General features: G+C 53.1%; 4 protein-coding genes and 1 pseudogene across 9 annotated transcripts in view; 1 reads left to right on the top strand and 4 right to left on the bottom strand.

Moving 5' to 3' along the window:
• The first annotated feature begins 7,217 nt into the window (after positions 1 to 7,217).
• Positions 7,218 to 39,799, top strand: LOC128583279 (leucine-zipper-like transcriptional regulator 1). Of its 6 annotated transcripts, XM_053587418.1 has the most exons (39): positions 8,702 to 8,810; positions 9,303 to 9,467; positions 14,940 to 15,153; positions 15,372 to 15,481; positions 15,660 to 15,769; positions 15,848 to 15,892; positions 16,133 to 16,229; positions 16,311 to 16,423; positions 16,643 to 16,729; positions 17,521 to 17,612; positions 17,725 to 17,855; positions 17,951 to 18,066; positions 18,158 to 18,229; positions 18,321 to 18,384; positions 18,962 to 19,038; positions 19,141 to 19,258; positions 20,567 to 20,665; positions 20,913 to 20,988; positions 21,300 to 21,404; positions 24,290 to 24,352; positions 26,894 to 26,950; positions 28,029 to 28,108; positions 28,483 to 28,591; positions 29,006 to 29,089; positions 29,881 to 29,938; positions 31,097 to 31,236; positions 32,252 to 32,453; positions 32,921 to 33,076; positions 33,431 to 33,541; positions 34,110 to 34,202; positions 34,350 to 34,445; positions 34,529 to 34,694; positions 34,980 to 35,149; positions 35,286 to 35,442; positions 36,080 to 36,206; positions 36,291 to 36,440; positions 36,939 to 37,044; positions 37,122 to 37,202; positions 37,412 to 39,799. In XM_053587418.1, the coding sequence occupies exons 1-39, from the start codon at positions 8,795 to 8,797 to the stop codon at positions 37,526 to 37,528; spliced, it is 4,230 nt and encodes a 1,409-aa protein (XP_053443393.1). In that variant the 5' UTR covers positions 8,702 to 8,794; the 3' UTR covers positions 37,529 to 39,799. The 6 variants fall into 6 exon arrangements, with proteins under 6 accessions (XP_053443392.1, XP_053443391.1, XP_053443389.1 ...); XM_053587411.1 differs by lacking the exons at positions 8,702 to 8,810; positions 9,303 to 9,467; positions 14,940 to 15,153; ... (14 more) ...; positions 20,913 to 20,988; positions 21,300 to 21,404 and adding an exon at positions 23,593 to 23,882; XM_053587417.1 differs by lacking the exons at positions 8,702 to 8,810; positions 24,290 to 24,352; positions 26,894 to 26,950; ... (16 more) ...; positions 37,122 to 37,202; positions 37,412 to 39,799 and adding exons at positions 7,218 to 7,351; positions 22,284 to 22,631 and having other exon boundaries at positions 9,287 to 9,467.
• On the bottom strand, positions 29,734 to 29,862 carry LOC128585021 (uncharacterized; annotated as a pseudogene).
• Positions 39,800 to 40,454: 655 nt separating the features above from the next.
• THAP7 (THAP domain containing 7) lies at positions 40,455 to 43,180 on the bottom strand. Its single transcript, XM_053587425.1, has 5 exons — positions 42,739 to 43,180; positions 42,487 to 42,566; positions 41,907 to 42,062; positions 41,270 to 41,410; positions 40,455 to 41,100 (listed from the first exon to the last, which is right to left on the bottom strand). Exons 2-5 carry the CDS (start codon positions 42,564 to 42,566, stop codon positions 40,563 to 40,565), a joined length of 915 nt encoding a protein of 304 aa, XP_053443400.1. The 5' UTR covers positions 42,739 to 43,180; the 3' UTR covers positions 40,455 to 40,562.
• A 137-nt stretch (positions 43,181 to 43,317) lies between these two features.
• Positions 43,318 to 52,417, bottom strand: LOC128583292 (tubulin alpha-3 chain). Its single transcript, XM_053587433.1, has 4 exons — positions 52,161 to 52,417; positions 50,959 to 51,107; positions 49,946 to 50,626; positions 43,318 to 43,914 (listed from the first exon to the last, which is right to left on the bottom strand). Exons 1-4 carry the CDS (start codon positions 52,411 to 52,413, stop codon positions 43,618 to 43,620), a joined length of 1,380 nt encoding a protein of 459 aa, XP_053443408.1. The 5' UTR covers positions 52,414 to 52,417; the 3' UTR covers positions 43,318 to 43,617.
• Positions 52,418 to 61,576: 9,159 nt separating this feature from the next.
• The window catches only part of LOC128583283 (leucine-rich repeat-containing protein 74B-like), a 12,427-nt gene continuing 8,364 nt past the window's right edge, over positions 61,577 to 65,639 (bottom strand). Inside the window, 3 exon segments of the mRNA XM_053587424.1 lie at positions 61,577 to 62,267; positions 62,269 to 62,349; positions 63,682 to 63,777. Coding sequence (XP_053443399.1) covers positions 62,193 to 62,267; positions 62,269 to 62,349; positions 63,682 to 63,777 — 252 coding nt within the window. The 3' untranslated portion in view covers positions 61,577 to 62,192.

The following is a 65,639-nucleotide window of genomic DNA, read 5'->3' as shown; positions in this document are numbered from 1 at the left end:
TCAGCTATTTTTAGAGACAGGGTCTAGCTCTGGCTCAAGCTGGTCTCAAACTCATGAGCTCAGGCAATCCACCCGCCTCAGCCTCCCAGAGTGCTGGGATTACCAGTGTGAGCCACCACACCTGGCCAAGGCTGCTGCTGCTGCTTTTTTTCTTTTTTTTTTGTAGAGGCAGAGTCTCACTTTACGGCCCTCCATAGAGTGCCGTGGCCTCACAGCTCACAGCAACCTCCAACTCCTGGGCTTAAGCGATTCTCTTGCCTCAGCCTCCCGAGTAGCTGGGACTACAGGCGCCCGCCACAACTCCTGGCTATTTTTTGGTTGCAGTTTGGCCGGGGCTGGGTTTGAACCCGCCACCCTCCGTATATGGGGCCCGCGCCGCCCCAAGGCTTCTATTAAATATCTGTTCAGTGTGAGCTAACCAGAATTGAATAGTTTCAAACAGAAGTCATGGGAAAGGGACATGAGCAGCCTCTTCTGTCCCAGGTTAGGGCTTTCTGGTTGCAGCCGTCATTGTTGTTTGGCAGGCCCAGGCTGGATTCGAACCCGCCAGCTCAGTATATGGGGCTGGGGCCCCTACTCCGTTGAGCCACAAGCACCACCGGAGGGCTTTCTTAAATCCTTTTCTGTTCCTGCCTGCATGTGGCTCTCCTAGCAAACCCTTAGATCTTTAAAGTGACCAGCGTGGCACATTTTATCTTTGACTTCACCTGTACTCTATTCCCATGTCTTCGTGTATTGAGAGGTCTAAATGTTCTTGTGGTAAAACCCCAGGAAATACCAACCCATATTTATACAGAACTATGCTGTTAGTGTAGTCCCTCACTCCTACTTTCAGGACTGCTGAATTTGAGAGAAAAGTCTGTCTTGAATGGAAATACCAAAACCTGCAGGCCATTCTGGAAAAGACACTACTCCAGAAACACCTTTAAAAAATACCTTCAGTTTGAAAAGGTGCATCTTGGTCAGCAATGCTCTTACAAGGATACTCCTCTGCCTGCCTCTCTCCTAGGTTAGCGGTTGAGCTCGCCCAGCGCCCAGGTCTGGAAAGCTTTTCTCTGGTCAAGTCGGTATCCCCCCTCCTCCCCCCCATCCCACTGTTTTCACCTGACCCTGTCCTTGCAGTCCTCCGTGTCCCTGGCTCGGCTGCAACCATAGCCGGCCTGCAGGAAACCCGGCCAGCTCTCGCCAGCTAGGGCTGCAGACTTGGTGACGAGCGCCCTGACCAGGAGGGGCGCTGTGGAGCCAGGCGGGCTCGGGGTGGCTTCCTGTCTGCGCCAGGAGAGAAGTGTGGGCAGAGGAGCAGCCCCGCCAGTCCCGCGCTAAGATCTGATTTCGTGGGTCTGGGAGCTGGAGTTCTCCAGGGAGCTTTAATGAGCAGCGAAGTTTGAGAACCTCTGGGCCAGTGACCCCTTCACTGTGGTTCCAGCTCTGCGAGAGCGAGGCTGGGGTCTGCCAGGCGGTGGCCCGCGCAGGATCGAGCTTCCTTCCCGGGCGCCCTCCCTGTCCCCGACGTTCCCAGGCGCGGTCAGCGGGGCGGGCTGGGGGCCCTACTGCGCGGAGGGCGCGGGGTCGCCACGCTCACGGTCCCCGAAGGCGTTCTCAGAAACGGGGCGCGGCGGCCCGGACGGCCCTGGACGGTCACCCGCCAGCTTTCCGGACGACCACGGTGGCGCCCTCCTGGCTGGGCCGCGCCTGGCCCCGGGTGCCCCAGACGTCTTAACTCCGGTTTCCCATCCCCAGACTGAGCTACGGCAGTCAGTCCCCGTCCCTCTGCAACCGAGGTGGCCTCTGGCGCCGGGTCCAGGAAGGGTGGACATCGCACCAGAAGGTGTGAAGGGCAGGGGTTTATTTAGAAGGTGGTCAACCCCGCGCGGGATGGGTGTGGAGGCAGATGGAGCTCTAGGGTCGCAGGTGCTTCCGGGGACTCGGGCCCCAGAAAGGGCTTGACCCCCTTCCTGGACGTTCTGCAGCGCCCGTGGCTTTCAGCATCCTCAGAAATGAGGGTATCCAGGGACTGCGGAGGTTGGGGGCGGCGGGGTCTGAAGCTGCCGGCTGGTAGCGAAGCGCGAGGAGTGCCGTGGGGTTGCAGGAGGCTGGGACACAAGAGTGAGGCCCAGCAGCCACCAGCGCTTCCGTCTCCGGAGGGCTCCCCAGAACCATCGCATTTGCCTGTTTCCAATTTATTGTACTTAAAGTCTTCCCAGAATCATTGTTATAGGAGCAGATACATCTGCATCTGTAAATACTCTTTTATCTATTTTTTTCTCTATACAAAAGATCTCATAGATTATTTGCTGTTCTTCACTTTGCCTTATTCCCTCAATGTGTGTTAGAAATTGTTATGAATTGGGCGGCGCCTGTGGCTCAGTCGGTAAGGCGCCGGCCCCATATACCGAGGGTGGAGGGTTCAAACCCCGCCCCGGCCAAACTGCAACCAAAAAATAGCTGGGCGTTGTGGCGGGCGCCTGTAGTCCCACCTACTCGGGAGGCTGAGGCAAGAGAATCGCTTAAGCCCAGGAGTTGGAGGTTGCTGTGAGCTGTGTGTGGCCACGGCACTCTACTGAGGGCCATAAAGTGAGACTCTGTCTCTACAGAAAAAAAGAAAAAGAAATTGTTATGAATCACCATACTGTTTTGTTCCTTTTCATGTCTGTATAGTATCCCACAAGATGGATGTACTGTCACTCATTTAATGGTTCCCTGTTAATGGACATTTAAGTCTTCTCCAATCTCAGCTAGTCAGATGCATTAAAACAAATTTGCCTGAGTGGGATTCTTTTTTTTTTTTTTTTAAACTTTTTTTTTTTTTTATTGTTGGGGATTCATTGAGGGTACAATAAGCCACGTCTGAGTGGGATTCTTGAGTCAAAAGTTCTGGACATCTGCAAATTTGAGACCTGTTTTCACATTGCCCTCTGTAGGAGTTATCTCAATTTATACTTTAACCAGCAATGTAAAGAAAATATTTGTAGGTCAGCCATGCTATCTCATAACTGTAATCCCAACCCTTTGGGAGGCCAAGGCAAGAGGATCTGGAGTTTGGCGGGGAGTTTGAGACCAACTTGGACAACACTGTGGGATACTATCTCCAAAAATTTTTTTTTAAAATTTAGCTGGGCATGGGCAGTACCTGTGGCTCAGAAGAGTAGGGCGCCAGCCCCATATGCCAGAGGTGGCAGATTCAAACCCAGCCCCGGCCAAAAACTGCAAAAAAAAAAAAAAAGAAAATTTAACTGGGCATTATAGCACACACCTGTAGTCCCAGCTAATCAGGAGTCTGAGGCAGGAAAATCAGTTGAGCCCAGGAGTTCAAGATTACATACAGTGAACTATGATCATACCATTGCACTCCAGCCTGGGTGATTGTGTGGAACCCTGTCTCTAGAAAAAGAAAAAAAGAATATTTATAACACTATTATGAACACTCTGTAGATAAATTTGTATGTCTAAGAAATATTCCACCACTTGGCTAGGGCATTTCATACTAGCTTAACTGTCACTAGGGGTGTGGTAGTTGTTGCCAATCTTTTAATGACAGAAAATCCTCAGGGCTGGGCAAGGTGGCTTGCGCCTGTAATTCTACCACTCTGGGAGGCCAGGGCGGGTGGATTACTTGAGCTCATGAGTTCAAGACCAGCCTGAGCTAGAGCCGGACCCTATCTCTAAAATGGTGGGGTGGCCGTGCCTATGGCTAAAGGGGTAGGGCGCTGGCCCCATATGCCAGAGGTGATGAGTTCAAACCCAGCCCTGGCCAAAAACTGCAAAATAAATAAATAAATAATAAAAATGGTGGGGTGTTGTGGTGAGCACCTTGGGAGGCTGAGGCAAGAGAATCAATGCCTTGATTCTCAGGCTGAGCCCTAGTTTGAGGTTGCTGTGAGTTAAGACACCACAGCACTCTACCAAAGGTGACAAAGTGAGACTCCATCTCAAAAAAAAAAAAGAGAAGGAAAATCGTCAGAAGGCCAGCACTCTGGGAGGCCAAGGCGAGTGGATAGCCTGCACAAGAGTGAGACCCGTCTCCCAAAAAACAAAGTAGCCAGGTGAAGTGGTGGGTGCCTATGCTCCCAGCTACTCAGGAGGCTGCAGCAAAAGAATCACTTGTGCCTAGGACTTTGAAGTTGCTGTGAGCTATGGCACTCAACCCCAGGGCTCGCAGCAACCTCAAACTTCGGGACTCAAGGAATCTTCTTGCTTTAGCCTCCCAAGTAGCTAGGACTACAGGTGCCCACCACAACACTTGGCTAGTTTTCTATTTTTAGTAGAGACAGGGTCTCGGTCTGGCTCAGGTTGGTCTCAAACTCCTGAGCTCAAGTGATCCACCTGCCTCGGCCTCCCAGAGTGCTGAGATTATAGCCATGAGCCACTGGACCCTCCGGTGAACTCCTTTCGGACCCTCCGGTGAACTCCTTTCTTTTTTGTGAACTCCATTTTTTTTGGCTGGGGCCGGGTTTGAACCCACCACCTCCAGTATATGGGGCCAGCGCCCTACTCCTTGAGCCACAGGCACCACCCCTTCTGGTGAACTCTTTTTTTTTTTTTTTTTTTCCTTCTGGTGAACTCTTACCAGTGGCTGTCCTAACTTCCTGCTTCCTCTCTCCATGAGGACTGAGATTAGGACTGGTTACCCCACAGCCTGGGAATAGGACAGTGCAGGCAGTAAAACCAGCCACTTGATGAGCACTGAAGAGGTCACTGGGGCTAGCCTTGAAAGTAGAGTTACAGAGCCCCTGGGAACATGGTGGTCAGGGGACCTGACACTTGGGCTGGGGACAGGCTGGAATGCAGTAGCTTGGGGAGGCGAGGCAGGGAGTCAAGGACTGTGCAGGGGATGGCTCCCCAACCTCTGCTTTCACGTGAATAAATCACCATAGCGCCAGCTGTGTGCACTCTGGTATCCAGCTTCCCCTCTACACACACACACACACACACACACACACAGAGCTGCCCTCAGCTCAGGTGTTAGCTGTTGTGTGTCAGTCCCTCAACAATACCCGAGGATCCGTTAGTTAAACGGAGGTCTCCCCATCTGGAAATCCACATCAGGCTTCAGGGAAGGGACCCCCGGTCTTGCTCCTGCCCCAGAACTCCAAGGCTCAGAGAGGGCCCTGTTGACCCTCAGACTGGCCTCCAGGGGGCGCCAGTAGCAACCCCAATGTTAGACATATAAGCTGTAATCACTCTTTTTTTTTTTTTTTTCCCAGTTTCTGGCCAGGGCTGGGTTTGAACCCGCAACCTCCGACATATGGGGCCGGCACCCTACTCCTTTGAGCTACAGGCGCCGCCCTAATCGCTCACTTTCTCACCTAAACAAGGACCATCCTACACACCCCTGCTTGGAGACCCTAGGGTGAGGGGTGTGGGGCACTGGGGAAACTGGGAGAGAGTAAAGTGAGGAGGGCAGGGACAAGCTTGCTGAATGGTGGAGATGCCTAGGGATCAGCCCCTCACAGGCAGTGGGCTGACCTTCCCCATACTCACTGTTTCTCCAAACTCAGCAATTCCCTCCCTGCCTTTGGAGTATCTGCAGGGCCAGGGGTGGGGTGGAGAGTGGGTGCTCCCAGCCATCCCAGGTTGCCTCACCACAACCCAGCCATTTGCACCATTTGGTATAGTCAAGGCTGCTAGAATGCTATTGCCTTCCCAGCCTTCCATAAAGATCTTGCAATTTCTGCCCCACCATAGGGAAGAAGGAACCTCGAGTGAGCTGGGTCCCCAGAGCCAAGGGTGCCACAGTGAACTTGCCCTGTATCAGGGCTGCCCTTGCCCTGTGTTGGGGTGTTTCCCCAGGTTGTTGGCCTCCTCACAACCCCCGCACTGACCTGTCTCCCCATTTCATCTCTGGTTCTCCAAACTTAGCAGCCCCCATCCCACTTCCCACTGACTGCCCCTTATGTCCCATGCCTGGCTCTGCACCTGTCATAGAGTCCTAGCAGCAGTCTAGGGGGAGGGCACTGCAGTCACTTGCTGTGTCCTGGGGAAGCTGGGGCAGAGGGGTTCATTGACTGCCATGGTCACAGAACAGGACTTGAACTCCACTGGAGACCCTGTGGCTTTGGCTGAGCCTGGCAGGCCTGAACCCTCCCACTCCCACACCTCTCTGCCTCAGCCCAGCCCAGTGGAGCCAGTCTGCCAGGATTCAAGTCCCTGCTCTGCCACTTACCAATTTGTTCCTAACCTCTCTGAACCTCAGTTTCCCTATTTATAAATTTGAGATAGAGAAAATCTTCCTCCTTGAGGTGTTGCAATGGTTAAAGAAAGAAATGAAATGAAATGCATGTAAGAGCTTGGCAGCTGTGGCTCAAGCTGCTAAGGCACCAGCCACATACACCTGAGCTGGCAGGTTCGAATCCAGCCAGGACTCACCAAACAACAATGATGGCTGCAACCAAAAGATAGCCTGGCATCGTGGTGGGGACCTGTAGTCCCAGCTACTTGAGAGGCAGAGGAATCGTTTGAGCCCAGGATTTGGAGGTTGCTGTGAGCTGTGACGCCACGCACTCTATAGTGAGATTCTGTCTCAAAAAATTAAAAAAAAACAAACAAACTCTATTATTATGCCTGTGAGCAGAGTGTCTGGTGAGAGCTAGGAGGCCTGAGAAACTGAATTCCCCAAAGGGGTGATGGCATCTGTGGGGCACCTGCGTGTGATTCGGGTTTTCTTTCTTGGAGAGATTTCTTCCGAGTAGCTCACCTTCCCCCAGAAGCTGCCCACATATGGTTGGGAGACTTAGGAAAGAGAAAAATGGAAAAAGAACCCCAACTGGACTTGGGGCAACTCGGCATCCCTGGACACCCAGACGTAGCTGGAGGCGTCCGTGTCCGGAGGGACCCCCGCTGCCCCACACCCCACACACATCCAGCGACTAGGAGCGGACAGCCAAGGCCCGGCCTGACCTCTGACCGCCCCCCACCCTCGGAGCCCGGCGGGGCGGTACTGGACGCCGCGGGCTCCCGGCCGCAGTGTCTCCGCAGCGCCGGCCCCGCCCCCGCCCGCTCCTCCCCGTCCCCCCCCCGCCCCGCGGCCGCGGCCCCGAGCGCCTTCCCAGCCCAGGCCTGCGCCGAGCCAGGTGAGAGACCGCCCGGGGACCCTGGCCCTCGGGACCTCGGTCCCCACCCAGCCTCCCGGGGGGTCTCGGACCCGGGGTCGGCGCGTTGGGGGCTGGGGCTGGGCAGTCGGACCAGAGAGACAGGCCAGGGGCTGCAGCGAACTCGTCCTTCTCCCCTGGCCGCAGGGACCCCACTGTGTGACAGTCCCCTTCCTGGGCTGCAGAGTCTGGCAGGGGACCGGGACGGAGCCGGCAAGGCTGATGGCAACTGCACGTGCAAAGGCAGTGAGAGTGGACCAGAGGTTTGCGTCTGAGCCCTGAGGGGATGGGAGGGAGCCAAGCCCCCAAACCTAGATGCAGGCTGAGGAGCGGACACTGAGGCCAAGCTGGGCAGGACCCCTCTATGGGGCGAAGAGGGGAGGTAGAGGACACGTTAGCGGGGACTCTGGTGCCCTGGGGGAGAGGGCAGGGGCTCCTGTGTGAGGTGCAGGGAATTTATTACCTGCTTCACAGGTTGCTGGGGTACCTGGGAAGGGACACAGGCTCTTGGTGAGCAGTTAGCACTGCTCACTGCTAGAACTTTTCAGCAGAGGGCAGCTTGCAGAAAGCAGACTACGCTCTGCACAAACTTGGGGGCCCCTCACCCACTGCCTGAGCAGGGTGACCTAGCCTGCAGTGGGGGGAGGCAATAAAGCCCAACCCAGTCTCCTTCTACACCTGAGGCCCTGGAGGGTTGAGACACCCTTGTGAACCAGGGAAGGAAGGGAACAGCTGGGACAGGCCTCTAGTGGAAAGACCAGGTCTTACCTCTTCTTCAGTCTGTGGCCCAGCAGGTGAGGCCTTGAGGCCATGCAGGAAGGAAAGGACAGGGCTGAGACAGAGGTGAAGCTGGACCCATGGAGGGGCCCCAAGGAAGGGGCAGGTGGGGTAGCCCAGGTGGCTTTGGGAGCCACCCTCTCCTGGCCTGTACTGGGTGACTCTAGGGCCATAAGGTCTGTAAGGTTGGAGCCAGGCAGAAAAAGGTCTTCCCCAGCCTGTCTTCCTCCCTTTCCCATCTCCTTACCCTCAGGCACCCGCCCACAAGCTGGCCAGGAATCTGAGCCAGACCCAGTGGGTTAGCCCCACCTCTAGTTAGACTTGAGGAAAGAACAGTGTAGAGGTCAGTTGACAATAGGGTGGTCACGCCTTTGTCCTGGCCCTTCCAAAGTCCACCTATCAGCTGCATCTTCCAGAAGGCCCATGCTGTGGCCTTGAGGGCACCTTGGCATGGCAGCACGGATTTCTCTTAGAATTAACTAAAGCGGGGAGGGGGGAGGCCATACACATACCCCCACCTGCTGCCTGACCTTGACAAGACCTACCCTTTTCCTCCCCACCCCATCCTCTTTCTCCATCTGCTGCTGGGTGTGAACTCAGTACCACAGGCCTGGTGGGCATTAGTGATGGACCTCAGTGAGGGTGGAGGAGCTTATGGCTTCTGGGCATGGGTGGTGGCAGGACTATGTGCCTGGCTTCCCCTCTCCCCTAACCCTGTCAGGCCTGGGCTGGCAGCCCATTTTTGTTCACCAGAGAGCTGGGTTTCCCTGGGGACCAGAGACTTGCCCCGCCCCATACCCACCCCCAATGCTCCTGACCATAGCTCCTGCTGGGAGGAGGGGTGGAGTCTGGGCCGCCTCCTGGACCCCTGCCCTCTTTGCCTGGCCTTCCAAGGCCAGGCAGTCTCAGGCTGGAAACAAGGAGAAGCGATGGCCCTTAGAGGAGGTGGGTATTAGAGGGCTAACCATGGCGGGGCTGGGGCTAGGAGGAAGCCAGTATCACTGCCCCCCCATTGTAGAAAGGAGAAACCCAAGGTCCAGGAGGTCCTTGGCTTGCCCCAGATGACTCAAGTTTTGACCCCAGGCATTGTGGCCTCCCAGGAAAACCTACCAGGCTGTGGGATTTCTAGAGGGGAAGTCAGGGGTGGAGAGCCTGCTGGGAAAGCAGAAATCTGGGAGGACTTCTTGGACAAAGCAGTTGTGGGACTGGACTATGGGTGGCTGAGGTTGGGGCTCCCCTGGTGTGCAGGGACAGCCCAGGCAAATGCAAGAGGGGGGACTAAGGGTGCTGGGTTGGACAGCCCTAAAGGGGAGGTGCATTCCGGGGTCCCATGCCAGTTTCCCTACATTCATGGGCTCCCAGTTCAAATGCAAGACTTTCAGAAGCTTATCTCCGTGTCTCTCCCCATACCCCCATCAAAGCCCTTTCCTGATGCAGGTCCTGGAGGCAGCTCCAGCTGGGATGGCATCTCTAAGGGCCACCTGGGGGTCCAGCCCCATGGGGGGCGCCCTAGGTCTTTGACAGCCCACCATCGGTGCTCCTCTGGCCCATCCAGCCTCAGGCCACTCGCCATGGGTGGCTGCTTCTCCAAGCCCAAGCCAGGTACATCTTCTCTCTTGCCTTCATCCTTCCTTCTCCCTCCTCTCTCTTCTCCTGCTCCTCCTCCCCCTCTGCACTTGCCACCGAAGTAGGTCAGGCTAGGCAGGAGCCGCTCAGAATGTTAATACGCTGCAGGCAGCAGGGAGTGGGGGCCTGCAGCAGCTCTCCCGGCCCCCCTCCACTGGATGCCCATCTTTATCTGGGGCTTTGGGTGCTAATGGTGGGAATAGCAGCTGCACCCTTCTTGGAAAGGGCAGAAGAGGGTTCCTCCTGTTGTGGGGGAGGGGAGGGAACTGTGTCCCTCAAGGCTTGGGAAGTGGGCTTCTGGGGACACTCTCAGTCACTGTGTGACCTAGTACATGCAAATTACTTCACTGACCCTCATGTTGCCTCTCTACAAAATGGGCCTGAGCACTCTGACCTCTGTACTTGCTGTGAGGAGACAGCAGGCAGGTCCCTGGTGGCTTTACCTCTCCCACCCCAGCCCCGTGCCCCATGTGCTCTCAGGCAGCTTCCTGGGCCGTTCTGGGCACACCCCTCCATTTGTACAGGAAATATCCACCCTGCCCAGCCTGAGCAGTTACAGCCAGAAGTGGGGCATCTCGGATGCTGGGGGAGGCCAGGGACTGCTCTCCACTGGAGACTCATGTTTGTGGGGCTCTCCCTCCAGGCCCCACTGTCCCTTTTCCACCTCACAACACCTAGGGAGGGAGTGGCATGCAGCCATGTCACAGATGGAGAAACTGAGGCCCAGAGAGGTGTCTAAAGCCCAGCCAGTGCTGCACCTGCCCCCACCAGCCACCCTTCCCTGGCCAGCTTGCCCCAGCTCCCCTTACCTGATACTGGTCGGCTCCATTACCTTGGAGCTCATGAGCTTTTTCTCCTTTTCCTGGGTCTGACGGAGAACTTAGGGGAGGGAGGAGAGCTGTGCTGCCCCACCAGGCAGAGGGACATGCCTGCCAGTCTCCCTTCCCCAAATCCTGTGCTATGGATACCCAGGCCTGGCTAGATCCCACCATCTTCCTTGCCCCAAAGCATGCCTTAGGCAAATGAGATCCATTGCTCTCCACTTTTAGAGGTGGGCAGAAGGATGCCAGCGGTCCCATACTGGTTGCCTGTGGGACTACTGGGCTAGCAGGAGACCCTGAGAGAAGATGTCACCTGCAGGTTCTTTTAAAGGCCCCCAAAGGGCTAGTCTGCCTGGGACATGCAGTCCCAGGACTTCCAGTGTGGGGGGCTGGCCACTGTCACCACCCCATAGGCAATGCTAAAAGCATGGACTTTTGAGACCAAATCCAGTCTTGTGGCTGTGTGGTGTTGGGCAGGTGATTTCACCTCTCTGAGCTTAGTGTCCGCATGGGGCCTGGCACACAGGAAGCACTTGTGGAACATTATTATCCCTTCTTCTCTGAGCTGGACTCTCTGTGGGTATAGGGTTCCCCTGTGGGCTATAGCCAGAGGCTCAGGTCCAGATACCCACACTAGGCAGGTCAGGGACGAGGCTCAGAGAACTTCAGGGAGTGAGAACATTTGGGCCATGAGTGTTCAGCTGGGGAGACCAGAGCAAGCAGTAGATCTTTGTACAAATTCTTCACTTTCTTGGACTCCTGAGTTCAGGAGATCCTCCTGCATTGGCCACGCAGATTGCTAGGATTACAGGTGTGAGCCATTGTGCTTGGTGTATATTTTTTTTTAGACAGAGTCTTCAAATGTTTCACTTTCTATCCTGTCCACTTGATTCTGTGTCTCAGTGTACATCAGCGTACAGCATATGCTGCCTGAGCTGTCCTCTTGGTTCCATGTTCTTGATGAGAAGATGCCAGGCCAGTCTCTGACTGGCGCAGAATTAGGGAGAAGTGCAGTTCTGTTGACATCTGGTCACCTACCCTGTTTCCCTGAACATAAGACATCCTCCGAAAATAAGACCTACTTACAGGAACAATAAGACGTCCCCTGAAAATAAGACCTAGCATATCTTTGGGAGCACACCTTAAAATAAGACACTGTCTTATTTTCGGGGAAACAGGGTACTTTTTAGTAGGCCAATGTACTACCTGAAGGCTTTCCCTTCTTACCATGGCTGCTAGGAGGCTCAAAGCTAACTGATAAAACACTACTACCAATTCCATTTGCTGAGCTTCTACTCTGGATTACACATACTATCTCCTTCAACATTCACTATCACCAAAGAGGTAGGCACTGTGTTTTGTTTTGTAAGGAAGGCAGCATCTTTTTTTTTTTTTTTTTTTTTTGTAGAGACAGAGTTTCACTTTAGGCCCTCAGTAGAGTGCCATGGCATCACACAGCTCACAGCAACCTCCAACTCCTGGGCTTAAGTGATTCTCTTGCTTCAGCCTCCCAAGTAGCTGGGACTACAGGCGCCGCCACAACACCTGGCTATTTTTTTGTTGCAGTTCAGCCGGGGCCGGGTTTGAACCTGCCACCCTCGGTATATGGGGCCGGCGCTGGATGGGCCAAACTGTAACAAAAATAGCCGGGCGTTGTGGCGGCTGCCTGTGGTCCCAACTACTGGGGAAGCTGAGGCAAGAGAATCACCTAAGCCCAGGAGCTGGAGGTTGCTGTAAGCTGTGATGCCACAGCAGTCTACCAAGGGCGATAAAGCGAGACTCTGTCTCTACAAGAAAAAAAAAAAGGACCAAAGGGTCTTATGGGCAGCTGGGAGTCATATAACTGGGGTTGATTCTATGGGTGAGCAGAGATTACCCCCTCCAACATCCACCTTTCCACTGCTGCTCCTGACTTAGTGCTTCCATTAGACTACATGGGCAAGCATACCTTTGAGCCTTCTGGAAGGAGGCAGAGAATGAAAATAGCCTGGCTTGGCCATAATCTGCACCCCTGCCCCCCACCGGCCTGTTCCTGTGAGCTCCACAGCTCATTGTGGTGTCAGCTGAATCCAAAGTATTTTTCTTTTTAATTCTTCTGAAAACATTCTAACACCATTACATAAAATGTAGAAAATGGAGGGGAAACACCCCACCCATGACCCCCCACCTGACTTGACAGCCTCCACAGCTCTGCACCCCCTCCTGCCAGGCTGAAGTCAAGGAACTGACCTTCTGGCCTTCTTCCCTGCTGAGTCTGGGCTTGAGCTGGGGGCTGGGACATAAGGATGGGGAGGAGAACTGCCCTCTAAGGCTCCAGGGCCTGGCCAGGGTGGGGGATTAGCGCAGCATGAGATGAGGGCATGCTGGACTGGGGCAGCCAGGAGAGGCAGCTCCTGATCTGTGTCTGGGTGGATGAGCAGGGATAGCAGTCCCGTCGAGGGGACTACACAGGCAAAGGCCAAGAGTGTGTGTCATCAAAGCAGCTAGGATGGGGTCTTTGTTTCTGGGCTGTCAGGTCTGAGGCGGAGGGGATGAGAGATGAATCCAGGAGGAAACTGCAGGCTGGTACCCTGGAGATGGAGAGAGGCACCCCTGCTCTGGCATCCGGCTCACTCCGTGCCAGGGGCTTAGCATCCATCACACACGTCCTCCCTGTAGCAGCCGTGCGGGAGGCTGGATTATCGCTGCTAAAAATTCTGTTTATTGTTCCCTTCTAATTAGAAAAATAACCCAGGCACGTCGTAGGGAATTTGGAAAATGTGGAAAAGTATAAAGAAGAAAATGACAATCTCCAGCTACCTCTCCTCTAGACTAGGCCTCCAGTCACACAGAGAAAGTATCTTCTGTGTGGACATCACTGGGGGCATGCACCCCCTCTGTGCTGTGCACGTGTACCCCAGCCCTGTGAGGGTCACTCCCCAGAGCCCCAGAGCCCTGTACTGAAAACCCAGCACTTGGTTAATGATGAACGATTCTCAAACTGGTGAGAATAGCTACTTTAGAAGTTAAAGTTGTGGGCAGCACCTGTGGCTCAGTGGGTAGGACGCTGGCCCTGTATACCGAGGCTGGAACTTGGCCCCAGCTAAACTGCAACAAAAAATAGCCGGGTGTTGTGGTGGGTGCCTATAGTCCCAGCTACTCGGGAGGCTGAGGCAAGAGAATCACCTAAGCCCAGGAGTTTGGAGGTTGCTTTGAGCTGTGATGCCACAGAACTCTACCCAGGGCAACATAGTGGGACTCTGTCTCAAAAAGAAGTTAAACTGGCGGCGCCTGTGGCTCAGTGAGTAGGGCGCCGGCCCCATATGCTGAGGGTGGCGGGTTCGGACCCAGCCCCGGCCAAACTGCAACAGAAAAATAGCCGGGCGTTGTGGTGCATGCCTGCAGTCCCAGCTGCTCAGGAGGCTGAGGCAAGAGAATCACGTAAGCCCAAGAGTTAGAGGAATCACGTAAGCCCAAGAGTTAGAGGTTGCTGTGAGCTGTGTGAGGCCACGGCACTCTGCCGAGGGCCATAAAGTGAGACTCTGTCTCTACAAAAAAAAAAAAAAAAGAAGTTAAACTTGTGCTATGTACTTTTTTTTATTTTGAAAAAAAAAAATAGTTAAAACCTATGGGAAAGTTGTAAGAACAGAACAATGAACTCTCAATTTCCTGTCACCCAGATTCACCAGCCAGGAACTGAGCTGTGGCCAGTTTTGGACCTGGGTCTGCACATGAGTCATACAGTATTGTCCATCAGAAGATGTGAGACTTAGGGCCTCAGGATTTTTTCCTCCACATAGATTCCAGGAGAAGGGAGAGTTTCAGAGTCAAAAGAACTCTGACCTGTGCCTCCCTCATTAACTTTTTTTTTTTTTTTTTGAGAAAGAGTCACACTTTGTCATTCTTGGTAGAGTGCTGTGGCGTCACAGCTCACAGCAACCTCAAACCGTTGGGTTCAAGTGATTCTCTTGCCTCAGCCTCTCTAGTAGCTGAGACTACAGGTGCCCACCACAACGCTGGGCTATTTTTGGAAATGGGGCCTTGCTCTGGCTTAGGCAATCCACCCATCTTAGCCTCCCAAGTGCTAGGATTACAGGCGGGAGCCACCGTACCCAGCCCTCATTAACTTTGCAATTGAAAAAAGAACCATACAGGGCTGCACCCGTGGCTCAGTGGGTAGGGCATCAGCCCCATATACCAAGGGTGGCAGGTTCAAACCCAGCCCCGGCCAAACTGCAACAACAACAACAAAAATACCCAGGTGTTGTGGTGGGCGCCTGTAGTCCCAGCTACTCGGGAGGCTGAGGCAAGAGAATTGCTTAAGCCCAGGAGTTGGAGGTTGCTGTGAGCAGTGTGATGCCATGGTACACTACCGAGGGTGATAAAGTGAGACTCTGACTCTACAAAAAAAAAAAAGAAAGAAAGAAAGAAAAAAGAACCAAACAGAATAATTCAAGCAGACCCAGAGCCACTTTTCCTCTGCTTCTTGCTCTCTTTATGGCTCTTTGTTGGTGAGGCAGAGGGAGTTCTGGAGAGGTCACAGGGCAGGTCTGAACCTCCTGGCACCCAGAAGAGCTGGTCTTTGCACCCAGCTTGATGTGGGAGAGGACAGGGCCAAGTTGGGGGCTCACGGTGCTGTCCCCCACAGTGGAGCTCAAGATTGAGGTGGTGTTGCCCGAGAAGGAGCGGGGCAAGGAGGAGCTGTCAGCCAGTGGGAAGGGCAGCCCTCGTGCCTACCAGGGCAATGGCACCGCCCGCCACTTCCACACAGAGGAGCGCCTGCCCACCCCTCACTCCTACCCTGGCCCCCAGGACTGCGTGGAGGCTGCCGTCTGCCATGTCAAGGACCTTGAGAATGGCCAGTGTGTGCTGGGCGTGGGAGGGGGATCAGAGGGCCAAGGTGGGAGGGGAAGGTACAAGCCATGGATGGGGGATCCCGGAAGGGGCCACGACCAGCTCCTCCCTGGTCACACCGTCTTTGCGGCTTCTGCTGGTCTGAGCCTGCTCCCCAGAAGGCTGGACTCTGGGAGGAGGTGCCCGCAGGAGTGTGGCCTGATCTCTGAGTGCAGCTGCTCCCCAGGATGCGGGAAGTGGAGCTGGGCTGGGGGAAGGTGTTGCTGGTGAAGGACAATGGGGAGTTCCATGCCCTGGGCCACAAGTGCCCCCATTATGGAGCACCCCTGGTGAAAGGTGAGATGACCAGGGTTCCCATGGAGGGCGGGGGTGTGGCTCCTCTCTGGGCTTCAGGGTCCTCATCTATTAATGGGGTCTCCTGGGCTGTGGGGGAAGCGCTAGCAGTTGCTGGGACACAGGGATCCTTGGAGAGGAACCCCTGCTGGTGGCCCCAGCCTAGCACCCCCGCCCCCAGGCGTGCTGTCACGTGGTCGGGTACGCTGCCCCTGGCATGGAGCCTGCTTCAACATCAGCACTGGGGACCTGGAGGACTTCCCCGGCCTGGACAGTCTGCCCAAGTTCCAGGTGGGGCCAGGGTGTGGTGGGTGGGAGCCTGGAGATACAGGGTTGGGGGGCTGGTCCTGGGCAATGCAACCCTTGCAGGTGAAGATTGAAAAGGAGAAGGTGTATGTCCGGGCCAGCAAGCAGGTGAGTAGATACCTCTGGGCTCAGGCAGAAAGGATGGATGTGGAGGGCGGCTTGGCCCAGAGAACTTAATGTGTAAAGGCCCTGTGGCGGGAGGGAGCCTGGCACATGTGTCTGGGGAGCAAGTGAGGAGCCATGTGGTGGGGATGAGGTTGGGTTGGACTTGCCCAGTGGAGTGATGGCTCACAGAGGATGGCCATGATCCCAGCTCTCAGCTAGCCTCCACCCTCCTACTATCCCCAGGCCCTGCAGCTACAGCGAAGGACCAAGGTGATGGCCAAGTGTATCTCTCCGAGTGCTGGACACAGCGGCAGCACCAATGTGCTCATTGTGGGTGCAGGTTGGTGGTGGGGTGTGAGGGACAGGGAGGGAAATGGGAGTGGAGGGGAGTGGGCTCTGGCCTATGGCACCCCCACTTCAGGTGCAGCTGGGCTGGTGTGTGCGGAGACACTGCGGCAGGAGGGCTTCTCCGACCGGATCGTCCTGTGCACGCTGGACCGACACCTCCCCTATGACCGGCCCAAGCTTAGCAAGGTGGAATGGGGACCCTTCCCTCTGGGTACCATTTAGGCCTGTGTCCTTCTCCACTTGGGGGAGGCCTGTCCTTGGTGCCCCCAAAAGATCTGGGTTTGTTGAGTTCTGTCCTACAGCCCCTGTGTAACCTGGGGCTCACCCTCCTTGGACCCTGCGTGCTTTACCGTAACATGGAACAGTGGCCACCTGGCCCCGTCTCAAGCTGGCTGTCTCCTGCAGTCACTGGACACACAGCCAGAGCAGCTGGCCCTGAGGCCTAAGGAGTTCTTCCGCACCTATGGCATCGAGGTGCTCACTGAGGCCCAGGTACATGCTCAAGGGTGGGAAACAAGCTCAGGAAAGGGTTAGTGGGAACATGAAGGTCATAAGGCCGTGTAGAGGTGCTCAGAGCCCCAGGGCTGGGATGGGAGAACCTGGTGGGTAAGGAGGGCTTTGAGGGGAAAGTGATGTCCAAAGCTTAAAGAATGAAGCCCAGGCCATGTGCAGTGTGGCTCATTCCTATAATCATAGCACTGTGGGAGGCTGAGGCAGGAGGATCACATGAGGCCAGGAATTTGAGACCAACTTGAGCAAGGAGCAAGATCCTGTCTCTACTAAAAACAGAAAAACTAGCTAGGTGTTGTGGCAGGTGCCTGTAGTTCCAGTTACTGGAGACAGTGAGGCAGGAGGATTGCTTGAGCCCAAGAGTTTGAGGTTGCTGTAAGCTATGATGATGCCACCACTATACTCTAGTTGGGGCGACAGATGGAGACTCTGTCTAAAAAAAACAAAAAAGAGAGATAGCCGGGTGTTGTGGTGGGCGTCTATAGTCCTAGCTACTCAGGAGGCTGAGGCAAGAGAATCGCCTAAGCCCAAGAGCTGGAGGTTGTTGTGAGCTGTGTCAAAGTGACGGCGACAAAGTGAGACTCTGTCCGTTAAAAATAAATAAATAAATAAATAAAAAGAGAGAGAGAGAAGCCCAGGTGGCAGGAACAGCACCTGTGGGACCAGCTCCAAGGGTCTGGCTGGGGTCTCGGAGAACTGCAGACTCCAGGAGTGGGTGGCGAGGCCCAGGTCCACGCCCAAGCCCGCAGTATACCCGGTGGGGAACCCTGCAGGTGGTCACAGTGGACGTGAGAAACAAGAAGGTCGTGTTCAAGGATGGCTTCAAGCTGGAATACAGCAAGCTGCTGCTGGCACCAGGGAGCAGGTGGGAGGGTGTCCCCTCCTGTCCTCTGTTGGACACTGGGCAAGGCAGGGCATGGGCCAGGACTGGAGGGCTGGGACTGCCAGAGGCCTTCACTGACACTGCCGTGTCTCAGCCCTAAAACCCTTAGCTGCAAAGGGAAAGAGGTGGAGAACGTGTTCACCATCCGGACGCCAGAGGATGCCAATCGCGTGGTGAGGCTGGCCCGAGGCCGCAATGTGGTTGTCGTGGGAGCTGGCTTCCTGGGTGAGTGGTAGAGGCCATTGGGGATGGTTAGATCATCATGGCCAGTCCCAGGGCAGTGCTGACCCCAGCCCACCACTCCCTGCCTACCACCCCAGGGATGGAGGTGGCCGCCTATCTGACTGAGAAGGCCCACTCGGTGTCCGTGGTGGAGCTGGAGGAGACGCCCTTCCGGAGGTTCCTGGGGGAGCGTGTGGGTCGCGCCCTGATGAAGGTGAGCTCAGCCCAGCACCCTGCCCCTTGGAGCTCTGGGATGCCCCCTGGCTGGGCTCTCATGACACCCACCGGCCCACCTGCCCTGACAGATATTTGAGAACAACTGGGTAAAGTTCTATATGCAGACAGAGGTGTCGGAGCTGCGGGCCCAGGAGGGAAAGGTGGGCCTTCTCCCCACTCCCTGCCGCTTGCTGTCCCTCTCGCCTGAGCCCGGCAGCTGGCCTCACCTGCATATCCACCTGCTCCCCACAGCTGAAGGAGGTTGTGTTGAAGAGCAGCAAGGTTGTGCGAGCTGACGTCTGTGTGGTGGGCATTGGTGAGTGGGTGGGCAGGGTGGCCTTGAGCTAGTTCACATAAGTGACCTTGAGCTTTTCCCTTCTCCTTCCCAAGTCTTGGTTTCCGCATCTGTAAAATGGGGACCGCAACTGAACCTACTTCACAGGGCTGCTGGGGAAGGTGTGTGCCAGTCTTAGCCCAGGCATGGCATGGAAGATGTGCCCAATGGCTGCTGCCCACTAGGGCTCAACCGCATGCCCTGTCCTGTGCCAGCTTCAGGGCACAGAAGGGCCTCTAGCTGGTTCCTGCTTCAGTTGAGGTGCTAGTTTGAGGGGCACAAAGCTGGCAGGTGGCAACACCGGGTTGAGGAGGCCCCTAGCTGGGGACTTCATGGAGGCCTTCCTGGAGGAGGCAGTTGATACCTCAGGCCTGATGGGAGGCCCAAGTGTCTGTGGGAGTCCAGGCAGATGGGACTGGATGCAGGAAGGCCCCAGGATGGGCAGCCTGTGGCCATCAGTCTGGGCCTGGTACAGCGAGTGAAGGGTGTGGGGCATGGAGAACACCAAGGAGGGAGAAAGGTGAGATCAGGGAGTGGACACAGCGGCCTTTCCTGTCAGGTGCAGTGCCCGCCACAGGCTTCCTGAGGCAGAGTGGCATCGGTCTGGATTCCCGCGGCTTCATCCCTGTCAACAAGGTGTGGCTGGGGAGAGAGGGCAGGGTGCTGGGCTGGGGGTGGTGGGAGGTCCAGGTCAGGGCCCCTGTCCCATCCGCAGAGTCCTGGGTTTTCCCTCTACAGATGATGCAGACCAATGTCCCAGGTGTGTTTGCAGCAGGGGATGCTGTCACCTTCCCCCTTGCCTGGAGGAACAATCGGAAAGTGAACATCCCCCACTGGCAGATGGCTCATGCCCAGGGTAAGGGCAAACCCAAGGCAAGCTGGAGGTGGGCAGGATGCTAATCCAGGGTCTCAGCCTGTCCCAGGCCCAAGCCTCACTTGCTGGCCTTGGTCTTGGATGCTGTGTTAGGCATTTTAGGACCTGTGGTGGCCTATGTGGCCAGCCTCATCCAGGTGACCAAGCCATGCATAGTCAGCTCTGTGGCCCATCTACAGAGACCGTCCTTCAGTGCTCTCTGGACACTGCTTTTGGCCAGCCAGAGACTCCCAAACCCAGTTGTCCTTCCTCTAATCTCTCCTTTGCTTTCATCCTTGAGGACCCGTGCTCGGTGAATTTCTGACCAAACTGTGCAGTCACCCTGGGGAGGGAGAAGGATTTAGTAGGTCAACTTCCCACCCAGTGCTGTCTCCCTTGGGCTACTTGACTATTTCTGTGCACTCAGTGTCTCATGCAGATCCCTGGAGGCAGGAAACTAGGCCTAGAGACCTGGGCTCAGCATAGACATTGTGCTGTCTGATGAATAGTTTTCTCCCTCCTCACAATTTGGTGGCCACCAAGTCCCCCAAGCCTCACCCACTTTGCACACCTGGTCTGCCAGCAAGTTAGCTACCTCACTGCCTTATAGAGAGCGGATCACCAGACTTCCAGCCTGGGACAAGGGACTTCTCCTCTGCACCCACCTCCCCTTCCCTCTGTCTTCATATTATCTGAGGGTCTGCTGCTTGCAACCCCACTCCTGGTACCAATTTCTGTTCAAGTTCAAGGACTAAAGTACTAGGTTGTAAGGAAACAAAGGCTCATTAGCAAAGTTTAATTAGGATTTAATGGAAAGAGTTTAGGGGACTCTGATGTACATACCTGTACAAATAGTGTGGTCTAGTGGCGGCTCATAGGAACTGACAAGTCACCTTCACTATTTTCTGTGGGGCCCTGCGTGTGGCTGCCATCTGTGCTTCCCTGGGCTTTTATGCCCCATTCTCCACTCTCTTCAAACGTGATGTGTCTGGTTAGCTGTGTGTGTGCATGACTGAATTCACCAGTTAGCGTCCCAGCTCTAAGAAGCAGACCTTCCAAAACAGGACACTTCATTCAAATTCTCCAGAGAAACAATATAAGTGGCTGGCTTGGAGCCAGGTCTTCCCCTCTGCACCAATCAGCTGCACCCGCAGGCAGGCTGGGCTGAGGTCTGAGCAATGATGCCTTTTGACCTCTGGGCAGGCTAGAAGTAGCCACTTTTGTCAGGGATCCCCAGAGCGCCAGGAGCAGGCAGTGTTGGGTGGGTGGTAAGGGCGAGAGTCAGGGCTGTTACTACCCTGGGTCCTGTAGGGCGTGTGGCGGCCCAGAACATGCTGGCACAGGAGGCAGAGATCAGCACCGTGCCCTATCTTTGGACAGCCATGTTCGGCAAGAGCCTGCGCTATGCAGGTAACACCAGGAGCCCTGGGAAGGGGGGAGGTCAAGAGCTTGGGGGCCCGGGCTATGAAGATCCTGGGGTGGGACGACAACCTCACCCTAAGAACTCCCTGGGTGAGGCTAGGAAACTACCCGAAGGCACTTAAACAGTTGAGGGTGGGGATGTCTAGGGTGGGGGTGTCCAGGGCAGAGTTGGGAGGACACAGGGCGCAGACCTACCCCAGCTCATGTGGGTGCCACTGGCCTGCCCGGCTCACAGGCTACGGAGAAGGCTTCGATGATGTCATCATCCAGGGGGATCTGGAGGAGCTGAAGTTTGTGGCTTTTTACACCAAGTGAGAGCAGCAGGGTAACAGCGGGGGTGCGAAGCAGCGGGAGTTCGGTGGGGAAGGAGGACTCTTTCCAACTGGAGCCCAGCCCTGAGCCCTGCAGAGGAGGAAGCCTGGAGTTTCCCTAGGCAGGCCTGAAGCTTGTGTTGGTGTTTCAACAGTAAACTGTGAATTGGGGAGGACCTGGGCTCTGGGACATTCCTGTTGCTGTGGGCAGGATCCCTCCCTGCACCCCAGGTGGACAGGAGTGTGTCAGGGTCTTCAAGAAGGGGGCTGCTGACAAGCAGTCCTCAAGTTCCACCACACTCTCCCTGCAGAGGTGATGAGGTGATCGCAGTGGCCAGTATGAATTATGATCCAATCGTTTCCAAGGTGGCTGAGGTGCTGGCCTCAGGCCGTGCCATCCGGAAGCGGGAGGTGGAGTGAGTGTGGGCATGGGAGGGAAGGCGGGGGGTGGGAGGCGGGTTGCTCCTTGGAGTACTGGCTCAAGCTGTCTATGGCAGACAGCTGCCCCCACAGTCCTCCAGAACCCTTCCCTTACTCTTTGTATCCATCAGTCTAGAGTTCCCAAGGCTATAGGGAAGTTTGGGGCAAGGACTGCAGTTTGGGAGCAGGTTGGTTATATGTGCTCAGATTAGACAGAAGGGAAAGGGGTGTGTGTGCCAGAGCAGGGCCAGTGTTGGGGGGAGGGATCAAGGCCTACTTCTTGAGCAATTACCAGGTCTGGGACACTGAACTGGATGTGGTTGAGCTAAGCCTGGCACAATCTAGGTGAGGAAGCTTAGCTAGTGATGTCCCTGGAAATGCTCTGCACAGAGATGTGGGATGGTTATGGGGGCACTGGACATCACCTGTCACACTCATCCTGATATGGTCTCAGTGAGAGTCACCCTGTGGGAGAGAATCTTCAGGGACTGGGAGGCCACTGGGGGACTGGAGGTCATGAGATGGGGTAGGCCTCAGGCTGGAAACAATGGAGGACGAAGAGGGGACACGATAAATGACATACTCTTTTCCTGGCCTTCTGTTTCTTTCTCTTGCCTTCGCAAAGGCTGTTTGTGCTGCACAGCAAGTACGTGTAACCTCTGTCCTTCCTGTTGACTGTTCTGAGCCTTTCCCACCTCAGCCCAGAACCTCCACCCAATAGTCTACTTCCATCTGCCTAAGTACAAATCCCTGCTGGGCACCACAGCCTGGCATAGAGCAGGCCACTGCTGTTCTCAAGAGCCAGCTGCTCATGGTGCCCACAGTGGGGAACCTGCTGTCTTCTGCCCTGACCCTTCCTCCCCTTATTTCCACAGGACTGGAGACATATCTTGGCTCACAGGGAAAGGATCCTAAGCTTGAATGCAGTGGACTTGGGCAGGCATCGTAGGGTCCCAGGTACAGAGGCCAAGCCCTGGGGGCAGATGCCAATCTCCAATTTTCCAGGATTCCCCAGGGCAGAACCTGAACCTTCCCAGTGCTTGCCTTTTGTGGCCTGGCTCCCCTTTATGGAGGCCTTTGCTGCCTCTAGAAGATGCTCACCCCCCAAAGCCACTGCTGTCACTGATAGCTGGTACTGGAGGCAGGACAGACCCTGCCTTACTATTCCCTTGCAGGACCTTGCAAAAGACCTTATCTTAAAATTAAAATGCACACCATTTGCAGATCTGTTAATGACTCTCAGTGTAATTGGGCCGAGGTTTGTGAAGCAGAGAGCAGACCACTGGGGGAAACAGGCACAGTCGCAGAGCGCTAAGCACCACACCAAGGAAATCTGGCCCACTAGGGTCCAATTCCAGCAGATGCCTTTGGATCTGAATTTTCTTTTTAGTTGTTATATTTTATTAAATCATAACTTTGTACATTGATGCATTTATGGGGGTTCACGGATCTGAGTTTTTAAGGAAAGGCATTCCAGGTAGAAGGGCCAGCACATGCTAAAGGAAGTGCGTCTTCGAGGACGGAGGCAGCTCATCCCTGACACTTTGGGGGTTATTTGCCCACTGGGGCTGTACGAGCTGGGTCCTGGGACAGACCTCATGCTTCTCACGGCAGCCCGGAGCTTTCTGAATCTCCATTTTGCATGTGAAGCACCTGAGGCTCTGCTATTATTAACCAGGAGCGAGAACTCAAGAGGCTGTGCGCTAGGCTGCCTCCCAGCCAATTAAGAAGGCCGAGAGGCGAGGGGAGACGCTGGGGGGCCAGGCCTCGGGTTGTAAACAGAAAAGGGATAGTTGAGCGGCCTGTTGAGACCGCTGCAAGCCCGGAACCCTCCACCTGGAGTCCCGGGAGCCGCGGACAATGCAAGACGGAGCCACGCACAGACACAGGGCATGCCGGGAACACACACAGCCCAGCGCGGGGGGTGGGGTGGGGTCTCCGGGTGGCCTGGGCAGGGCAGGCGCCAAGGAAGAGGAGTGCTGACGGTGTTGGGAACGGGTCGGGGAAACCAGGCTCCGGTACGTCGCCCAAAATGCCTCCCAGAAAGCTACACGCTCGCCGCAAGGTCGGAAGCGGGGGCCCGTGCTCCGCCGCAGCGTCATGACGTCAGAACGTCAGGTTCACCCGGAAGTGCGGGCGGGCAGGAGCGCGGCGCCGGCCGGAAGTGCCGAGCTCCTGGCGCGGGGCTCGCCGGGAAATGTGGTTCCTCCGGGCGGCCCGGGGCGGTGCCCGCAAGTTCTGCGGCTCTGGCGGACCGTCCGGCGTGGACCCGGGATGGCTGGACCCAGCGGCTCTGGGGGCCCGATCGGGGCGGGAACCCTGGCAGGTGGCGCGCGGTCCAAGGTAGCCCCCAGCGTGGACTTTGACCACAGCTGCTCGGACAGCGTCGAGTACCTGACGCTCAACTTCGGGCCCTTCGAAACAGTGCATCGGTGGCGGCGCCTGCCGCCCTGCGACGAATTCGTGGGTGCCCGGTACGGTGGGGCTTCCAGGCGACCTGAGTGGGGGGGCAGGGGCAAGGCCGGGGTATGGTGTCCTGGAGAGGGACCTGGTCATGGAGGGCGACGATTGGTGTCGGGATGGTGTCCCTCTCGGAACTCCTTCAGCCGCACGACCTGGGCTAGTGGACCAGAGCTAAGATGTGCATGTGGGTATTGGGCTAGGGTCCCGAGTGTTCTGTGGTTGGGTGAGGGAGTCCAGAGTAGGAGGAGGCGTGCTTGGATGGTCCTTTGGGATGCTGGTGAAATTTAGGGGTTTCCATACGTCTTAGCAGTTGAGAGGTGTCTAAATCCTGCAGCGGCTCTCCTGATGAGTCCTGTGCGTTAGGCGCTCCCCAGGAAAGTCCTGTCCTCACAGCCCCCCACCCCTTCTTTTTTTCCAGGCGCAGCAAGCACACAGTGGTGGCCTATAAAGATGCCATCTATGTATTTGGTGGAGACAATGGGTGAGTGAGCGTCAGGGAGTTCGGACCAGGTAGGGTGAAGCATTGTGGTCAAGGACCCGTTAGCTAATGCCTCTAAGCCTCAGTTTCCCTGCAATGAGATCCTGCATAAAAGGTCTCACTCAGCACAGCGTCCAGTGGGTAGCGCGTGCTCTGTATGTGGAAGTGTCCCTCTTGATCTGAGTGAGTAGACGCAGCCTTGAAAGAAACACATCCACTCTTGCTGCCAGCACTACCAGGCACTTTTCTGTCCCTGCACTTCTCCCTGGGCCTCATCCACATGCTCACTTTGCAGCTGAAAGGTATGGAGGACACAGTTTTATTTATTTCATTTTTTTTTTTAAACCTGTGAGGGTTTGCTCCTGTTTGTATAACCTCCTGGCAAACAGCTTCCTAACAATTAACCGATGTTCTGTTGGTGGGCATGCCTCCATTCACGTGAACTCTCCTCGTTTAAGTTGTGGCTGGTTTTCCTGTGTTGCAAGTGGGTTGTCTGCACATGACCAACTGTGTCCAACAGTCTCTTTCCTTAAGAGCAGCCAGAGGGATTCATGTTCAAGTGCAAGACACAGATCCCAGGCTTATCTCCCTGTGCCATCTCCCCACCTCTGTGGGGAAAAGCCCAAGTCCTCATGACACTCCATGAGGTACTGCTTCTCTGCTCCACGCCCCTCGCTGCACTCGGGCCACACTGGCTGCCTGTTACCTTGGATTGTACCAAGTGTCCTCTTGCTCAGGCCCTTGTATCAGTTGTTCCTTCCTCCCCTACTTCCTACTCTTCCTCTGATGCTTCTTATGAGTCAGGCCTTCCCTGACTACCTGGACAGTCTGGAGACTGACCCCCCTCCCCCACTTGTTCCATCTGCATTTGCCCTGAAGCACACTTATGTTGGCTGTGATCCATCTCCTCCCCAAAGGCAAGGCCTGTGCTCCTTTCACCACTGTATCTTAGCACCAAGACAGCTCAATATATGCTTGTTGAATGAAGGGATGAAATAAGGAAGCAGCATCTATCAGAAATGTTTACTGGAACCATAATGAGAATCCCCCAAACCAAAAAATGCCTTGGTGTCTGGTACTGGGCTGTGGGTGGGAAATGGGGGACCTCTGTCCTCAGGTGTGTCCTGTAGCAGGTGAAGTTTGTGTGACAACTCTATGGCAATAAGCAGAAACATTTTTGCTACATTGTGACACTAAGAAACAGGATACAAATTTGTTTCACTCTAGTTAACAACTTCCTAAAGGCTGAGTACAAAGAAAGATGGCCTTCTCTGGCATGTGGGTGTGGTGAGGGAGGAACTACATCACACAATCAGCTTCCTGAGCTCCTAGCTTCAGCCTTTGGTCTTCCAGGATCCTCTCTGATTGCCCTGCTTTGCTCACAGGAACAAGGACATTCTTGTGAGGTGGTACAATGGCCAGTGGATTTGTTTTCCATTTTATTGTATCTTTAACACAGTTGTTACATTGTTTTGTTTTATTTTATTTTGTTTTTTTGAGACAGAGCCTCAAGCTGTCGCCCTGGGTAGGGTGCTGTCGCATCACAGCTCACGGCAACCTCAAACTCCTGGGCTCAAGCGATTCTCTTGCCTCACCCTCCCAAGTAGCTGGGACTACAGGAACCCACCGCAATGCTGGGCCATGTTTTGGTTGTAGCTGTCGTTGTTTGGCAGGCCTGGGCTGGATTCAAACCTACCAGCTCTGGTGTATGTGACTGGTGCCTTAACCACTTGAGCTACAGGCGCCGAGCCATATTGTTTTATTTTTGTTGTTTGCTTTGTTGAGATAGAGTCTTACTCTGTCACCCAGGCTCGTGTACCATGGCATTAGCCTAGCTCACAGCAGCATCACACTATTGGGCTCAAGTGATTCCTGCCTGCTTCAGCCTCTGAAGTAGCTGGGACTATAGGTTTCCACTAGGATGCCCAATTAATTTTCTGTTTTCAGTACAGGTGGGTCTTGCTCTTGCTCAGGATGGTCTCAAACTCCTGGCTTCAAGTGATCCTCCTTCCCAGCTGCCCAGAGTGCTAGGATTATAGGCCTGAGCCACCGATTAGTTTTATAATAAAGAAGTGACAGGAAGGTCAGAGATAAGCAAAGGGCCTCCCCTGAGGCATGGGCAAGTGTCTGCATTGGGGGTGGGGTGCAACCTTGAAGAGCGGCCCTGAGATGTACAAATAGGAGTTTTGGAGGCTGGGGTGAAGTGTGAGCAGCGACGCTGGCCTTCGGGCCATTTTATGCCCTCAGTCAGCTGCTGGGTGAGCTGCTGGTAGCTGGGATCACTCTTTGGTCCTGACTCCAAGCAGGGTGGTGGCTGCCTATATGGCAGTGCTGGTGGCTGCAGTAGCTGTGGAGCCTCTTTTGTTGTCACCACTCTGGTCCCTTAGGCATCAGCTGGTTGCCGAACTGATTGATGGTTGTCAGTGACTCAGCCAAACAGCCCCCACCCACCAGCTGCATGCAGTGCCCCTCTTCAGGGCCCTGGTGGGGCATTGTCCTACATGGCAGACCTGACTGACATCTCCTCTTCCCGCTACCTTTCAGGAAGACGATGCTTAATGACCTCCTGCGGTTTGACGTGAAGGACTGCTCCTGGTGCAGGTGGGTGGCCTCCATGTTCCAGGGCCCTGTTCTTCCTCCTACAACACAGCAGAGTCACCATCAGGCAAAGCTAGAGAAGCTTCCAGGAGGAGATAACATTGAGCACCTGTGGCTCAGTGGGTAGGGTGCTGGCCCCATGTACCGAGGGTAGTGGGTTCGAACTTGGCCCCTGGCAAACTGCAACAAAAAATAGCCAGGCATTGTGGTGGGCACCTGTAGTCCCAGCTACTTGAGAGGCTGAGGCGAGAGAATTGTCTAAGCCCCAGAGTTGGAGGTTGGTGGAAGCTGTGATGCCACAGCACTCTACCCAGGGTGACAGCTTGAGACTCTGTCTCAAAAATTAAAAAAAAAAAGGGCAGTGTCTGTGGTTCAAAGGGGTAGGGCGCTGGTCCCATATGCCAGAGGTGATGGGTTCAAACCCAGCCCCGGCCAAAAAAAACAAAACAAAACTCAGAAAAGGAGCAGCCCTGGGTAAGCAGTGTGAATGGGTTTGTACTTCAGTGAGTAAGGGTCATGGCTCCTGTGCTGCAGGGCGCTGTGTAGCTGCTGGGAGTGTGTGTGTCAGCAGGCCCAGAGCAGCACACGTGCCCCGCATGGCTGACTGACCCCCACAGCCGGGTCTGTGGCTTGTTAGGAACCCGGCTGCACAGCCGGAGGTGAGCGAGGCTTCATCTGTGTTTGCAGCTGCTCCCCGTGGCTTACATCGCTGCCTGGGCTCCATCTCTTGTTAGATCCGTGCACCCCACCCCCACCCTGTCATGGAAAATGGTTTAGTTGAAATCAAATGACATAATATATACCACTGATTTCCATGTTAAGAAATTATACGGAGGCATAAATACGTGTAGGGAAGGTGTGGAGGGAAGACCTCAAGGTGTTGGTGGTGGTTTTCTGGCAATGGGATTGTGTGTGATTTTTAGTGCCTCTTTTGTCTTTTCCTCATTGGTTTTTTTTTTTTTTTTTAAGTTTCTATAATGAGACAGATATCACCTTTGAAATACGATAATAAAAGGAAGCCTGGGCTTGGCAGAGCTGCCATAACCCTGGTAGTCCCTCATTACCCCTGTCCCTGCTCTAGGGCCTTCACCACTGGGACTCCACCAGCTCCCCGCTACCACCACTCGGCTGTTGTCTATGGGAGCAGCATGTTTGTCTTTGGTAAGTGGCCTCTCACCCCAAAGGGATGTGGATGTCCTGCCCTCCCACCAAGCTTGGGGGTCGTGGACACCTGCCATGCTTGGCAGGGGCTCTCTGCCACCCCTCAGCTTTGTCTGTGCTGGGTGGGGGGCCTTTTTCCCTAACTGTTGTGAGCTCATGGGGTTGGGTTTCTGCCAGTGTGACTGGGCCAGAGCAGGAGACAGGGTCCCCAGATATTGGCGTGGAGGCCGGCAGGCAGTCAGGGTTCTGAGGGTCTGTGTGAAGGAATCCTAGTTTATGCATTTTGGGTGGGGCCAGATTCCATCCCACCTCCTGGGATTCGAAGACCTAAATGCTGCCTTCCAGTGTAATACTTTCTTGCTCTCTTTACCTAGGGGGCTATACTGGAGACATTTATTCCAATTCTAATTTGAAGAATAAAAATGATCTTTTTGAATACAAGTTTGCAACTGGCCAATGGACGGAATGGAAAATTGAAGGACGGTGAGAGACTCTGCTGAAACCTGTGGGACCAGGGTCCCTGGGAGTGGCACACCTGGATTTGGCATCCCCCGCCCCTTGCCTTACAGATGAGGATCCTGAGGGTACACAATTGAGGGAGAGAAATGGGAGCTGGAAGCTGCTGCTGTCCATGGCCGGCTCCCACTCTGAGGTCCCCTCCCTGTAGGAGAGGCCTGAACGCGAAGTGCCGTGTACTTTGCTCTGTTTCTGGCTGGTTCCTCTTCCAGTGGCTGCTGGTTCCTTATGCCTGTGGTGCTGTTGCTTTTCCCCGGGACCCCAGTGTCAGGTGGATGGAGCCATGTGGTCCGGCTGTGGTCTCAGTAATGGCTTTGTGGGCCTGGGAGGCTCAGGTCCGCACCAGCCCCCTCACTCCTTGCTTTCCTCTTCATGTCCCAGATTGCCAGTTGCTAGATCAGCCCATGGTGCCACTGTGTACAGTGATAAGCTGTGGATCTTTGCTGGCTATGATGGCAATGCCAGGTAGGTGGGGGCTGGCTCTCTTCTCTCTAGGAAGAGAGCAGGCCTTCTTGGCATTGAGGGCTCTAGCTGGCCAAGGTCAGCCTGGTGGGTTCTGAGGGCTACTCTGTCTGGGGGGTTCTCAGGAGGGGAATGGGGAGAATAGAGGAAGGGTCAGAGGGAGGCAAGGGCCTGGACCCATGGCCCCTTGAATGGCTGAGATGCAGAGCCTCAGGGCCATAGGTTGGAGTCACCCTGAGGGCTGGGTGAGAGACAGGTGAGCAGCCTCAGGGCCCAGACCGGCTCATTTCTTCTCTAGGCCACAGGCATATTTTCCTCCTTAATCCAGAAAATTGGCTTTGCTATACTTTTGTGACTACAGAAGTAGCATGTGCTGGTTCCCTTGAACTTTAGCATCACAGAAACTCCTGACAGGACAGTGGTGTGTGTGCTATCTGAGGTCCCCCTAACCAGCTCTGGCCCTGCCACACTGCCCAAATATCGTACCTGAGGCTACTCATTCCTGTGCTGGCTGGGCTGGGGGCCTGGCATGGCAGGGATGTGGTGCTGTGCCCTCCTCTCCCCCCACCCTCAGCCCTGAAGCACCCACCCCGGGACTGTACAATAGTCCCCGAATCCACATGGCAGGTGCCTTTTCTTGGGAGCCATCCCTTCCGGCCAGGATCAGGCCCACCCTGACAGCCAGACCCAGGGATTCCTGACGCCTTTTTTTTTTAATGTTTAGAGAAACTTTTCTAGTAACAGACCATAGAAATGATCCCTAAAAGTACAGTCTTCCTTTTATCCTAATGCAGGCTGAATGACATGTGGACGATTGGCCTCCAGGACCGGGAGCTCACCTGCTGGGAGGAGGTGAGGGCCGGGGTGGGGGCAGACCCAAGCCTCACTGTCTTCCCTGATCTCCTGCCCTTATGGCTGGTTCCAATAGTAGCTGCACAGTGACAAGTCTCCCTACCTTAGGGAGAGCACCACAGGTGTGAGGCATGTGGTTTTTGTCTAATCCAGCCTCATTTTAACGTAGTGAGGCCAATATGCTGTCCAGTGCCCGGTTCACTGGAGTCCCTCTAGGCATTCTTCCCCTGGAGAAACAGCTAGTTTTAGCCCCTGATGATTCAGCCCCAGCTGTTCAAAATTGGGCCTCTTTAGATGGGAGAAATAGGGTTATAAACTCTTCTGTAAGAAAAAGAATCCCGAACCTTCATTCACGGAAGTTTCAAGAATAAAAGTGAGGCTGGGCACGGTGGCTCGCACCTGTAATCCTAGCACTCTGGGAGGCCAAGGTGGAAGGATTACTTGTGACCAGGTTGAGACCAGCCTGAGCAAGAGGCCCCATCTCTTTGGGCAGCACCTGTGGCTCAAGGAGTGGGGCTCTGGCCCCATGTGCCAGAGGTGGTGGGTTCAAACCCAGCCCTGGCCAAAAAGAAAAAAAAAAAAAACTGCAAAAAAAAAAGAGGCCCCATCTCTACTAAAAATAGGAACAATTAGCCAGATATGGTGATGCATACCTGTAGTCCAAGCTACTTGGGAGGCTGAGGCAGGAGGATCATGTGAGCCCTGGAGTTCGAGGCTGCAGTGAGCTATAATTAGGCCACTGTACTCCAGCCTGGGGGACAGAGTGAGACCCTGTCTTAAAAAAAGTGACTCAGGCTTGGTGCCTGTGGCTCAAGCGGCTAAGGCGCCAGCCACATACACTTGAGCTGGTGGGTTCGAATCCAGCCTGGGCCCACCAAACAGCAATGATGGCTGCAACCAAAAAATAGCCAGGCATTGTGGTGGGCACCTGTAGTTCCAGCTACTTGGGAGGTGGAGACAGGAGACTCGAACCCAGGAGATGGAGGTTGCTGTGAGCTGTGATGCCACGGCTGTCTACCCAGGGTAACAGCTTGAGGCTCTGTCTCAAAAAAAAAAAAAAGAAAAAGAAAAAAAAAGTAGTCCCAGCTCCATGGTCTGAGTAAGCTAACGTGTGAGCCAGTCCTGTGAGGCTGCTGCTGAACTGCCCTCCCACCCCAGGTGGCTCAGAGTGGCGAAATCCCACCATCTTGCTGCAACTTCCCGGTGGCTGTGTGTCGGGACAAGATGTTTGTGTTCTCGGGGCAGAGTGGAGCCAAGATAACCAACAACCTCTTCCAGTTTGAATTCAAGGATAAGACGTAAGTACCTTGGTGTGGGGGCAGTTAGTGCCCCTGCCCGTAGCTGGGAGCTATGGTTGCTGGCCTTCTGGGCTCTGTCCTGCAGCGGGAGCACATAGCTGTGGTGCTCTGCAGACCCCTGGGGTATGGCTGCAGCTAGCAAGATAGGACCCAGGCAGGCAGGCCCCTCAGGCTCTTTTTGAGTGTGAGAGACACCCCTTGCACTGAATGGCTTGGTCAGTGCCACCAGTGACACATGTGGCCGGCACTGATCTCATATGATGGCAGAAGAGCCCATGGGTGTGCAGGCCTGAGAGCTCCAGCTGATGCTGCCCTTGGCTGCTGCTGGCCTTCGGCCCTGTGACGGGGTTGGCCCCTGGCTCTGGGAGCGAATGGACTACAGTGAACAGGGAGTGTCGACTGGGACGGGAGGAAGGGTAAGGCACTTTGCACAGAGGTGCCCTGTAAGTTCCACATAGTCAGATGGAATCACTGCTGGGTCAGGATCTGTCCTAAATCTCAGCTAACTTAGCAAAAGAGAGGACTTGCTGGAAGGTGCTAGGAAAGTCCTTGCAGATCGGGGTTGCTGAGGGAGCAGCGTCAGGATGTGGGTCCAGGCAGCTCCCGGGGTGGGAACTTGCTGCGGCATCCTCGGGCTGGATGGTGAGTGCAGGGACTTGTGGCTGCACTTGTCTGTACACAACCCCACGCCCCAGAGAGTGGGACTCCATGGCAGGACAGATGCCACCCCTTCCAGAAAAGTTACTGTCACTGCTGGCTGCTCCATGGAGGGTGGTGGGGAGTTGAGGGGACTCTGGCAGGACCCCATAGTGGGCCATGTGGAGCCAGGCAGGGTGATGCTGGAGCTGAACAGGGCAAGGGATTCTGGACACACATGTCCAGGTCCTCTCTCTGGTCTCTGGGCTGATCCCCACAGGGGCTTCAGGGGGACTTCCCAGTGGTAGTCTGATGTGGTGGGCCCTTGGGGAGAGCAGAGGCCCATGCTCAGCAGTTGTTGACCGTCTTGCACTCCTAGGTGGACACGCATCCCCACTGAGCACCTGCTCCGGGGCTCTCCACCACCCCCACAGCGGCGCTACGGGCATACCATGGTGGCCTTTGACCGCCACCTCTATGTGTTTGGGGGTGCAGCTGACAACACACTGCCCAATGAGCTGCACTGCTATGATGTGGACTTCCAGACCTGGGAGGTTGTCCAGCCCAGCTCTGACAGTGAGGTGAGTGCTGTCAGGTCTCGTGTACAGTGAGGGGGGCAGTCCTGCACTGCTGCCTGAACGCCAGTGGCTCCCACCTTGTTTTCACCTTCTTCCCAGCTGCTCATGGGTGTGGGGCCTCCCAGGGGTACAGATAGCTTGTAGGAGCACAGCTGCCATACCCAATGCGGTCAGCCCTGGGTACCTGCCCCTCAGGCCCTTGAGCCCCGTCTCTACCCTGCAGCTGGCAGCTTTCAACACCCCACATTCTGTCATGTCTGCACTGTACTGCTGAGCTGCAGGCCTTTCCTGGGAAGCCTGTCTTGGTTTCTGACTGGGCTCCCCCTCAGGCAGCAGTGAGTGCCCTGGACATGTGGCCCTTCTCTCCCTCATGCCCATAATGCTTTTGGGTGGGGATGGTGGGCTGGTCTCAGGGTGCCTGCCTCGCCCTTACTGACTGGTCTCAACACTCACACGTTTCTTCTCTCCAGGTCAGTGGGGCTGAGGTGCCTGAGCGAGTATCTGCTTCTGAGGAGGTGCCCAACCTGACCTCTGAGGAGCGAGGCAGCTTTAAGAAGTCCCGAGATGTGTTCGGCCTGGACTTTGGCACTACCTCAGCCAAGCAGCCCAGCCAGCCAGCCTCAGAGGTACGGAGCAGTGACTCTCATAAGGTTCCCTGCAGTGGGTCCTGGGACCAGCCTCCCTCTCACACGGGCAAACCAAGGCCAGAGAAGTACTGTCTTCTGGTCACTCTGCCAAGGATGCTCAGGGCCAGAGCCCATGCCTTGCTGGCTAGGCTGTAGCCCTGGAGTCCCTGCTGCAGGCCTAGCCCACTGGGCTAGGCACAGCACGCTGTCCATGCTGTAGTTCTCCACAGCCCATAGTGCTCCCTTGCCCACATGGGGACTTCCTCCTGCCTGTGTCTGACTGCACCAGGGGCCCTCACCCTCAGGGACTGTTCTCTGGCCCCCCCCCATCCACCTTCCTCATCGCCTCCCCAGCTGCCCAGTGGGAGGCTCTTCCATGCAGCCGCCGTCATCTCAGATGCCATGTACATCTTTGGAGGCACTGTGGATAACAACATCCGCAGTGGGGAGATGTACAGGTTCCAGGTATGGGGCTTGTGGGCGTAAAAGGCTAGCTGGTGTGGGCAGTGCCTCCTGACTAAGAACTGAGGCCCAGTGGTGGAGTGGGGCTTGTCCAAGGCTGCCATTGCCAGCCCCAAACCTGGTGGGATGCTGGCCTTGCTGAGGAGCCTGGCAGCTGTGGTGGGGGATTCTAGGTTGAGGTCAGGCTATGGTGACAGTGGGAGTGGGGAAGGGGCAGGTGGGTGGCATGGGGGTTTACATTTGGGCCTAAGGAAGACAGAGCTGGGCTGACAGGAAGGCAGCCCCTGCCCAGGCCTGGGGGAGCAGATGGTCAGGAAGGGGTCGTCAGAGACACGAGGCCAGGGCAACTCTGGGGAGACCAGCATGAGTACATGGGCCTAGATATAGAGTGGAGTTGGCATAGCCTTCCTGTGTCTTGGGGACACAGCTGAGGGCTAGAGTGGAAGAGGGAGCCCCCTCCAGGGACAGGGCCAAGCAGGACAGTACCTGCCTCCTGGGCCCTGAGGGTTGGCCACAGTGGGCCTGTCCTGCTGTCCTTGCTTTCTGGCAACACTGACGTCTCCTCCTGCAGTTCTCCTGCTACCCCAAGTGCACGCTGCACGAGGACTATGGGCGGCTGTGGGAGAGCCGCCAGTTCTGTGACGTGGAGTTTGTGCTGGGTGAGGTGGGTGGCCTTCTATGTACCCAGCCCCTCTACTGTGCCCATGGACTGGGGGCTTCACTTAGAGGTGTGGCTGTCTGCCCAGTGCTGCCTGCCCTGGCAGCCTGGGCCCCTGCCCCATGTCCCACCCATGCCTTGTTCATTGTGTAGAAGGAGGAGTGTGTGCAGGGCCATGTGGCCATTGTCACCGCACGGAGCCGCTGGCTCCGCAGGAAGATTGTGCAGGCACGGGAACGGCTGGCTCAGGTGAGGTGCCCACCCTGCCCCCCCTGACTGAGCAGCTGGGTCCATTGTCTAGTGGGTCCCCTCAAGCGCCCTTCTCCCCACAGAAGCTGCAAGAAGAGGCAGCCCCCACTCCCAAGGACACCCTCGGTACTGCTGTAGGGGGAGCCCGGCCACCCTTGCTGCACGTGGCCATCCGGGAGGCCGAGGCGCGGCCCTTCGAGGTGCTCATGCAGTTCCTCTACACCGACAAGATCAAATACCCCAGGAAAGGTCTGGGCTGGGAGTCAAGCGGTAGAAGGGTGGACAGCAGCACCTTGGAGGTGGGTGCTGATAGCCACGCCTTACAGATGGTCCCTCCGAGGCTCACAGGTGGCTGTCATCCTCCATCACCTGTGACCTCAGCAGCCACCTTGTGGTCAAGCTGCCATATGAGGCCCCCAAGGCTGTTTTCCCACCTGGTAGCCCTGACTCACACTTGTCCACGGAGGGGGCCCTGTCCCCTGCCCTTCCCTCCTCCCCCCTGAGTCCCTGAGACTCAGGACCTCTTGGCTGCAGGCCACGTGGAGGATGTGCTGCTCATCATGGACGTGTACAAGTTGGCACTGAGCTTCCAACTGTGTCGCCTGGAGCAGCTCTGCCGGCAGTACATTGAGGCATCTGTGGACCTGCAGAACGTGCTGGTCGTGTGTGAGAGCGCCGCCCGGCTGCAACTGGGTCAGCTCAAGGTGCGGGTGGGGGCAGAGCAGCAGTCAGATGAGCCTTCCTGCAGTGAGGCCCCCATTGGGTGGGTGGGGCACTCAAGCTGAGCCCCTTGCCCAGCCTGGGGCCCGGGCTTGACCCTGCCTGCTGTGTCTGTCCCAGGAGCACTGCCTGAACTTTGTGGTGAAGGAGTCCCACTTCAACCAGGTGATCATGATGAAAGAGTTCGAGCGCCTCTCATCCCCACTGATCGTGGAGATTGTGCGGCGGAAGCAGCAGCCGCACCCTCGCACCCCCTCAGACCAGCCTGTGGACATCGGTGGGCCCCTGTTACCCTTCCCTGAGGGAGGGAGGGATGATGTTCGTCTTGGGCAGCAGACCTAGGATCTGTGGAGAGCAACTGCTAGGCCCTTGGGCAGGGGTGGGTCCTGGGGTAACATGGGACGCCTCTTTTGGGCTAGGATGCTGGGTCTGATGGCTCAGGGTCACAGTGATTGGTCACTGAGCTTCTGCTAGGCACAGTGAGAAGTGAGAATCAGAGCAGCTCAGAGACCCCCTTGTCCTGTTGTGTCCTGCACCCATCTAGCCCAGGTCCTTTTATTCTCTAGCTCTCCCTGGGACTATGCTGATGCTAGCCGTTGGCTCTTGGTGACACCTGGAGACCCCAGAGGCCTGTGGGGGGGCACAGTGGGCCATCTTGGAAGATTAGTTGCTGGGGGCAGAGCAGGCCAGAAGGCCGTGTTTGGCGTGTGGTGCTTGCATTGGGGCTGGGGGAGAAGAGGATGAGCTGGAGTGAGGCCTGTGTCCTGAGGGAATTTTCACTCAGGGTAGAATGTGGGCACATGTGAGGGAGGTGGTACCCATAGGGTCCCGAGACTGGAACCTGAAGCTGCCTCTAGCTTAGAGTGTAGGGATGGGTGTGGGGATGCCTGCTCAGAGTCCTTCCACACCCCCAGGCACATCTCTGATCCAGGACATGAAGGCGTACCTGGAGGGGGCGGGTGCAGAGTTCTGTGACATCACGTTGCTGCTGGATGGGCACCCACGGCCAGCCCATAAGGCCATCCTGGCTGCCCGCTCCAGGTGGGTAGGGCTGGAGGGGTTGGGGAGGGAGGCCCCATGGGGCTGCATTCCACTGAGAGCCGGAACTGTGGCCTCTGTGTGCAGCTACTTTGAGGCCATGTTCCGGTCCTTCATGCCTGAGGATGGGCAGGTGAACATCTCCATCGGGGAGATGGTGCCCAGCAGGCAGGCCTTTGAGTCCATGCTGCGCTACATCTACTACGGCGAGGTCAACATGCCGCCTGAGGACTCCCTGCATCCTGTGCCTGTGAGCACTCCTCTCAGCTCACTGCTTAGGGTCCCTACGCCCACTGCAAGCAGCTGGGGCCTGGCAGCCCTGTCTCAGCCAGATATTCTCTGCCCAGGGCCTCACTCTGCAGGGTTTGCTGGTGGCTAGTGCTGGGCTGGTGTCTCTGAAGCACTCAGAGCCGGCTGGGAGGGGTTTTTGCCCCTCACAGTCCCTTGGAGAACAGGGTCATCACTGCTCTGCAGCAGGCGAGCAGATGGACATGGGGTGACTCCTTGGTACGTCACGTCACTTCAGCAGGGTACAAAGAAGCCCTTCAGGACCCATGGTACCCTGGAGCAGTTCTGGAACACAATTCTTGGTTTTCCTTGGATCTTGAGTGTGGTCTTTGACCCATTTCCTGATCCAGAGCCCATTCAGAGAGGACAGGGAGGAGGCCAGCTCGGGGCGGGGCAGGGTGGGGGGACCAGCTCCCTTTAGCTGTCAGCTCCTTAACCAGCTCCCAGCTACCTGTTTGCGGCCCCCTACTACTACGGCTTCTACAACAACCGGCTGCAGGCCTACTGTAAGCAGAACTTGGAAATGAATGTGACCGTGCAGAACGTGCTGCAGGTAGCTCCCCTGTGCCTGTGGGGAAGGCTGGGGAGGGGAGGGGGTACGGGCAGCGTATCAAGGTACTGCCGTTGCAGATCCTAGAGGCAGCTGACAAGACACAGGCACTGGACATGAAGCGGCACTGCCTGCACATCATTGTGCACCAGTTCACCAAGGTCAGGCCCAGGCCTTCCCTTCAGGACCTGCTTCCCCTTGGCAGTGGCAGTGTTGGGGGTGGGGGTGCTTGGAGCTGAGCTGAGCAGAGCAGTCTGCTGTCGGCCACTGCTCGGCCCTGAACAGGTTGGGCAGCAGAGGACTCGCTGCCCTTCTGGCCATCATGTTGATCTGTTCTCATCCTGTTTTGGCCTTCTGGTTGCCTCGGCAGGTCTCCAAGCTACCCACGCTGCGGTCACTGAGCCAGCAGCTGCTGCTTGACATCATAGACTCCCTGGCCTCCCACATCTCTGACAAGCAGTGCGCAGAGCTGGGTGCTGATATCTGAGGCCCTGTGGCATCCACCTAGAGTGAAGAGTAGCCATGCCTGCCTGCCCGCCCTGCCCACTGCAAAGACTGCACCAGCCACACTCACACCAGTAGCAGTGCTGCACTGCCAGGCCCTGGGCCAGGGTGTCCAGAGGGGGTCGCATAGGATGTAGATGGTGAAGCAGACCTCCGCCCCAGCTAGTACCCTTTCCTGGAGTGGAAGTGTGGGTAGGAGGCCCTGGCTCAGTGATGAGGACAGTACTGAGAAGTAGAAAGAGACTCCAGAGCCGTGACCTTGGACCTCCCACCCAGCAGGGCCTGGGCATGGGTTTTGGGGGTCTCAGCATGGCCTCAGCCTGCGTATGTTGTGGATCCAGGCACTGGGTCGTTTTTTAAGGCCCTGCTGATGTGGGAGGGGACCTAGCAGAACTGCTGCCCCATGAGAATCTGCCTGGGCTGTACCCTACCTCACCCTCACTGAGGTTGATGTAAGGGGTCCCTCTTCCCATCCACAGCTTATAATTGGGGACTCATGACGGATAGGTCTGACTCAAGATGAACTTTGGAGTGAAGGGCCCTGAAGTCAGCTCCCAGCCAAAAGATTGTCCATGCTGGACTGGGCCTGGCTCTCAGATGGTCTGCAGGATCCTAGCCCACCTGTGTGTACATCAGGGCTCAAGGCTGGGGCAAGAAAGAAGTCAGGAGAAGTGCCCCCCAGGTCTTTGTGTCCCTTACTAAGTATTTATTCTGTTACAGATATGCCTCTATTAAAGCCACAGCAGTGCTACTCCACGTGCCTCTTCTGGCACAGTTTCCACCTCCACCCTCTGGCCCTTGGCTGTCCTGCAGTGGAGGACCAGCTGTGATCTGATGGCTTGGGAGCCACTTAGATACAGGTTCAGCCAGTCTTGCCTGTTTCTTTTTTCTTTTTTTTTGAGAGGAAGTCTCAAGCTGTAGCCTTTGGTAGAGTGCTGTTGCATCAATAGCTCACAGCAACCTCCAACTTTTGTGCCTAAGTGATTCTTTTGCTGCAGCCTCTCAAGTAGCTGGGATTACAGGCACCCACCACAATGCCTGGCTATTTTTTGGTTTTAGTTGTTGTTTGGCGGGCCCGGGCTGGATTCGAACCTGCTAGCTCTGGTGTATGTGGCGGGTGCCCTAGCCACTCGAGCTACAGGCGCTGAATCTTTTTTTTTTTGAAACAGAATCTCATTATGTTGCCCTTTGTAGAGTGCTGTGGCGTCACAGCTCACCGCAACCTCTAACTCTTCTATTGCCTCAGTCTCCCAAGTAGCTGGGACTACAGATGCCTGTCAAAATGCCCAGCTATTTTTTTGGTTGTAGTTGTTGGCAGGCCCAGGCTGGATTTGAACCTGCCAGCTCCAGTGTATGTGGTTGGCACCCTAGCCACAGAGCTACAAGCACTGAGCCAAGTCTTGCCTGTTTCTTTATCCACATTGTTAAACAGCTCCCTGCCCCCACTTGGGGCCACCCAGTCACATGGGGAGAAAGGACTGGGAACTCCAGAGCAGGCACCCTGCTCTCATGCTCAGTCTGTCCCTGTGCTGTACTGTTTGCTCCTCGGGAGACGGACCAACCCACTGGGCTGGGAGACAAAGACAAGCTAGTACCTTCTCCTGTTGTCCTAGAGGTCTTCTGTGAGTCTACATTGATGCCAGGGACCTTGTCCTGCCTTTCTAGGAAGAAGAGTCCAGGACCCCTTTTTGTCCTGGCTGCCACAGAACCAAAGCTCACCTCAGTGAAAACGAGCTGCTGTCTTCTGGCTGTGCTCCACAAACACGGCCTTGCCACAGCTGCAGCCTTGATTGCAGGGCCCCAGGTGGCTGTGTGCAGGTGGATGGGGGACCCTGGATAGTTAAGGTGGGCACCCTTGGCCAATGGTAACAGACTCATTAAGTCAGACAGCAGGCTAGCAAGGGGCATGTGCAAGGCAAGCTGGGAAGCAAGGGAGGAAGAAGCAAGAGTGAGGCAGAGGATGACATGTGGAGAGGCTCCATCAGCACCCAGAGAACCGTAACACTGGGTGGGTAGGCTGGGTGAGTCACTCATGGTGGGAGCATGGAGCTGCTACCCATCCAGTGTCCACGAGATCTGACTCTTGCTGCGCCCATAGGACAGCCTCATCCATACTCAGAGGGTCCTGTCTGGAGGCCTCCATGAACTACCACCTGCAAACCCTGCTCTATGCTGACCCTTGTAACTGCTCCTCAACCGTCTCTCTCAGACATAACATGAATAAAGTTACACACTAAAGGCCCTAAAAACCAAATTTCAGAATACTGGGTGGCAGTTGCTGGACTAGAACAATTCTATGCTCCTTGGGCACAGCAGGGATGTCACATTTACAGTCAGAATGTCTCCACACACCCAGCTGTCTGCCAGTCACAGCTGCAGTGAGATTTTCAGGTTCCCAAAGAAAAATAACGACTTTGAGGCTAGGACCTACATGCCTGTTGACCTCTGCTCACCTCTTCCCAGACTTAAAAGACTATTGTAAATGGCTGCCTCCTGGAGCCTTACAACTGGCTGTGCATAGCCACCCCAGGAGGCTGATGACTGTCACCACTGCCTCCACTATTCAAACGAAGGGGCTCGCCTGCTGAGCACGTGCATTAAGAACAAATTTTGGACTGGGCTGAATGTTCTCAAAGAGGCTGGCTTGTTTTTGGTCTCAAGGAAAACAGTTCCTGGCAATGGTTTCTTCTCACACCGTCCTGCCCTGAGAACCCTGCTGGTATGGGCAGGAGTGGCTGCCACCTGTCCAGCCGCACAGCACTGGGACTAGGAGCTGTGCTCCCCCTCCCCACAGCAAAGCTTGGACTCCAGGGTCTGGGCCCACTGGGGGCTGCAGCTACTCTCTAGGGTGAACAAGCCCAGTACCAACAGGGCTTCAGCCCCTAGCGGAGCCAGACAGCAAGGCTTCCTCCTAGAATTCACTTTATTATGGCATCTGGCAGGTCTTTATAGAGTTCTAATGAGGTCCCTTTCCAGACAAACTGAGGGAGGAGACTGCAGTCTGCCCAGGTGGCCCCTCAGGCCATGCTGCTGCTCAGCTGCATGGCAAAGTCTTGCACATGTTCCTTCAGAGTCTGGCGGGCATCTGCCTGTGCCCGCTTTTCCCGTGCCCGCTCCTGCTGCAACTTGGTCAGCCGCAGCCGTAGCCTCTGCTCGCGTCGCTTGCAGGCCTGCAGCTGGCGCTGGGCCTTGTCCAGGGCGTCAAGGGCTGCCTCAGCCCGCCGCTTCCAGAGTAGGGCACTGCCCACCTGGTAGCTGTGTTCATTCTGGATGTAGGCTCCGGCGGGTGGTGGTAGGCGCAGCATGTAGGCTGAGGGGGACACAGGCCGTGGCTCGAGAGGAGAGGGCTGTTGCTCTGGTGAGGGCTGGGTACTACAGCCTGCTTCATCTGCCTGGGCACCCAGGGGGCCCAGAAGGTCTGAGAAGGGGCTGTATCTCCCAACTGGAGAGGCAGGCAAAGTGGCAGGCGCTGAGGCCTCCTCCACAGGAAAGCAGGTGACATCAGAAGGTGGAGGGGGAGAAAATGGAGTCATAGGCCCTCGGCCCTCAGAGCAGCTGGGGTGGGGAAGAGAAAGAGACGGGCAGGGCAGGCTAACGGCTTGCCAGACACCACTCCATCTTCCCTCCCCCCACCTGGACCACTCCACAGGGTTTGTGCAGCATGCTGCAGGCACCCAGTCCCTTAGCCTCAGGGTGGGAAAGGGCAACCCCCCATAGCACATACCGCTTCCTGCATCGCCGCAGCCGGTTGACATCGGGGGGCCCAGGTAGGTCACTGTACCCCTTGGTCTTGGTTGTGCGGCGCAACTTGGAGAAAGACTCAAATATGGTAGGGACTGCCCCCTCCTTCAGCCTGTGATACCCGCTGTGGGAAAAGCAGCTCAAGTGAGCTAGAGAACCAGGGCTGTCTTCCCTGGCCCATTGCCCCTGCACAGAGGTGCCTGTCCTCCAGCGCCCCTGAGCAGCTTCCCCAGGACTAGCACTTATGCAAAGGTAATTTTGGGGAACGCAAGAGTAGGTATAGTCACACCAACTCATCCCCCACAGGACTCCATAAAGTGGAGGTACGTGGAGAAGTTCCTCAAACAGAGCTGGGGTGGGTGACTAACCAGAAAGATTTATTTCTAGACTTGCTGGGAGAACTGGGGTTCTAAAGAACACCCTGAGGAAAGGCTCACGTTTTTTGCTTTTGTCACTGGCACAGTGATCCTAGAGATGGGGCTTGCTGGACAGAGATGGGAAAGGAAACTCTGGGAACCAGGTGTGCCTGGCTGCCTGGCAGGCTGTTCTCATGGCAGCTGCTAAAGGGACTTTCCCATCAGGACCTACGGCTGCCCGTGTTAGCGGGCAGGAAGGCCCACCTGATCCCCACCAGCTCGAAGCAGTTGTCCTCAAAGTGTTTGGAGCAGAAGTAGATGTACTCGGACGCCGGGTCCCACAGGCCCTGGCCACTGGGGTCCAGGCGCTGGCAGTTGGCCAGCCACAAGCCTCGTCTCGGGTTGTCTTTCTTGGGAAGTCTGTAAGACCAAAAACCGTGAGCAGCAGGCTGTCCGCAGTCCTGGGCACGTGCCGCCCAAGCTCCCCAGGCGGGAAGGGCAGACCCTGCACACGATGCCCTGAGGCCTCCCCGCGGCCCTGCTGGAGAAGCCCCGCACACCTGGGCGCATAGGAGAAAACTCAAGCCTTGAGAAGAAAAGCAACTTGCTCAGCGACATCTAGCACGTAAAGGAGAGCAGCAAGACCCAAGCCTAGGAGAACCTCCTGTCATTCCTCTCCCGAATGGAACTGGTCTCAGGAGGACCACTCCCTCACCCCTTCCCACTCTAACGTCAAGCCGCGCCTGGACCAGAGGGATGCCCGAGGCGCATGCGCAGTCGTTAGCCAGCAACGCCAGCGCATGCGCAGGCGAGCCCTCGCGTGCCAGTACGCACGCGCGCTGACCTGTGGAAAGAGATTCCGCGGTTGCGCGTTTCGCGCGTGTCCCGTGTGCAGCAGCCGGCGGCTGAGCAGTGACGCGGCATCTGGGGAAGAGGCGGGTGCTAAGCCGCAAGTGATTGTCTGGGCCCAGAGGAGCTTCGCGCCTCCAGCGGCCCCTCCGCTCCAGGAGGCCCTGACCCGTCGGGCCCCCCGGGGCCCGCTCTCGCCCCAACCCCGTCCCCGACGGTTCTCTTGACTTCCGTCAGCGGCACTCACGGTCTCGCCATTGCTGCGCCGCCGAAGTCTCGCGTTGTGTGGCGGCGGCGGAAGTTGGTATCATAGAGACTCCGGAGCGGGCGGTGCTCGGCCCAAGGGGCGGGGCCGGGAGAGGACCTAGCCGGCGCGCTCCGGAAGTGGCGGCAGCGAGGGCTTCGGCGTCAACCTCGCGTCATCCCAGCTCCTGGATTAACGCTGTGGCCCACGTGGGTTTCCATTTTGTTCAAAGCTGATTCTTCGCTAACACTGTAGTGGATGGAGCGGCCTCGGCGCGCGGGTGTGCGTGACGGCGGGAACCTCAGTGTCCCGGGAGCCCGGCCAGCCCGTCCCAGAGGGACCCTTACTGAAGAGACGACACCCAGAACACGCGAGCTGTGGCGCTCGCACCTGTACCCAAAATTTGCTCCCAGGTACCAGGACTCGAGGGCGAGCTGCCTGTACCCCCCGATTACACTTGGGGGACAGGTTCCTGTGATGGACAGGTTCCATCTAGCCACACCCACGACGGGAAGTGACAGTGCGGGACACATCCTGGGGCAGCTGCCTCTCTGACCCTCCACGTCCCCTCCAGGCGCAGGGGTCCTGCCGAAGTTCAGCGTTTCAGGAGCCTCCCCCACGCAGCCCTGCCCTGTGAAGCCTGCCTTCTGGAAGTTTGCAGCAACTGGAACGGCTGACACCCTTAACTTAGGACAAGAAACAAATGGACGTTTTACCCTAGAAATCCTCTTGGAAAGGGCAGGTTATGTGGAGGAGGAATTTTGTCAGAGTACGTCACAGGGGCAGATGATGTCTCAATACACAAATTTTAATAAGTAAATATATCTTGTAACATTATGGTGGGGAGAATACAAAGGGATGGTCACCTGCCACGCCTTCCCCTCAGTATTCCTCCCCTTCCTCAGCCTCGGCTTCCACGGAATCCACGCCCACCTCTTCGTAATCCTTCTCCAGAGCTGCCAAGTCCTCGCGGGCCTCTGAGAACTCCCCCTCCTCCATTCCTTCTCCCACGTACCAGTGCACGAAGGCCCGCTTGGCGTACATGAGATCGAACTTGTGATCCAGTCGTGCCCAGGCCTCCGCGATGGCGGTGGTGTTGCTCAGCATGCACACGGCCCGCTGCACCTTGGCCAGGTCACCCCCGGGGACCACGGTGGGGGGCTGGTAGTTAATGCCCACCTGCCAGAAAAGGGAATAACAAATGAAATTTATATTGGTGTCAGAAATAGTAGGTTATTAAAAATTGATGTGGATCTAGTTCAAACAATGCCTGTAAAAACTGATGCTATATGTTTTCTTTTTTTTTTTTGAGACAGGGTCCCACCGTATGCCCCTGAGCAGAGTGCAGTGGGCGTGGTAGCTCACTACAACCTCAGACTCCGGCTGCGGGCACCCCACTGCCTGAGCCTCCGGAAGCCGCTGGGATTACAGGCGCTTGCCAGGGCACCCGGCTGGGTTTTTCCATTGATGCTATATTTTCTTGACATTACCTATGAACATTTAGTATCCTAGGACCCTGTAATTTCACTTTTTAAAAATTTATCTTCACAACAGCACGAATCTACATTTATAAAGACTTTTTTTTTGCAGTTTTTGGCCAGGGCTGGGTTTGAACCCGCCACCTCTGGCATATGGGGCCACAGGTGCCGCCCAAGACTTTTAAGTATTTAGTTTGAAACAACTGTCCATCATAGGGACCCAGCTAAATTATTATACCCATTGGAATATGCTGAGATGGTGACCCTTTACTCCCCGGTAAGCAGTTGGCAGCAGCTAGACACACACTGAGGGAGGGTCCACCCGGGTTGGAAAATGCAGGGAGAAAGGTATTGGGTAAGGGGGATGTCCATACCCTGATCAAGAACTGCCCTCTGGGTGGGGCCTGCTGTCTCAGACCTGTAATCCTAACATTCTGGGACGCTGAGGCAGGTGGACTGCCTTAGCTCATGAGTTTGAGAACCAGCCTGAGGCGAGCACAAACCCCCATCTGTACTAAAAATGAAAAACTGAGGCAAGAGTTTGAGGTTGCTGTGAGCTATGATACCAGGACACTCTACCAAGGGTGACAAACTGAGACTGTCTCAAAAAAAGAAAAAAAAATTGCCCTCTGGTCTCTCTCACCTTTTCTGTTCTGAGTGGGACCCACTTCCAACTCTCTTTGGAAGTGCTCTAAATTTTCTCTTTGTTCTTCCTAAATAAAATCTCTCTTTACCTTGGAAAAAAAAGGGGGCGGGGGAGAACTACACTCCCGTAACACTAAAGCCAGGCCAAGTGGAAGAGCTGCCAGCTTCCTCCTCTCTGTGGCCACTTGTGTGCAGCCACTGGGTCTATCACCGACAGGAAAAGAACTTGCATCCTTTGTCTAAATCCGCTGGCCTCTGTCAGCCAAAATCACCTTACATAAGAAGAGGCCAGTGAGTGTACCTTGAATACGTACAGAATGTCACTCAGAGGCCAAAAAGGGAAGATGACTTCAACTTTTTACCCTTACAAATTGTTTAAGTAATTGGCCACATATAAGTACTTTTCTGAGATAAAATTTTTTTTTTTTTTAAACAGTCTCACTATGTCACAGTACAGTCCTGTAGCATCACAGCTCACAGCAACCTCTAACTATTGGGCTCAAGTGATTCTTTTGCCTCAGCCTCCCAAGTAGTCACTATGTCATGGTAGAGTACCATGGCATCACAGCTCACAGCATCCTCCAACTCTTGGGCTGAAGTGATTCTCTTGCCTCAGCCTCCCAAGTAGCTGGGACTACAGGTGCCCACATCCGGCTATTTTTTGGTTGCAGTTAGTTGTCTTTGTTTGGCAGACCCAGGCTGGGTTAGAACCTGCCAGCTCTGGTGTACGTGGTTGGTGCCCTAGCCGCTGTACTACAGGCACCAAGCCAGAGAAAAACGTTTTTCAACATGAAAGACTCTTTGAAGATACTGCATCCCTAGGCAAATGGTGTTAAAATATATATGACAAATCACAGACTGACAAAAAAGAACTTACAAAGCTGGGCATGGTGGCTTATGCCTGTAATCTCAGCACTTTGGGAGGCTAAGGCTGGGGCATTGCATGAGGCCAGAAATTCAAAACCAACCTGGGCTATCATATAGCAAGTCCTTCACCTGTAAAATGTGTTTTTTTTTTTAATTGAGTGGGTGTAGTGGTGCACTTACAGTCCCAGTCCCCACTCAAGAGGCTGAGGCAGAAGGATTCCTTGAGCCTCCAGTGAGCTATGATCATGTCACTGTACTCTAGCCTAGGGATCAGAGCAAGAACCTGTCTCTTAAGAGAAAAAAAAAAAAAAAGGTAGGGGTGGGGGTGGGATGGAATTCAGAGAATCTGGGACCACCATGTCTTCTGTGGGGATAAGAGAGGCTGCAACTTCCTATTCCCTCCCACTGACCAGGTTCCTACTGTTTCACAAGAGCCAGAGACTAGGGCAGCGCCTGTGGCTCAGCTGGTAAGGTGCCGGCCCCATACACCGAGGGTGGTGGGTTCAAACCTGACCCTGACCGAACTGCAACAAAAAAAATAGCCTGGCGTGTGGTGGGCACCTGTGGTCCCAGCTACTCGGGAGGCTGAGGCAAGAGAATCACTTAAGACCAGAAAGTTGGAGGTTGCTGTGAGCTGTCTCTACAAAAGAGACTAAGCTAGGAGAGGAAACGTGGGCAAGGCACAGTATCGCTCAGGATGCCTCCCAGCTGAGGCTACTGAAAGAAAAATTACTCTGCTCAAGTGGAGAGGCTCAGTAATTAGAACCAGAATAGGAAGTTTCACTTCCTACCTATAACATCTTAAAGTCTGCAATCCTATGTAAGATTTTTTGGGTGTGTGTGGGATAAGGTCTCTGTTGCTTGGGCTAGAGCAGTGGTTCTCAACCTTCCTAATGCCACAGCCCTTTAATACAGTTCTTGTGGGTCATGACCCACAGTTTGAGAACCGCTGGGCTAGACTGTAGTGGCTTCATCATATTTCATAGCAACCCAAACTCCTGGGCACAAGAGATCTTCCTGCCTTAGCCTCCCCAGTAGCTGGGACCTCAGGTGCCTGCCACACCTAATTTTTTCTGTTTTTTTTTTTTTTTTTTTTTAATTTGGCCGGGGCTGGGTTTGAACCCGCCACCTCCGGCATATGGGACCGGCGCCCTACCCACTGAGCCACAGGTGCCGCCCTTTTTCTGTTTTTTATAGAGATAGGTCTTGCTCAGGCTGGTCTCAAACACCTGGTCTCAAGTAATCCTCCCACTTCAGTTCTCCAAAGTGCCAGGATTATAGCTAGGCATGAGCTACTGCACTCAGCTTTTCCTCTGTAAGATTTCTTAAGTATTTCCAGGTTGGTGACACAGATTTTTTTTTCTTTTTTTTTGTAGAGACAGAGTTTCACTTTATTGCCCTCGGTAGAGTGCTGCTCACAGCAACCTCCAACTCCTGGGCTTACGCGATTCTCCTGCCTCAGCCTTCCGAGTAGCTGGGACTACAGGCGCCTGCCACAACGCCTGGCTATTTTTTGGTTGCAGTTTGGCTGGGGCTGGGTTTGACCCCGCCACCCTTGGCAGATGGGGCCGGCGCCCTGCTCACTGAGCCACAGGCGCTGCCCGACACTTACAGATTTTACCCTTTCTGAGTCACTTTAAATCTATCAACTTAAAAATATGGATGATCTGGGCGGCGCCTGTGGCTCAAGGAGTAGGGCGCCGGTCCCATATGCTGGAGGTGGCGGGTTCAAACCCAGCCCCGGTCAAAAAACCACAAAAAAAACAAAACAAACAAAAAAAAAATGGATGATCTGGGCTCAGCACCTGTAGCACAGGGGTGAGGGCGCCAGCTACATACACTGAGGGTGGCGGGTTTGAGACCGGCCCAGGACAGCTGAATAACAATGTCAACTGCAACAAAAACTAGCTGGGCGTTGTGGCGGGGTGCCTATAGTCCCAGCTACTTGGGAAGTTGAGGCATGAGACTTGCTTAAGCCCAAGAGTATGAGGTTGTTGTGAACTGTGCCACAGCACTCTACTGAGGGTAACATAGTGAGACTCTGTCTCAAAAAAAAAAAAAAAAAAAGGCTAATCTGATAATCTCATTAAGGTGAGATGAAAAATAAGAGATGGTCTGTGTCAAAGTACTGTAAAGGGGGGGCTTACAAAGGCCAGACAAGTTCAACATGTTGTGTGTTTAGAAGTAAGCTATGGCTATCCACGTGGAAACAAGAAGATACACACAAAATAATGATATTTTTCAAGTTTTTCAATCAGGAATGACCCTGGAACTTGCAATTCTCCCCCAACACCTGAGAAACTCATTTGGGTCTATAGCTTTGTCTAATGTGGAAAATGACTGTGGGCTGTTAACAAACCAGAGGGCAGGGTGGTGCCTGTGGCTCAGTGAGTAGGGTGCCAGCCCCACATACTGTGGGTGGCAGGTTCAAACCCAGCCCCGGCCAAACTGCAACAAAAAAAGAGCTGGGCGTTGTGGCGGGTGCCTGTAGTCCTAGCTACTTGGGAGGCTGAGGAAAGGGAATCGCCTAAGCCCAAGAGCTGCAGGTTGCTGTGACCTGTGACACCATGGCACTCTACCGAGGGTGACAAAGCGAGACTTTCTTAAAACAAACAAACAAAAACAAACCAGAGGGCACAAAGTTGATCAACACAGATGGGGCAAGTCATGTACCTTGGCAATCACAAAGGGTCTCAGAGCCTGACATTCTATTACTTGCCTTCCAAATACATGGTTCTTTTCCCTTAGAAGACAATTCCCCATGACACTAAACATGTATAAGGAGCCACCTAATTATCTGTGATTTTGTGTGTGAGGAAAAGGTCTATGTGATTTTGTGTGTGAAGTCTGGTTTGGATAAAGAGCAGATATTTGTTCTGGTCTCCAAAGAAAACACTACTACATAAGTGAGTTATGATGATAACAATGCACTCTAGCCCAGGTGACAAAGTGAGACCCTGACTCAAAAAATAAAAGATAGAAAATAAAAAAACACTGCATAATGCATTAAAATTCTATTTACAGAAACATTAGCATTGCCCAAAATTTAGTGATAACAGATAAGGTTATGGGGAGTGTAAAAACCACCATTTCTTTCTTTTTCTTTTTTTTTTTTTGCAGTTTTTGGCCGGGCCTGGGTTTGAACCTCCCACCTCCAGCATATGAGGCCAGCGCCCTATTCCTTTGAGCCACGGGCGCCGCCCAAAACCCACCATTTCTAACATACAAAAATGATAGCACAGAACCTGGAAAAACTCTAAAGGGAGTAGTGGAGACCAGGACCTGCATTCAAGCTATCTCTCGGTATGAGGTCTTGCTATGTTGCCCAGGGTGGTCTCAACCTCTTGGCCTCAAGTAATCCTCCTGCCTTAGCCTATAACTGGGATGAGAGGTGCAGGCCACTATGCCCAGCTCCAGACGATCTTTAAATTTCTCCCCAGAGGCTCTGGCGCCTGTAGCACAGTGGTCATCGCACCACCTACATGCAGAGGCTGGCAGGTTTGAACCTGGCCTGGGCCAGCTAAACAAAAATGACAACTGTGAGGTTGCTGTGAGCTGTGATGCCACAGCACTCAACCTGAGAGTGACATAGTGAGACTCTATCTCAAAAACGAAAAAACAAGATTATCAATAAATTTCTCCCTAGAAATCACTGTTCAGGAGGGTTTGCAAATTTATTATTATTATTTTTTTTTTTTGTAGAGACAGAGTCTCACTTTATGGCCCTTTGTAGAGTGCCGTGGCCTCACACAGCTCACAGCAACCTCCAACTCCTGGGCTTAAGGGATTCTCTTGCCTCAGCCTCCCGAGCAGCTGGGACTATAGGCACCCGCCACAACGCCTGGCTATTTTTTGGTTGCAGTTTGGCCCGGGCTGGGTTTGAACCCACCACCCTTGGTATATGGGGCCGGTGCCTTACCGACTGAGCCACAGGCACCGCCCGGGTTTGCAAATTTAAAACTGTCTCGGCGTAGTCTTCTAAAGTGTAAGAGACTGGTAATATAACCCCATAAACTTGAAAGGGGTGACGGTAAAAACTAAGGGTACGTAAGGTATTTGTAAAGTATAAGGCACTTAACTAATAAACTTGTTCTTCTGGCTGCCTAGCTGACTTAAACAGGTGCAATCTCCTAAAAGGACTTGAGCCCATAGGGGCAGCATTATTCTGTAGGCCTGCTGCTGGCTGACAGGTACAAGGATCCAACTTCTTCCACTCTTACCTTAAATCCAGTTGGACACCAGTCCACAAACTGGATGGTACGCTTGGTCTTGATGGTGGCGATGGCCGCGTTGACATCTTTGGGGACCACGTCCCCCCTGTACAACATGCAGCAGGCCATGTACTTGCCATGGCGAGGATCACACTTGACCATCTGATTGGCAGGCTCAAAGCAGGCATTGGTGATCTCAGCCACGGACAGCTGCTCGTGATAGGCCTTTTCGGCTGAGATGACTGGGGCGTAGGTGGCCAGGGGGAAGTGGATGCGGGGGTACGGCACCAGGTTGGTCTGGAATTCTGTCAAGTCCACATTCAGGGCCCCATCAAACCGCAAGGAAGCCGTGATGGAAGACACGATCTGCCCAATCAGACGGTTGAGGTTGGTGTATGTGGGACGCTCGATGTCCAGGTTGCGCCGACATATGTCATAGATGGCTTCGTTGTCCACCATGAAGGCACAGTCAGAATGCTCCAGGGTCGTGTGAGTGGTCAGGATGGAGTTGTAGGGCTCCACCACGGCCGTGGAAACCTGGGGGGCTGGGTAGATGGCAAATTCCAGCTTGGATTTCTTGCCGTAGTCCACCGACAGCCGCTCCATGAGCAGAGATGCGAACCCAGAGCCGGTGCCACCCCCGAAGCTGTGGAAGATGAGGAAGCCCTGCAGTCCTGTGCACAGATCTGCCTGAGAGAAACCAGACGTCAGCCAATGCCTACAGAAGCCACACCATAACCCCCCCGACAAGCCAGCGTCACCTCTCTGCCTCTGCAGGTTGATATGGATTCAAATTATCCCTAATGGACACGCTTTACACTTGGAAGCAAAAAAGGCAGGTGGTAAAGATCTACAGATGCATCGCCACACACACTTCACAGCAAGACTGTTGTAGACTAAGTTGGACTTGGGATGCTGGTCTAATATTTGCCACAACCACCTCCCCTGTGCAACCCAAGGCCCATCCAAGACCTCCCATCCAAGAAGAGGTCTACACGAAGCCTTCTCAGTGCACTTCTTACCAGTTTGCGGATCCGGTCCAGGACCAGGTCCACAATCTCCTTGCCGATGGTGTAATGGCCTCTGGCATAATTATTGGCTGCGTCTTCCTTCCCGGTGATCAGCTGCTCTGGGTGGAAAAGCTGCCTATAGGTCCCTGTGCGCACTTCATCTGCAAAGAGACCGAGCGTGCTCTGAGTCTTTCACCTCTGCAGTACTCACCAAGATGCATGAATTCAGGGACTGTGCACCTCTACAGAGCACATCTTATTCTTTGTTGTTCAACTCTGGGAGTGTCTTGTGAAAATGTCTCTGTGTGATGCGCAAACCAAAAATGCTACTTATGGCTCCAGGAAGGTAAAGTCAGCTTGCAGTTCCCAGCGAAGGGAAATAAGCTCTCACACCCCCATGCCCGTAATGCTGAGGGATACATTTCTTTCCTACCCACAGCCACATTAAAGAGTGTAACTTTAGGGCGGCGCCTGTGGCTCAGTGAGTAGGGCGCTGGCCCCATATGCCGAGGGTGGGGGGTTCGGACCCAGCCCCGGCCAAACTGCAACAGAAAAATAGCCGGGCGTTGTGGCGCACGCCTGTAGTCCCGGCTGATCGGGAGGCTGAGGCAAGAGAATCACGTAAGCCCAAGAGTTAGAGGTTGCTGTGAGCCGTGTGACGCCATGGCACTCTACTCGAGGGCAGTACAGTGAGACTCGGTCTCCAGAAAAAAAATAAAAAAATAAAAGAGTGTAACTTTAAAATCCCTCACAAACTGGCAATCACCAGGTCAATCGGACTTCTACAGGACAGTCCCCTCAGGACACTGTATGTGGTCTGGGTCACACAGATGTCAGGTGACAGTCTTTCATCTCCTAGGAGGCCATTGAAAGGTACTCTCTCCTTACAAACTACCTGGGGCTTCTAATCTAGAGGAATCAGATGAATGATCTATGGGGATTTTTTTTTTTTGCACACGGGGCTGGGGCAACCAGAGTGAATCTCTCCAGACTGCTGGCAAAGCAGCTGTTCCCTGCATGTCAGGTTTTCCTAAATTGGAAGCCTGGGTCCCACAGACACGTGACCCTTTCAGTTTCTTACCTGATACCACCACAGACACATGCTTGTCCAGCCTGCCCTTTCCCCACAAGGATCCAAAGGAGCCCACGTGGGGCTTTATCGGGATAGTCTCTCCACCCCCAGGAAAGCCTCCATCTAGTGCCTGAACACCTACCCACTACAGTGGGCTCCAGGTCCACAAACACTGCTCTGGGCACGTGCTTGCCAGCCCCTGTCTCGCTGAAGAACGTGTTGAAGGAGTCATCGCCGCCACCAATGGTTTTGTCACTTGGCATTTGTCCATCGGGCTGAATTCCGTGTTCAAGGCAGTACAGTTCCCAGCAGGCATTGCCAATCTGGACACCCGCCTGCCCCACGTGGATAGAGATACACTCGCGCTGGGAACCAGAACATAAATGTGAACTCATTTATCTTTAAGGCAATTTGAAACTATATGGCATGCAAAATATAATAAATTACTATTTGTATAGTGCCTCAGTGTCTAAGGCTTTCTCAGTCTTTATTTCCTGGGAGGCTTAGATCATCCGTTATTCCCATGAAAACTATTTGTTCTAAACCTCCCTAGCTACTAATATGGCCCGAGAACCAAAATGTTTGCCATTACACAAACATTACAGTAATTTAAAACTTAGAAGCCATGAAGTGTCAATAATCAACTCTGCAATATGCCTAGTAGCAGTTTTTAATTACATCATGACCAAAGGATAAGGTAATAGAGTTGGAGAAGGAAAAATGGAGTAGGTCCACGACCCAAGCCCAGGCGGTCACTGTGTGTCTTCTGTCTTCCCCTCTAGATTTACCCCCTATCATTCTCTATCAGACTGTGCTCTAGAAGGCTGACTCATGAGTACAGTATCAGAGGGCTTCCTTGCCCTGTAACTTCTGGTTGGTTTGGTCAATGGCAGACAGCACCAAGACTGGGAGGTTAGAGAAGGGTGTGGTTACAGTGCTCACTCCTTGGCTCACTCCCTCTCAGACTGCCATGGGTTACTTGAGTTTCTTTATCAAGGCCACAACTTTGTGCAATTGGCCCTCTTCATAAAGCCACCTTCTCAACTTCTGGTAACCACTCCTCCCCTCACCCCTTGAAGCCTAGGAGTGTAATGGCTCCTAGGTATCACAAGTGCTGGGACACTGCACTGTCCTCTGGTGATGTGTTAAAACCCTGCCCAAACCTTTACAAAGAGTACCTTTTTCTTTTTTTTGAGACAAAGTCTCACTATGTCACTCTGGGTAGAGTGCCATGGCATCACAGCTCACAGCAACCTCAAACTCTTGGGCTTAAGCGATTCTCTTCCCTCAGCCTCCCAAGTAGCTGGGACTACAGCTGCCTGCCACAATGCCCAGCATTTTTTTGTTGCAGTTATCATTGTTGTTTTAGCAGGCCCAGGCTGGGTTCAAACCCATCAGTCTTGGTGTAAGTGGCCGGCGCCCTACCCACAGAGGTATGGGCGGCTGCCTGCAAAGAATACCTTTTAAGATTCTCCTTAAGGTACCTATTTAGAATGTACCATTGCTTTCCTGCTAGAAGCATAACTGTAAACACACCAGCCACTCGTTTGATTTTAGACAAGTTATCCTCACAAATATACAAATAGCAAAAATTTGAGGTACCACACCCATTCTAAATTCTAACCTAAAATCCCACTTTGAAGTCCTATTTTCTATTATATAATATCAAGTCTCAGAGTCTGCAGGAGCATAAAAGATGAATGTAATACAGCATCATACCAGCAGGAAGCGTTCCATTCCAGAAAGAACTCTAGTGCCTAAGAACTCACTCTTCCAGAGGAGAAATTCATCAACACTCTGGGAAAAGTCCTTCAGAATCAACCCAACACCACCATTTTCAAATCCATGTCATTTGTTTTGCCTTCTGTAAGTCCAGACACCCTGAATTTCACAGGATGCATGATTTGACATTTTACTCACCTGCTCCACCAAGATCAGAGTAAGCTCTGTGGCCTTGCACCATTACACATTTTGTAAATTGTTTCATTTACAAAATGGTTGTAGGGGAGCTGAGTAGTCTGTAAGGTCACTTACATCTCTGATTATCTAATGAAACTAATTTAAGCAGTCAGGAAAATCATTCCTCACTTTAGGCCGGGTGCAGTGGCTGGTGCCTATAATCCTAGCACTTTGAGAAGCCAAAGAAGGAGGATCACTTGAGTCAGGAGTTTCAGGTTGCAGTGAGCTATGATGACATTACCTGCACTCTACGTGGAGTGACAGAGCAAGACTCTGTCAAAAAAGAAAAAAAAAGAATCTTCACTTTCAACTCCCAACTTCACCTGAATCATTAAATTTTACTTTTTTTTTTTTTTGAGATAAGAGTCTCACTTTTGGGCAGCGCCTGTGGCTCAAGGAGTTCAAACCCAGCCCCAGCCAAAAAAAAGAAAAAAAAAAAAAGAGTCTCACTTTGTCGCCCTGGTAGAGTGCCGTGGCATCATAGCTCATAGCAATAGCAGCCTCAAACTCCTAGGCTTAAGCGATTCTCTTGCCTCAGCCTTCCCAGTAGCTGGAACTATAGGCAACTGCCGCAATGCCTGGCTATTTTTATATTTTGAGACAGAGTCTCACTTTGTCACCCATGGTAGAGTGCCGTGGCGTCATAGCTCACAGCAACCTCAAACTCCTAGGCTTAAGTGATTCTCTTGTTTCAGCCTCCCAAATAGCTGGGACTACAGGCGCCCACCATAACGCCCAGCTATTTTTTGGTTGTAGTTAATACATCATTGTTGTTTGGCAGGCCCAGGTTGGATTCGAACCTGCCAGCTCTGGTGTATGTGGCTGGTGCCCTAGCCACTGAACTACAGGTACCAAGCCCGCCTGGCTATTTTTAGAGACCAGGTCTCGCTCTGTCTCAGGCTGGTGTTGAACTTGTGAGCCCAGGCAATCCACCACCTCAGTCTCCCAAGGGCTGAGATTATAGGTGTGAGCCACTGAGCCTGGCTAAATTTTACCTTTCTTTAGATAGCTCTACCTCCTATGTGAAAACATTATTTGAAACTTTGTCTATTCTTTTCAAACTCGAGACCAAAGTCTTCCAGGTAGATGACCTCGTTCTCTACTTACCCAGAAGCCTCACTTCCTGCTACCAAATCTGAAAATACACTTACAAGATACATTCCAAAACCTTTGTAGAAGTCTGAAACCTGAAACCACATTCTAGCAAACACTATATATACTATCCTTTCCTGTTCAGACATACCTCTGATAAAGCTTAACTTATGCATTACTCATGGTAAGAGATTAACTGTGATAACTAGTAATAAAACAATTACAATATACTAAATAAAAGTTATTAGGTGAATGTGGTCTCTCTTTCTCAACCTGTTCTGTACTGCAGGTTACTGAAATCACAGAAAGCAAAACTGCAAGTCAGGGGTACCAAGACTGCGACTGCCCTTCCCGCTCTCTTTGCTTTGCTTTAAGCTGCCCCCCTCCAGTCAAATAGCCATTGTTTCTACTGATCTCCCACCTAGGAACAGTCCTTAGTGGAGTTCCCAGGCCCCTAGCGGTCCACAGACCTTTTCAGGGTACAAAAGAATAAAAGCAATTTCATAATTGGACAGTATCACCAGTCCTTTTTACCATATTGACATCTGCACCAATGATGCATAAGCAAAGATGGGTAAAATTGCTGGCATCTTAGCACAGATCAAGGTAAAAAAAAAAAAGTCAAGTTTCATTTAAGAATGTCATTAATGAAGCAATAAAAATATAAATTATTTTAAATCTCAAAGTGAGTACACATAGGGGGCGCCTGTGGCTCAAGGAGTAGGGCACCGGCCCCATATACCGGAGGTGGTGGGTTCAAACCCAGCCCTGGCCAAAAACTGCAAAAAAAAAAAAAAGAGTGAGTACCCATAAAGCACTTGTGCACATACTATAATAACCCCCAGCTGTGGCTAAGGGCCCGTAGCACAGTGGTTACGATGCCACCCACATATACTGAAGGTGGAGGGTTAGAACCAGGCTGAGGCCAGCTAACCAATAATGACAACTGCAACAAAAAATAGCTGGGCATTGTGGCAGGTGCCTGTAGTCCCAGCTATTTGGGAGGCTGAGACAAGAGACCTTCTTGAGCCCAGGAGTTTAAGTTGCTGTGAGCTATGATGTCACGCACTCTATGAGGGTGACATAGTGAGACTGTCCCCCCCCCAAAAAAAGGCTGGGCACCTGTGGCTCAAGCAGCTAAGGCACCAGCCACATACACCTGAGCTGGTGGGTTTGAATCCAGCCTGGGCCTGCCAAACGATGACGGCTGCAACCAAAAATTAGCCGGGTGTTGTGGCAGGTGCCTGTAGTCCCTGCTACTTGGGAGGCTGAGGCAAGATTATTGCTTGAGCCCAGGAGTGGGAGGTTGCTGTGAGCTGTGATGCCACAGCACTCTACCTAGGGCAACAGCTTGAGGCTCTGTCTCAAAAAAAAAAAAAAAGAAATAATAATAACAATAATAACCTACAGCTGTCTTGAGAAAAAGTACCAGTGCATTTGTTTGAGTTGCAAGCTAAAATATCCACTTTTTTTACTGGGACACCATTTTTATTTGAAAGACTAACTGAAAAACTAGCTACTCAGACTTGACTTGGTTATCTGCTATTTACGTTGATCTGTTGCTTCAGGTGGATGAAAACATAATTTTAAAAGCTGTTTTAATTTTCCTTTTCTTTTTGAGACAGAGTCTTACTGTGTCACCCTCGGTAGAGCGCAGTAGTATCACAGCTCACAGCAACCTCAAACTCTTGGGCTTAAGCGATTCTCTTGCCTCAGCCTCCCAAGTAGCTGGGACTACAGGCGTCCGCCACAACGCCCGGCTATTTTTTTGGTTGCCATTGTTGTTTAGCTGGCCCAGGCTGGATTCGAGCCTGCCACCCTCGGTGCCTGTCGCTGGCACCATAACCACTGTGCTACGGACGCCGAGACTCAGTTTTAATTTCTAATTTGGCAAATATTGATGGCTATAAACCTCACAAATCCTCTGTAATCATTAATAACACAGAGGAATCCTGAGACCAGAAAGCTTGAGGATGCCCTGCCGTCTTCAGGAACCCAGCGCTATCTGTTCTCACTGAGCACCAACTGGTCCCCCTCCGAGTCAAGGCCATCAGCACCGACTGAAGCCCCGCCTGGCACATCCGGCTGCCACCTGGCTCTTCCCTGCCTCATCTCTAGGAAGACGCTGGCAGGTGCCGCCTGCATTACCCTGGACACTCCCTGTCTAGCTCCTTTGAGGTCACCACTGTCCTCGGGCCCGCAGACCCAAGACGGCCGGTCTAGCGTCCCCGTGTCCCACCCTGGGCCTTCTCTGGCCTCATTTCTCCCCGAGGCCAGCACCGGGGTCTTTCCTTCCGGCCGCCTCACGTGGCCGGCTTCTTCTGCCCTCCTGCCTGGGTGTCTGCGGGGCCAGCGTGCCCGGCGTCTGACCAACGCGTCCCAAGTCCGCAGAGTCTCAGCCCCGGCCCCACCTTACCATGGTGAGCTCCGCCGCTGCAGCCCAACGCCGCCACCGCCTCAGCGCGCCCAACTGCCGCGGCCTCGCTGCGCACGCTGCGCACGCTGCTGCGGATTGGTCCGCCAATAACCGAAGGCGATTGGGCCAGAACTTCTGGGGGCGGGCCGAGGCCTGGGATACCACTTCTGACTGGTTGCCATTCAAGGCAGAGTGGTGGCGCTTTCTGATTGGGCGCAGATTTGGCGGGAAGGCAGCCGGGTCGTGGAAGGTGCTTTGGGGCCTTCTGGGAAGTCCTCGCGCTGTGAAGCTGGAGGACCCGCGACGCAGCCGTGCACATAAACCCTTGTTGTGCGAATGGCTTGACGGCAATGTTATGCTACAGTCCCTTCCTAGGCCTTCTCACCTCGGTGCTCCTTATTCGGATTTTTGCAAACAAGAGGCCGCTGTCTACCCAAAGTCCCGGCACCGCCTCAATCTTTCTTCCTTTCCTGGTTTAGAAAAGCCATTCCCATCCAGCACCCGGGAAGAGGAAAGGATTTGATCGCTTCTGTCAAGCTACAAGGAAGAAGCTGAGGCAAAATTAGTATCAATAGGAGTTTGTTTGGGCCAAGTTCAAGGAATTGGGAGCATAGATTCAAATTGCCATGAATATGCACGTGAATTAGCTCCAGTTACAAGTACGTTTATTTTTTTATTTTATTTAGCTTGGACTACATGTGACAGCCACCCTGCCTGGCTACAAGGACAGTTGTAGTGTTTGTGTGTGCGTGTGCATTTCAATATTTTATTTTGTTACTTTTTTTTTTTTTAGGGACAAGGTCTTCCTCTGTCACCCAGGCTGAAATGTAGTGGCACATCACAGCTCACCACATCATCAAAAATGTAAGCTTTCGATTGGCTATACATTGTTCTTTGTATCACAGATTGCAGGAACAAGAAGATTGTGAGTGGAGCAACTAGTCAGGAACAAAATGCCTTTAAATAATTGCCGTAGGGCATAGGTTAGGAAGGGGCTCAAGACCTAGTACCATGTCTCTCTGGGCCTCATAAATTTTGCATATCTCACATTGTTCTTTCAGATGGCTGTGAGCTATTTTTCTTTTCTTTAAAAAAAATTTTTTTTTGTATGAGCTATTTTTCTTTTCTCTCTTCTTTAGTGATCTGCCTCCAGGGAGGAGGAAGACACACTCTTTTCCCCAGAAGAGCTGAGTTGGGACCCAGTGCCCATTTTGGAGGATTTTGGAACAATTACCTATTCTTCCATACTTAAAGATCATCTTAATTTTCTTTGCTTTGGGAAAAGCACACTATGTCACCCTCAGTAAAGTCATAAAATGTTCTACAGCTCACTGCAACCTCAAACTCTTGGGCTTAAGCGATTCTCTTGCCTCAGCCTCCCAAGTAGCTAGGACTACAGGCGCCCTCCACAATGCCTGGCTATTTTTTTTGTTGCAATTGTCATTGTTGTTTACCTGGCCAGGGCTGGGTTTGAACCTGCCAGCCTCAGTGCATGTGGCTGGCCCCCTAACCGCTGTGCTACAGGTGCTGTGTTTTTAAGTCATGTGTCTGCTTAACAACTGGAATATGTTCTGACAAATGTGTCATTAGGAGATGTTGTCATCGTGTGAATATCAAAGAGTGTACTTGTACAAATCTAGATGGTATAGTCTACTATACACCTAGACTATGTGGTATTGCCAATTTCTCCTAGGCTATAGACCTGTGCAGCGTGTTCCTTTACTTAATACTGTAGGAAATTATAACACAATTGTTAGTGTTTGTGCATCTAAACGTAGAAAAGGTACAGCAAAAATATGGAATTATAATTGTATAATTATAATCATATGCCACTATTTCATACTTGGTCCATCACTGATCAAAACATCATTATATAGTACAGGACTATAATATTACTTTTCTGATTATAAAAGTGACATTCTCAGTAGAACGTGTGGAAAATGCAGAAGAATGTAAAGAAAATAAAAATGATGCATAAACCTACAACCCAGAGATAAATATTAATATACCAGTAGGACTTTTGGGGTCTTTTTTCCTCTCTGTATACATTCATACTATTTTTATATAATTGAAATCAAACAATATGATTTTTTCTAACAAATCCTTTGAGATGTAAGTCACATACCACATAATTAACCCACTTAAAATGTCAAATTCAATAGTTTTTAGCATACTCAGATTTGCAGAATAGTACCAATCAATTTTAGAACATTTTTTCCCTAACCACTAGATACCCAGGAATGAACATTTTTGACATCCCTAAAGAAACCTAGTTATCATTCATATTGATACAATTCACACATTTAAATCATACCATTCGATTTATTTTAGTATGTTCACAGAATTGCACAATCACCACCACACTCAATTTTAAAACTTTTTTTTGGTTTGTCCCAGATGACTGTGGAATTTATTTGCTTGATCAGTAATGATCCTAGCAAAAATTAAGTCACACTAAGACATTTGTAATGAATACTGATTTTAAAAAATCCGTGATACCTTCATAGAAATTAGAGTTTACACAAAGAGAAAGGAAACTTTAATATTGCCAGCTGTTATAAAGTAAATGTACTAGGGCTGACTAGAACATTTTTTTTTTTTTGAGACAGAGTAGAGTGCGTGACATCACAGCTCACAGCATCCTCCAGCTCCCGGGCTCAAGTGATGCTCCTGCCTTTGCCCCCAAGTATCTGGGACTACAGGCACCTGCCACAATGCCCGGCTGTTATTTTGGGTTGCAGCAGTCATTGTTGTTTGGCGGGCCCAGGCTGGATTCGAACCTGCCAGCTCAGGTGTATGTGGCTGGCGCCTTAGCCACTTGAGCCACAGGTGCGGAGCCTAGAATATTCTTATGACCCCAAATTTCGTTTCTTCTTATGACCCCAAATTTCATTTCTTTTTATTGCTGAGTAATAGTTCATTATATGGGTTATACCCCATTGTAGTTTTTTTTTTTTTTTTTTTTTTGGCCGAGGCCATGCTCGAACCCGCCACCCCTGTATTTGGGGCCGGCGCCCTACTCCTTGAGCCATAGGCACCGCCCTATGCCCCATTGTATTTATCCATTGGTGGGCATTTCCACTTTCTGGATATCATAAATAATGCTGCTGTGAACATTCATATACAAATTTTGTTTTGTGTTTTCATTTTTTTTGACACAGAGTCTCACTTTGTAACCCTTGGTGGAGTGCCGTGGTGTCACAGCTCACACCAACCTCAAACTCTTGGGCTCAAGCAGTTCTCTTGCCTCAGTCTCCCAAGTAGCTAAGACTAAAACACCTGGCTATTTTTACAGATGGGGTCTTGCTCTTGCTCAGGCTGGTCTTGAACTTGTGAGCTCAGGCAATCCACCCGCCTCGGTCTCTATATACAAGTTTTTACATTGACATATATCTTCATTTCTCTAGAGTGGAATTGTTTGGTGATATGGTAATTCTATGATTTATCTTTTCAGGAACTATTAGAAAAGCCATATGAGTTTTGGATCCCAATTTCCTCAGTTAACATTAATCATGTGTATTTTCATGAATTGTTAAATGTTTTCTGAGCACATGCCTTTTAATGTTTGCAGAGTTCCAAATCTTCGTTAACGGATCCCCTGGTATTTGGATATTTCAAATTTTCATTATCATAAGCAGCTTTTTGATAAACACGAATCTTTTTTTTTTTTTTGAGACAAAGTCTCAAAAGACTCAGTAGAGTGCAATGAGTCATAGCTCCCAGCAACCTCAAACACTTGGACGCAAGGGATCCTCTTGCAACAGCCTCCCAAGTAGCTGGGGCTACAGGCGCCCACCACAACGACTGGCTATTTTTAGAGACGAGGTCTTGCTCTGGCTCTGGCTGGTGTGAACCTGTGAGCTCAGGCAATCCCTCTGCCTCAGCCTCCCAGAGTGCTGGGATTACACGTATGAGCCACTGCACCTGGCCTAACAGGATTCTTATGTATCTCTGGTTATTTCGGTAGAGTAGATTAGTGGAATGAACTGATCAAAGGACAAAGGAATTTTAAGGCCCTTGATGGATAATAATACACCTTTCAAATAGGTTGTACCAGCTTGCTTCTCATACGCAGAGTTTGGGAATGCCACTTGTACACCTCTTCATATATATATATATATTTTGAGACAGAACCTCAAACTGTCACCCCTGGGTAGAGTGCCAGGGCATCACAGCTCACAGAAACCTCCAACTCCTGGGCTGAAGCGATTCTCCTGCCTCTGCCTCCCAAGTAGCTGGGACCACAGGCGCCCGCCACAACGTCTGGCTGTTTTTTTGGTTGCAGTTGTCATTGTTGTTTTGACAGGCCTGGGCTGGATTCGAACCCACCAGCTCAGGTGTATGTGGCTGGTGCCTTAGCCGCTTGAGCCACAGACGCTGAGCCACACCTCTTCATATTTTGATAGTTTCCCAGGTCACGAGAATATGAATCTCTGGAGGGCAGGGACTTGTTTGGGTATCTTTAACTCCATGCCCAGTGCCATGTACAGCACGCAGTCAGGGCTTGTGTTGATTAGCGCAGGGACAGAGAGACAGGAACTGCAGGTGTCTGAGACATCATGAAGGCGAGCTCCATAGGACTTAGCATCCAGCTGATGGAGGGACTCAGCACAGACACAAGTGGTCACAAGGCATCATGAGTCAAAGAGTGCTCAAGGTACAAGTTGAAGTGGCTGGCAGCAGGAAATGAGAAGCTACACTCCAAAGTCATTTAGAGGCTGGGGCTGGTAGGGACAGTCTGAAGACTGGCAGCAACTCTTTTTCATACTCTGCTCTATGAGCAACCAGTCTTTACGCAAAGCCCTGGAAGAATCACCTTCACTGAGCTAGCAAGATCATCAAACTCTGCGTTCACCTGGATATCCTGGGGAGAAATCCATTACAAGGCAGTATATTATTACGTTCTGAGAACTTGACTATTTTTACTTCACACACACACACACACACACACACACACACACACACACACACGCAGGTCTCACAAAAACTCATCTGGGTGCCTTTTGTCCTGTGGATGACAGACTCTCCAAACTATTAACATAGAGAAGGGGTCCAGGCACAGTGGTTTCATGCCTGTAATCCCAGCACTTTGGGAGACCAAGGCGGGAGGATCACTTGAAACTGGGAGTTCAAGACCAGCCTGGGCAACATAGCAACACCCCATCTCTACCAAAAAATTAAAAAATTAGCTGGGTGTGGTGGTGTGTGCCTGCAGTCCCAATCCTCCTGAGGCAGGAGGATTGCTTAAGCCCTGGAGTTGAAAGTTGCAGTGAGCTATGATGAACAGTGCAGTAAGGACATTTAACATCCATTGTCCCGAACCTTAAGGACTGGCTCTGTATGTATACATTTCTGGAAAGGTTTTGACTCAAGTCTAGGTTGAAAGCAGGGTTAGAGTAAGCACTGGTTTGTAATTGGACATTTCTTTTTTTTTTTGAAACAGGGTCCCATTATGTTGCCCTTGGTAGAGTGGTGTGGCATCACAGCTCACAGCAACCTCAAATTCTTGGGCTTAAGCAATTCTCTTGCTTCAGCCTCCCAAGAAGCTGGGACTACAGGCACCTGCCACAACGCCTGGCTATTTCATTGTTGCAGTTGTCACTGTTGTTTTAGCAGGCCCTGGCTGCGTTCGAACCCGCCAGCCCGGGTGTATGTGGCCAGTGCCCTAACCACTGAGTATGGGCACCAAGCTGGGACATTTCTTTCAATTAATTCTCATTTTTGAATTCTGTAATGAATGACTATAGAAGAGTGACTTTTCTCTATATTACGTAAGCAAAAGTAAACGAACAGGGGCCCTGATCTCCCTCACAGCCACTCCACTGTATCTTATAGGACCACAATGCCCCTGCAGGCAGCACCAGGGATGTGAGGAGAGAAGGGCAGCCTTGGACACAGAGAACCTGCAAATCTGACCATTAGTGAACAGTGTGCATCACGCCCCCAAGCCCCACATGTTGTCTGTCAGCCCATGAAGAACCCCAGTAGGGGACCATGGTGAGACCAGGGCAGAACTACCAGTCCATAGGGAGCGGAATGGGAGAGGCCTTTAGACCTGTGTTCAGGCCTGTGCCACATGGTGTATCTGGGCAGGGCACTTTATTTCTCTGACCCCTGTCTTCCTCTAAAATGGAGATCATGATCCATCACAGGACTGTTGGGAGGATCAGAGATGAGGTTTATGAAAAGCTCTTACGGAGAAATCCAGTAGTTCCAGTGCAGGTGCTGGATTGTCCCGCACGGACCTGAGAAGACCAAAGCAGCCTTCACTTCGCATGGGATTCCTGGACACCTGGGAAGCACACACATGCAAACCTGAGAGGAGCTCGGCCCAGGGGGCCAGGGGACAGCGTGAGCCGGGAGAAGGGACTCCTCATCTCTGAGGGTGGGCTAGGAGCCCAGAAGGTGTCCCTGCTGGACAGAATGCCCTGGGTGAGGCTGCTGGGAGTGAGGGCTGGGGAGGATGCTGACTGATAGAGGCACAGCAGTCACAGCCCTGTCCTTAGAGAGCTTGTCTGCTGGGGGGAGGGGAGGGAAAACACACAGTGTGAGGTGTGTGTAGTGGCTCACGTCTGCAATCCTAACACTCTGGGAGGCTGAGGCTCCTTGAGCTCAGGAGTTTGAGAACAACCTGAGCAAGAGTGAGATCTTGTCTCTACTGGGAAATAAATAGAAGAACTAGGGGCGGCACCTGTGGCTCAAGGAGTGGGGTGCCGGCCCCATGTACCAGAGGTTTGAACCCAGCCCTGGCCAAAACAACAAAACACAACTAGCCAGGTGTTGTGGTAGGTGCCCATAGACCCAGCTAGTTGGGAGGCAGGAGTATGAGGTTGTTGTGAGGTATGATGCCACGGCACCCTACCCACAGCAACAGAGTGAAACTCTATCTCCATAAAACTAAAACAAAACAAAAAAAGAAGGCTCAGTGCCCGTAGCACAGTGGTTATGGCGCCAGCCACATACACCGAAGCTGGCAGGTTCGAATCTGGCCTAGGTCAGCTAAACAACAATGACAACTGCAACAAAAAAATAGGCAGGTGTTGTGGCAGGCACCTGCAGTCCCAGCTCCTTGGGAGGCTGAGGCAAGAGAATCGCTTAAGCCCAAGAGTTGGAGGTTGCAGTGAGCTGTGACACCATGGGACTCTACCAATTTGAGACTCTGTCTCAAAAAAAAAAAAAGAAAGAAAGAAAAGACATAATACGATTCATGTAAGTGCAATGATAGAGTGTGCACCAAGTCCACCTGGGAGGTGTCAGGAAAAGGAAAATTAAGAAAACTTAACAGTGGCCCACAATAGCAGTCGTCAGCCACATGGGTAATAATAAAACCTAGCTCTGTAAACTCAAGCTGACTTCTTGCCTGTATAACTAGGAGTTGTTAAACATTTCATGGACAGGTACTGATTAGAAACTGTTTATTAGATGTAGAACAAAGACAGGCTGGGCATGGTGCCAGGAACTATAGTCCCAGCTACTCGGGAGGCCAAAATGAGAGGATCCCTTCAACGCAGGAGTCAAGGGTGCAATGAGCTGTGATGGTGCCACAACAGTCAAGCCTGGGTAACAGAGCAAGACTCCATCCCTTAAAAACAACCACCCCCCAAAACAAACAAACAAAAACAGACCCTAGAATTGAGAGAAATCACTGTTAGATTTATTCGGAATCAAGCTTGAGAAGTAGGGTGAGGCTGAGCAATTCAGGAAGAAAAGCAGCAGAAGCAAGAGGTTAAAATTGCTATCTTGTGTGTGTGTGTGTGTCAGTGTGTGTGTGGAGTGTTCTCGCAAGTGCATGTGTGTGCATAATTTCAAGCAGCTTGGGGTGAGAGCAATGAACTTGGAAGAGGGGGGCTGGCAGAGCCCAGATCCGGTGACATGCTGTGGATGACACACTGAGAAGCTAGGATTTACGCTGAGGGGATCAAACCCCAAGCAGGGAGTGCAGCAGGCATGTCTCTGGTTTAGAACAATTTCTGGGTAGGAGATGGGAAGGAAGGACCAGAACCAGGACACTAGCAGGCTACTAGAACCCAAGTGGAGAAGTGAGAAGAAAAAAGACCCAGTACCCAGAGCGCCCTGGGAAAGGGAAGGGTGGTGTGAGCTCTAAGCCCCACCTCCGACTTGGGGAGAAGGAGCCCCCCACCAAGAGGCAGCCCA

The sequence above is a fragment of the Nycticebus coucang genome, chromosome 4 (assembly GCF_027406575.1).
Source record: "Nycticebus coucang isolate mNycCou1 chromosome 4, mNycCou1.pri, whole genome shotgun sequence".
In the NCBI taxonomy this organism is placed as follows: domain Eukaryota; kingdom Metazoa; phylum Chordata; class Mammalia; order Primates; family Lorisidae; genus Nycticebus; species Nycticebus coucang.
This window is presented reverse-complemented; position numbering and strand designations above follow the sequence as displayed.

Coding starts and splice junctions, on each gene's coding strand:
- LOC128583279 (XM_053587418.1), top strand. Junction 15,154..15,371: donor AAGGACCTTGAGAATGGCCA/GTGTGTGCTGGG, acceptor GCTGCTCCCCAG/GATGCGGGAAGTGGAGCTGG. Junction 18,067..18,157: donor TGGGTCGCGCCCTGATGAAG/GTGAGCTCAGCC, acceptor CTGCCCTGACAG/ATATTTGAGAACAACTGGGT.
- THAP7 (XM_053587425.1), bottom strand. CDS start 42,566: ATGCCGCGTCACTGCTCAGCCGCCGGCTGCTGCACACGGGACACGCGC. Junction 42,063..42,486: donor CGCGGAATCTCTTTCCACAG/GTCAGCGCGCGT, acceptor TTGGTCTTACAG/ACTTCCCAAGAAAGACAACC. Junction 41,411..41,906: donor TTCGAGCTGGTGGGGATCAG/GTGGGCCTTCCT, acceptor CTTTTCCCACAG/CGGGTATCACAGGCTGAAGG.
- LOC128583292 (XM_053587433.1), bottom strand. CDS start 52,413: ATGAGTTCACATTTATGTTCTGGTTCCCAGCGCGAGTGTATCTCTATC. Junction 51,108..52,160: donor CCTGGAGCCCACTGTAGTGG/GTAGGTGTTCAG, acceptor GTCTCTTTGCAG/ATGAAGTGCGCACAGGGACC. Junction 50,627..50,958: donor TGGACCGGATCCGCAAACTG/GTAAGAAGTGCA, acceptor GGTTTCTCTCAG/GCAGATCTGTGCACAGGACT.